Below are 53,264 nucleotides of genomic sequence, written 5' to 3'. Positions count from 1 at the left end.
TTAAAACTATAACTTTAATTTTACTAATTTTTGAATTATCAATTATTAGCTTTTACTAATTTCTAAACTATTAATCTAATATATTAAAAAAACCCCAGAATCTCATTATCATAAAATACAAATGTACCAAATTAATTTTATTTCAACTTCAGTTAGTCAATCCACCAGGTTTTACACACAAAAAAACAAATTATAACTTGATAAAATCAATTAAAGTGAATAAAAAGTATTAAATTTAATGTTATTATAAAATTACCATAAATCACATACATGAAGAGCTACTAATGAAGAGATTGATTATTGCATATTGTTAGATTTTATGAAAACTTTGTATTTGAACTAAAATAACAATGAATATTTTGTAGCTCTCGTAACAAGTGATATTTTTGGAGAATATAATTTATTTTATTTATTGAAATACATAACGGAATTAAATTTTATATTTACGGGTATGGGGAGGGGATTTTTTCCCGCGGGGACGGGACGGGACGGGGATGGGGAGGGGATTTTTCCCCGCGGGGATGGGGCGGGGATAGGGAGGGGATTTTTCCCCGCGGGGACGGGGAGAGGATGGGGAGGAGATTTTCCTTCGTGTGGAGGGGATGGGGATTTTTTTTTATCCCCGTATTAGGGACGGGCGGGGACGGGGACGGGGACGGGGACGGGGATTGACATCCCCTCCCCATTGCCATCCCTACCTCCAAGTCCACCAAGGTTTTTGTTTTAAGTTAGACCAAGAAGTTTAAAATTATACTCCTCACCTCCTCTTAAATTTTAAATTCTCTCAAACCACCCCTCTCCACTGTTTACTAACAGACCAAGTAGGTTCACCGTTTACTGGTAGAATAGGTTAGGTTTACTGTTTTTCACTTAGCGGAAGAGTAACAAACCCCGCTAAGTTTTTAATGTTAGTTCATTCATTCAAGATTTTGTGACTGATTTCAAATATGGAAGTAAATTAAGGATGATACTATTTTACTATTTTACCCTTATTTTTGTATATTATAACCGGGTTTATAAATTTACATTGAAGATATGTTTGATTTTAATAATTTTTTATTATCAAAAATAAAAAATTATCATAAAAATATATTACCAAATAAAATTATTATTATTATTATTATATTTGATAAAAAATTTTAAATATAAATAATTATTGTGTTTGATTGAACATAATAAAAGAATATTAAAATATTACTTTACTTAAATATTTTTACGTATAATTATTCTAAAAAAATTTTTATGTTACGAAAATGAAAGTATTTTGGTCCTACAAAATTATTAAATAAAAATAAAATTATAATAAAATCAAAATTATTTTGATAATATTTTAATATCTAAGATTATTTTGAAAATTTTTGAATATCTAAAATAAAAAAATAATTAAATTATACGGACAAATCAAATAAAATAATATTAATAATTAAAAATAAATTAATATTGTAACCTTTCACTAACACCAATCAAACATCTCATAAGAGTATTAAAGCTATATGAATGTCTAAAGAAGCCCATTTATTTTCAAATTAATATTAATGTTTACTTGACTATTATATATGAATGTCTATACGTTTTATCATATTTTATTAATTAACTCTATTATTGAAAAAAGTAAATAAACGATGAAAAAAACATTTTTCTATCAATTATCAGTATATATACTTATTCTTTAATAAAATTATTTAAATCAATTGTCAGTTTGATTTTATTCTCTAATAAAATTATAGAAAAACATCTTTTTTTTTTTTGTTTTCTTTTCCTTTTTCCTTTTCCATCAACCACCAACACCCACACTCACTCCACTCTTGCCATGAATCCCTTAGTAATTTCAGAAACTTTCAGTGTTTTGCTCAAACAAAACAACCAAACAAAAATTATACAAAAACAAAATCATCACATCTTCCTTTCCATTTTAATTCCATTTATTTGCCAACATACACCATAACTAACCCCAAAAAAAATTGGATGACTCTCATTTCTAGGAGTTCTTCCTTCCTCATCGTTTATAATTGATATTCTTTAATCACTTACCCTATAAAATTATTTGGGTTTTTGTCGGTCATAGTAGTGGTGGTACTTCCAAATGAAGGAAGAAGAAAACAAGAAAAAAAAAAAGAATGGCCATGGTATTAGAAATTAGAGGTGATGGCGTTGTTAGTCAATCAATCATGGTGGTAGTGGTGGTATCGAGTGAAGGAAAAAGAAGTCAGTGAAAGAAAAAAAAAATGGCGATAGTGTGAAAAATTAAAGGTGATGGTGCTCATAGTTGCCACCAATTATAGTAGTGCCAGTGGTGTTGAGTGAAAAAGGAAAAAGTAAGAGATTATCAAATATAATTACGTTGAAAATAGGAAACAAGAGATTTTTAGAATAATAAACATAATAATAATTCATCTTGTAACATAATTTTTATAAGGCCAAAACACTATTTCCCACCTAAGGAATATTTTCTCCGCATATCTCCACCTGTTAACTTTGAAAAGTCCATTTACCTATAGGTTGTTAAAAAAAACGGATTTAAGAATAAAATCATCATTTTATCTGTAATATTAAAAATAAATTAAAATTTAATCCTCTTCCCCCCCCCCCCCCCCCCTCAAACCCCTAAAAACTAACAATTTCTCCTTAGGTCAAGTTTTAAAAAATAGCATTTCCCCCCTAGGGTTTAGTTTTCAATCCCCGACGTCAAATCCGGCGCCATCACTGACAACAAAGTCTTCCCCACGTACCACCATGCTCTAACAGCCTCTCTTCTCTCCTTTGGAACATTAATCAGCCCAGATCTGATGTCGTCTTCGCATGGAAAGTTGAAGGCACATATATAGAAAGAAATATAAGAAGGCGATGATAATTAAAAGGCCAAAAGACTTGTTCCTATCTAAGGTATAGTGAAATCTCAAATTTTTTCTCTCAATTTTCAAAAATCCAAGTACCCATCTATAAAAATTTTTTTATTAAAAATTTTAGTTAAAATTATGGGTAAAACTATCATTTATTAAAAAATTTTAAAAATTATAGTTTTATCACATTTTCCTCCATAGATTTAAAAATCTTAAAATTTTCTCTCAATCTAAAGTTTTAAAAGTGACAAATACCCCCTATGATTTGTTTCTCTCTTCTTTGGAATTGATTTATCCATCTCCGATCGTTGGTCGTCATCCTTCCCACCTTATCTCTCCCTCCAATCTCTCTCCCTTGCCTCTCCAACCGTCTTCGGCCGAGATGAAGATAATCATCTTTGTCTCAGTTAAAGACTGTTGGAGAGACATGGGAGAAAGACTAGAGGAAGAGATAAGATAGGAGAGAGGACGGTCGATGGCTAGAGACGAAGAAATCAGTGTTAAAAAATGATAGTTTTATCCACAACTCTAACCGAGATTTTTAACAAAAATTTATTTGTAAGTGAGTATTTGAATTTTTTAAAATTGAAGGATAAGAGTTTAAGATTTTACTATATCTTGGGTTGGAATAAGTCATTTGGCCTAATTAAAATGAATTAAATTTAAACGGATACCATCATAAGAGCAGTATTATATACACAGTTTTGAGTTTATAATTGAATATATAAAAATGTGTTATCATATAAGTATTATTTTATCTTTAATTTATAATAATCTAATCACATAATAATATATCATCAGTTTACTCAATTATATACTAAAATATATATACACATAGGTTTATTATTATCATAAACAACTTTGTAAAAAAAATGTTTGGTGTGATTCAGCGATCTTTGCAATTATCAGAACTTATTACTTAGATCTATGATTATGATAGCTTTGTAAGGAAAAGAAAACGATTTAATCTTTAAAAATCAGCATAATGTTGAGTTAAAGCCTTAGGGAGTCCCTCCATTGCAACAGCAAAATATTATTCAATGTCCCTGATTCCACTCGGACAAAATTTACCCATTTCAACATTCGAATAATGTTTAACATTAGTTGTCGAGCGCAAGACTTAGAGGATATCAGCATATCAGCAATAAGTCTCGAATGATGCCAAAGTTTCCCTTTGATGTAAATGGACGAACCGATGCTTACACACTCTAGAAAACTTCGCACCAGCTAGCTATACGACCACCTTCACATAATTAACAGTTCTTATAGCCCTCATCGAGATCTCATCTTGTGGGCACATTGAAATCGAACATGGCAGAAACCGATCGCGGCGTTGAATCGTTATCGAAGCCCACTGAAGAAGTAGTGCCTGATGTGCATAATACCGGTGCCAAAATTGAGAGGGCTGGAGATGCTTACAGGCTTTATGCGGGGCTGGGGAATGTGCCTTCTAAAGGAGAAATCTGGGTTTGGTATTTGTACAGTCTGTGCTCATACTTTGTTCTCACAACCCTTCTGCCCGCCATCTTCCCTCTCATCATCGGTTATATTGTTAAGCCGGAAGAGCCTCGTCAGGGATGGAGCAAGACCCGCAGGGGCTTTGTTTGTGGGCTTGATGAAATGGAAGTGTGAGCTTTCCCTTATTAATGAACTACTTTTAACTTCTCTTTTTGTCCAGACATGAGTTTGAATGATTAACTAATTTCAGGTACGAGAGACTAATCCAACGGACAATCTCGGTGAGCAATATGAATTTTTCCCCTTTGGAATGGACTTCAGTCTCTTGGTTTATCGGGTTAATTTTGGCGACTCCCTTTGTGGGTATAATTTCAACTCATCTTGATCACGGCCAGAACCAGCAGCTCGTTGCTGCAGCGGCAACAGCCATTGGCGCTCTCTTTTGTCTTCCTGTTGGTTTTTTTACAACCGCGTGCATTTTCCCACTATATATTGCGCCAATCGTAGCAGCTTACATTATTGCTGCTGCCTCCCACACACGCCACGTTGGTCTTTTGGTTCGTGCCTTCACCGGACCAACTCTTCAACCAAGTCAATTCCCACAAAGAAGACTCGTCTCTGGGTGGTTCTCTCTATACGCCACCGCTGCTGGCTGCTTAGGCTCCGCCATTATATCCACTTTCGCTTACCATATGATTAAAAGCCAAGAGATAGTCACCAGTCTCTGGATAGTCTCCATCTTCAGTGGCCTGATTTGGTTCATTGGATTGTCTCATGTCATCTCAGTAAGACCAGGGACAACTCCCTCCTCCCTTGTTTCTAAAATTTATTTTCTCACTTTGTTTAAGTATCCTCACGCCATTGGAGGCCTGATTGTGGCGTTCATTTCTTCATTTACAACAATGTGCATTTTCATCGGAGGAACACTTTTTCTAGTAGGCCAGTTGTGCCTTAAACCCGTGTTCGTACTCTATTTCTGGCTAATTTACTTCACTTTCCCATCAATTTCTCTGCCTCTACTGCAACCACTGCAACATATCATCAAAGCAAATGCCGTAAAAATGCAACTGTTGGGTTTCATCTTAGCGTTGATTACTTCAGGAGTGGGATACTGTTTCCGTAATCAAAATTGGGAGAATCAACATATTCTGATTTTTGCTGCAATTCAAAGCACTTCAACTGGGCTTCTACATGCATTTGCGAGAGTTTTGTTGCTAGACTGTTCACCCAGAGGTAAAGAAGGCGCATTCTCCATATGGCTATCTTGGGCAAAGGCCATTGGTACTTGTGCAGGATTTACAGTGGCATCAGCCGTTCCTGGAGATATTTATACTTGTTTTAGAGTTACTTTTTGCACCGCTGTAATCGGAATACTTGTCTTAATTTTCGGAAACATCAGTGATTTTGGAGGAGCCAAAGCTGCAGGGCTTTTGCGTGAAGACAGTCAGAGAGGATCGCCTGTGAGTGGCTTGGATAATGGCATTATAATAAGAGAAAATAAGGAAGAAGTAAATTGTTTACAATAAAATTATTTGTATTTATTTTGAATATATAAATTAATATATATTTAATATATATCATTATATAATTAAATAATTTTAAATTAATAATATAATAATACACATAAATATATATATATATATATATTTATATATTCAAAATAAGTATAGATGATATCACCCAAATGATTAATGTTGTTTCAAATTATTGTTTGCAAAAAATTCCAGGCCATTACTCACAGAACTGTTAAGCCAATTATATTAATGTGAGTGTTACTCGTGTGTTTATCGAGATAATATGAACAGGGGAGATTAAAAAAATTACCGTCATTTCGGCCGCATATATATTTTTACTGTATATTTTATTAACTAAACATTTACACCACAAACTTTAACATACTATCTAAAGTATTCTTATTTTCAACTTTAAAAATATACGTTTTAATCAACCTTATCTTACATAAAATTTATCTTAACACAAATTAGTATTAATTTATACCCCTTATATTATATATATTTTTGTTTTAAAATCAAAAACTTGTGATTTATGAAAATAAGAATTTATTTTTTAATATTATTATTTATCAGTTAAATTAGTTATATATTAATAATATAACTGAAAAAATAAAACTTGATTATATGAAATGATTGTTTATGATGTGTTTAGAATTAAAATCGGATAAAAAACGTATCTAAAGAAAATCAAATATTAAAAAATATCACCTATTAGAAGATATCTTAGAATAAGGGATCTCACCTAATAAAAGATATCACCTAATAATTAGAATTAAAATTTTATATTAGAAGTAAAGATAAAATTATAATTTTACTAATAATATTAAAAAATATAAAATTTATTATATTTGTCTCTCCTAAGTTTTAAACACTAATATTTCATATTTTCTAAAGTTTTTTAATTTTAAAAAGTTATATTCTTCCTCCCCCAAAACCGTAGAATTTTTTTTTTCCTTTCAACCACTTTCTCTAGCAATCTAGAAAAGACAACGATGAAGTCTCTTTGGCAACGAAAAGATCTAGAATCTCTTCACAGATCTCTTCATTAGCAAAGAGATTCTACATCTATTCATCTCTGATAAAGAGATTCTAGATCTTTTTATCTTGATCTCGTCAAATCTCTTCGTCAGTGATGAAAAGATTTATTTCAGATTTGTTTGTGTATTGACCAATAATTTAGGGTGAAGAGGAGAGGTCGTTGGCACCAGAGATAGTAGTCGGAAGGTGAAAAAAATTTGAGAGAAAATATGACTTTTTAAATTTAAAAAACTTTAGGTAAGATTGAAATTGTTAGTTTATAAAACTTATGAGAAAAAATAAAAAAAATTTATATTTTTTTAATATTATTAGTAAAATAATAATTTAACTCTTTACTTCTAACAGATAATTTTAACAATAATTATGTTATGAGTGAAATTTTACGATTTTTAAATTTTATGAATATGAGTTTAGGAAGACACATAATCATAGACTGAAAGTAGTCCTTTGACCTTTTCTTTTCTATTATTTGCTTTAGCTCTGAGTTTTGATGTGACCATTGCTGGATACTTTTGGACTTTCTAGAGTAAATATCTTGAGCTTTTGATGTATTTACCGTACCCCTTAGTTCAATTTCCATTATCGGCTAGTAGAAAACGCGAATGTATTTGTACCAGTGTGTGTACATTTCAGGTTCATGCATTCAGTCTGTTTTATACGACTTTATGTATTGTATTGTAGTAACTACAAGACTAAGAAGTTTTAGACACATTCTACCTTTTCTCTGTAGTGTTCAAATGTACGTGTATATACTTTGTCTCGTGAAGAAAAGGCGAATTCGTAGGATGCATAGTTTAAAAACTCGTGTTTTTCTATCAAAGATTATTGATTTAATGTATAGTTTAAATTAACTTTATTTGATTGCATATAAAAGTAACAGTATTGATTTGAACATAAATGCAGAAAATGAGTTTTGATATTACATCAAAAAAATATATAAAGGGTAGAGAGAGGACAATTTCTATTTATAAAATTAATTTCAACTTCTCATCAAAAGTCACATATATTCTCATTATAAAGAGGTATATGTTTTCACTATAAAGAGTCAATTTTTTTTATTTTTTTATAAAGAATCATATCTTTCATTAGCCAATAGAATTTAAGTATTAAAAATCTTATTAAATATAAATTATTTTTAATGTCATGGGAGTCATAACTCTTAGGCAGAGTTTGATTTGAATAATATTTTATTAATAAAATAAGAAAATTATTAAAAAAATTATAGGGTATAAATGATTATTAAGTTTGATAAAATTTGATAAAAATAGATAGTATAAATAATTAATATGTTTAGTTAACGGTAATAAAAGAATGTTAATAAATTATTTTACTTAAATACCTTTGAATATAATTATTTTTAAATATTTTTATATTATTTGTTATATTCATTAAAAATAAATTTATTTTTGTTTTAAAAAATTAATAAATAATAATATAATTATAATAAAATTAAGATTACTTTGGTAATCTTTTAATACCTAAAGTAAATGTGGTAATCAAATTACCACTTATATTATCTGTCACGTCAGCATTGGTAATAGAAGATTGCTACAATATTTTATTACTGACAAACCAAACAAAGTAATATAAATAATAAAAAATAGATTACCAAATTAATCTTTAAAAGCCGCTAAGCAAACGTCCCTTTACATTTTCTCTCCTGAGTCATATGATATTACTTTCATAATTTAATAAGAAGTATATAATGTACATAAAATTTTATACCAAAATCTTTTTTATATTGACTATAACATTATATCATTATTAAGTTAAAATATTAATGTGAGTTATGATAGTTGTATGTCATTTTCTTGACAAAGTCTCTTTTATGTACCATAACACAAACTTCTAATTTAATATGATCTTTAATAAAAATTATCGTAATGGTTCTAACTTTAATATCTTTATTATAAAATCATTTTCATCAACGTTATTCTATAACAATTATGTATACAAATAGAAAATAGGAAATATCAGAAACATATAAGTAAGTTTAAAGTGTCAAATGTATAAACTTAATATAAATATAATACAATATCATTAATGACATTCAATTATTCTCATCCTTTCAACATGTTCATTAAATGTTTTGGGAGGTAATCCTTTTATTAAAAGATATACGATATAAGATTAGTACTAATGTATTCAATTGCTCATTTGACAAATCTCACATTGATAAATCACAGAAAAAATATTAGGTTTGTTTGTAGTTTATTTATACATCTCATATCGGTTAGATATGAGAATATTTGATTAATTAAATAGTCTGTGAACTCTTCAAACTGTTAAGACACGTTTTAGGTTACAAACCTTAAAATCAAAACTATGATAGACACGTTTTAGGTTATAAAACCTAAAAGCAAAACTATAATAAACGGTATGTCCAAAATAATCAATAACTTGATAATGGATTGCGCCATTGATTCAAAGATGTTACAAAAATCAAGAAAGTGTCAGTTCATATCATCTACAAACTCCTATGTCGCTTCTATCGATGACTACTCTTCCTATTGATTCAAGAGTTGTGCAGTTGCTATGTTTACTCTTTTTACCATCTTACGATCGAGAATACCCTGTGGATGAAGAGCTATGGCGAAAGCCTGAACAGATGCATGGAATTGCAATGTTGCCATGGTAAAATTTGAAAATTTGTCTTCTTGTTTTCTACCATTATGGCATAGCATCTAGATATGTAAAGTTGTTGAGTACGTAATCTAATTTATGTGGTTTCAGGTGTCAAATTATGCCTCCACTTTTGAACAAGTAAAGTCCAAGAAGTTAGATATTTTCTTGTGCGGCCCTTTGATATTTCTAGACATAGCAAGGTGGCTGGCCGACAACCTGACCTGATCCAGGTCTCCTTATTTTGGCATGGTCGATAAAATTGCGAATTACATTAAGCCCATAGGTTATGCGAGCCATGTTTGTGGCCTAGAAGGTTGACCTGGGGGTCAACCCTACATAACCCACAACAATTCAAAAATATTAAAAAAATAATTTTAAAAAAATTGGACAGGTAGTCATTAGGCAACATGGTAGTAGTCGTTAGGCTGATAAACCATTAACGACTATTTGTTGGTTTTTTATTTTCTTTTTAAGCTCCAATAAATACCCCTCCTTGTGTTTACAATTTTTATCAATTTTTTATTCCATTCATATCAAATGGATCCGAGATCAATTGTGTTTAATCTTTTTTATTGCTTTGATAATTAAGAAAATCAATATGTCAATGGAGAACATTAATTATATGGCCATGCAGCTACAAATTGATAAAAATTGACAATGTGGGAGCACTTTCAGTAAGTTGAAAAAACTATAAGCGGTAATTTGTTTGTCAGGCAGTGTATAAATATTATGATTCTCGTTTAACATATCCTAGTTCAGGAATACAAGATATCTTTGTCTTCATATAAATGAATATTGTAAAAAAAATACCCCAACATTTGAGAGAGTAACAACAAATTACCTTTCCAAAATCAAGATCAATACGTAGATCTTTTTTAGGTAATCCAACCAATTCTACCATCGGAGAAATGTTGAACTTTTATACATTCAACAAGTTATGTGAGACCACATAGTCAAATACATTGTTAATTTTGATAAACCATTTCAAAAGAATTCTTAGATCAACATTAAAATTTGACATTATTAGAAATTATAAATTAAAGAGATTAAAAATTATGAGATAACTAATTAATTTTAGTGGCATTATTTCTTTGACTTTTGATTATGGACATGTAATAAATAATAGGGAGTTATGGTATATTTACACAACTATTTGTTATATTAATTTTGGAGAATCAAATATGAGTGATTAGACATATCATCACTTACGTTTTACCATCTCCATTACATCTACAAACATATTATCATACGTGTAAACAAATGAGATTAAATTAAATAAAATTAAAAATTAATGTTAAAAACTAAATGAAATTTAACATACTTAATGTTAAAATCATGTGATGCATACACAAATGCGATTATCTAATTTTTAACTATCCAACCTAAAGATCATGAAAATTCTTTTTTTTTAAAACTAATAATGATAGGAAAATTGCTAGTGTGCTAAGAAATATGTTAGAATTTTTGAAAACTATTATTGATAAATGATTAATAATTTACAATCTAACAACTTGTTTAATTTTATATAATATGATGAAAATTAGTTTTATTTTTAAAGATTATAGGTTTTATTAGACATATCAAATGGGCCAAGTTGGCCCACAATCCACCCTGAAGCATCCAAAATTGGTACAGCCCTAAAAGGCATGACCCATTATTATAGCGAACTATGGCAAACCCATAAATCTACCAAGTCGTGTTGTGGGGTCAGGTCATTAGGATTGTTGGTCAACCCGACCTAGTGTATCACTATTAATGGGATAATTAAAAATTTATAATATAACTATTTAATTAATTAATAATTATAATATTAAAAAAACTATAAAAATTTACAAGAAATGAAAATTTTAGACTTAAAAAAATAAGTTGAGTTCTTTGAATCAATCTCACATGTATGAGATAACCAAAATTTTAGTTTAATTGGAACATAATATTAATTCATTATTTATAGTGAGTGAAGGAAGTAGATGATTTCATTCTTTTATATGTAAGACTCTTTACAAAATGTAAAAGTATATCACGTACAATTATTCATTACCTTTGCCCACTATAAATAAAAGCTAAGTAAAGTAAAAGGTCTAACAAAACTCAAATTTGGGATCCCACATTAGTGAGATTCTCCATAAAAACTCAATTTATCTATTATAAATAAGTTTGTCTTATTTTCAATCACAATTTAATTTTTTAACATGTTTTTTTTTTTAGAAAACATATTTTTAAAAAATTATTTAATAAAAAATATTTTTTTATTAAAATTATAGTAATATTGAATATATTGATAAAATTACGAATCAAAATGAAACTTTAGAAAATTTGACATGGTGCAAAGCACATCAAAACACTCATCATATGTTTTCATGTGATGTACTAACGCTTTTGATGTCAACTATAGTATCAAAATTAACTTTTCGTATAAGTAAATGCGTTTTCGATGACAAACAATTAAACTTACACCTAAATATGATCGAAACAATTATGTGCATAAAAAATTGGTGACATCAAAGTTGCAAAAGCACATAGCCAAAAGTATATTTGACAACTTCAAGAACCTAGGTATTAAAGATAAGAAAATAAGTATAAATATATATTGATACAATAATACTTATAAATTTTTTGAGTAAGTTCAATTTTTGTATGTATAGTTTATTTAATTTTTCTATCATATAATTATGATTTTTTTTCTATCATAAATCGAGATAATTTCAATAAAATTTGAGGTGTTGTCTCGATTGCGCATAATTAGAAGAGGTTTATAAATTATAGAGTATTAAGTTAAACAAATTTTAAAAATTAAAAAATGTCACGCCGACTGGCCAAAAAGCACACAAGCAGCCTGCTAAGGCCTATGAAGGCATTGTGCTGTGCCTTGGGCCTTGCCCCACCCTCAAGCCTGCTCAGACTGTAAGTGTAATAAAACTATGTGTGCCTATTTTGGGTACATAGATATGTACACATTTGTGTACTCAAAATAGATACACATAGTATTGCTCGTTGTAAGTGCGCCCGAATTGGTTTGACACAATCCATTGTCGCATCTATATATTTTTGACAAATCCCTCCTAATGTTTTGATACCATATTTGCAGACCATTTGCCAAGTTATGGTGGGACGAGAATGTTCCATCTTTAATGACTTTCCCAAATCTTCACGGCATGGCCTACTCTTGCTCTTGTGGTTTTTTTTTTTTTTTTTAATAACAGGCTCACATGTCTGGCATATAATTGAGCAACTAAATTTTTGTCGCCAATGATACATCCGAACAAGACGGAGTTCCCACTTTTAACGGGAATGTGCTAGGTTGCCAGAGTTTCCTGATTAGTCCTGGCCACGGGCAATACCAGCTTATATAAAATCAAAATTACAATCAATCAGAACTAAAATTGGAATCAAATTCTGATGATTCAATTCAAATTTTTCTTTTTTGTAAACCATCGAATCACCAATTCATGACCGATTCGAAAATTCATGAATTGATGATTTAATAATTTAATTAAAAAATTTATTAATCTTAAATAAAAACATTAAAATATTTTTAAATTAAAAAAAGTTTAAATTTGCAGCCCTGCAAATTCTGCAAAGGCCCAGCCTTTGCAAATACGGCCGTTAGGCCTAATAACCGTTTTTTAAATTTTTTATATAAAATTTTACTTATAAACACTCACCCACTTTTTCAATTCTCTCATTTATTTATTTTTATTTTTTATTATTTCAATTCTCAATACTCTCTTAATCTTTCAATCAAATTCTTTCAAATTCAATTAAATTCTCTTTTTATATTTATCAATTCCAATTTTAATTTCTATAATTTAATTATTACTATTTTTCTATTATATAATTTTATAATTAATTATAAAATTTATTCTTATAATTAATTTTATTTATTATTTATTATTATTATTGTTCTCATTATGTTTTATAATTAATTATATAATTAATTTTATTTATCTTCAAAAAATAACAAATAAAGAAAATTTTTCACATAATAGAGGATTTGGTTAATATTTATATATATAAAATGTGGATAAAGATCAATTTGTGAAAGATTTTTCAACACAAGAAAGTAAAAGTCAATATGTAAAGGTGGAGCTACAACAACAACAACAAGTGGAGATGAAACAACAACCACAAAAAATTCTTACTTTCGATATTTTTAAAATTCATTTTAAAAAAATACAAAAAGAAGATATTAATTTTGAAATTGCTTGCAATTATTATAATCAAATTTATTAATTCAAGAAAGAAGGTGAATATGAGACATTCAAAAGACACTTGGAATTGAAACATCCAGAAAAAAATTAGACAAAATAGAGGTTAAACACAAATAATCGGATATGGTTCTCCACATAAATTTCTATTTATTTATAGTGATAATAAAAGTAAAAAAGAATTTGTAAAAATGGTAGCAATAAATCACTTAGCATTTGGTGAATATTTTGGTTTTAATAATTATTGTAAAATTGTATTAAATCTTGCACATAAAACTATTTCTAGAAACACATTAAAAAGGTCATTATTAGGTTTATATAAAAAAAAAAAAAGAATTAATTCAATTATTATTTAGATGGATGTGTGTTTTTATGTAGTGATATTTAGAGTGACCATTGACAAGTTCACTCTTATATGGATATAATTTGTTATTTGATAGATAATAAATTTTAATTACAAAAAATAATTTTAGCATTTAGGATGTTTGATGATTGATATACAAACGATAATATTTATAGAGTAATTAAAAGAATATTAGAAAAATATATATTAGTTTTTAAAATTTTTTCAATTTCATTTGATAATGTAACTGCAAATACGGTCTCAATTACTTGTTTAACAAAAATTTGTAAGCCCAATTTAGGTGGTAGATTTTTTTATATTAGATGTGTATGTTATATGTTAAATTTATGTGTATAAAATGGTTTAAGATTTCTTAATAATTTTATCAGTCCAATAAAAAAAATAATTTTATTTTTATGGACATAACCCCAAACAATGAAATAGTAGAATAAATTTTGTAAAATACATAATAAAATACCAAAAAGATTTCCTAAAGATATGTCAACTCGTTGAAATTCAATATATGAATTACTTAACGAGTCTTTCGATTATAGAGAATTATTGTACATATTTATTTCAAAAAATATATCATAAGTTACACTATATTCTTAATATTGGGGTATTTGTAAGACAATTTTAGATGTTTTAAAAAATTTTAGTAATGCAACTTATACTTTGAATAAAATTTATTATCTCACTTCTCATGTTTTTAAATGAAATCTTTAATATCATTAGAGTTTTACAAATGGTTGAAAAAGATGTTATTTTAAAAGATTTTTTTTTCAATGAAAACAAATTGGTTAAAAAAATTCTATAAAATTTTCTTATTACTTGTTTTTTTATCCTACATATAAATTAGATAGTGTTATAAATTATTTAATATTATATTATAAATACATATAATTAGATTATGAGAATGAAGTAAATATTTCATTAACTATAATTACCATTATGAATTTAATTAAAAAAATTTATGTAAAATATTCATTAGTTTATGGTAACCAAAGATGTTCTTTTTCCTCTCTACCACCTATTGCCCTAACACAAATTTAAAATATTAATTATAGTGATCGTATTATAATGCAAAGGAACAAATAACTAAGCAAAGCATCAATCTCCACCTTAGAGCTTGAAATTTATCTAACAACTAATTTTGAGTTTGTTGATATCAATATAGGTAAAGACTTTTCAGTTTTAAAATAGTAGAGTTGACATGCATCAACTTTTTCAATATTAACAATTATTGTTAAACAAACCCTAGCAACATCGACATTAACTGTCACAGTAAAACAAACTTTTAGTTAAAGGACCGATATATTGGATAAGAGACGATCAAGTTTGACTTTCGAATCTATTGAAACTTAAGTATGCATACACAATTAAACAAGAGCCGAATTACATCAAAAAGATATAAAAGTAAACTTCAATAAAAAACTTTGATTAAACTACAGATAATTTGATTATAGGAACCAGTAGTAAAAAAAACAGAGATGAATGATAAGGTAAGAAAGTACCGCTGGCTATCAAGTACGCCAAAATAAGAGAACTACGTAGACTTTGATTATTTTAAATTTCAAAAAGATACATAAAAAACTTAATTGAAAAATTAAGTCTAAACCTTTTTTTTTTTAATTTTTTAATTTTTAATAATTATAATTATTAATTAAAATAATAAATTAAGCCCATGGATCAAAACCGACAGTTAAATATTAACTCTAAATCGGGCCCATAAACCAAAACTAACAATTCAATATCAATTCTAAACCAGTTATAAACCGACCTGTAACCGTTTCAATTCAAGGGTTTATTTTTTTGAACTGGAAAATAACGATTCTGAACTAAAATTGCCGGTTTATGAACTTTAGCCAAGCCTATCCCTGATATTATAGATTCTGTGGAATGGTCAAAGAGGTATGATTCGCGTATTTTTATCTGTAAGCATAACGTTTACGCGAGCAAGGGAGCTTGAGTAAACAATACCCAACCTTCACTTGGATAAAGTAAAATTATATTAACTACCTTTTTGTGAAGAACGTTAACACTTATCCCATTTCACGTAAACAAAATGGAGGAAAGTGTAACGTTATTTGAGTATCGAGGCTATTGTATACAAACAATAACATTGCATTCAATAGGTGTTGTAATTGAAGAATGATCAGATGAGTACTAAGAGTTAAAGAATGAGTTTTGGTTTAAAGTTTGAAAAAAAAAAATCAAAAAGAGCAATTTTGTCTGCAAAAAGGGGTTGTGCCATGTTCTGAGAAACTTCGGAAAAAAATGTTGATTTTCGATTCAAACGTGAGATGTAATATAATCTATAAGGAAACGAGAAATTATTAAAACAAGGGGGGGAGGGGGATCAAAATAAATGTATATACCTAAACAATTAAACAAATGACTTTTTTTTTTTTTTTGTGCATAAATCATCTAAGGTAAAAAATTGTTTGTCCTCACGTATCAGGCTGTAGCCTTGGGGTCACTGCAGACGACAGCTCTATATGCGAAACACGCACTGCCCCAATCAGCCGTTCTGGTAATTCATCTGTTGTAGTTGCCTATTGAAAGAAAAAGCAGTGGGAAAATAATTGAACCACCGATGGTTTCAACCAACATTAAACAGGTGATTTTTAGATCTAACTAATGTTGACATGGTTTTGAACATAAAAATGGATGTACCTGTACGAGGAAAGCCATATCAACTACCAATGTCGTGATCACACCAATTACGAGTCCCAAAACTCCATTGGCAACAGTAGACGAACCGATGTCAACATCAACCTATAGAAATGTAAACAATGTTAAACTGCATTAACGGTTTCAAACAAGCATCTGCAAAGAAGTTCTACAAGGATTTACTTCCAGGTACTTGGGACCTCGAATGTAGTTGCAATCAACTGCTTTTCCCAACAAACACGGGGTGCTTCCAACACTCTGGCGCACAATCCATGATCCCTGAATGATTAAGTTCAGAAAATCTAAGTATAAGAGCACAACAAATCAACAGAAAAAGAAGGGGCAGTGTACATCTGTGTGCATGGTCCAAAGATTTGCTCTAGAAGATACCAAAATGGGTAATTAAGCCACACAGACTTCAATATCCTAATATATGACCAAGACAGATACCTTAGGAACTGAAGGAATAAGCTTAAGTCTGCTATTTCGAAATTCATCATCACCATCAACAAACCGTTGCAGCAGGGACCCGGGAACTAATTCCCTTGTCACAAAATAAAATACCATACTGTAGTGCATTGAAGCAGGAACCTGCAAATGTACTTTGTTATAACTATTCAACCAATACAAAAAGGTTAAAATGTATGACATGTGAATGAAGTAAAACTTACTTGAAGATTAAAGACTACTGAGAAAAACCCTTTTTCTGAAGCAACCTACATAAATTTAAAACAAGGTTCAGACAATAACAGATTCAAAAGAAGAACTACATATCAATTACATCAATATATCCAACATTGACAATCAGTTCCATTAAAATTTTGTTTTTGCCTTTTCATCTCAAATCTTAGTCTCAGTCAGATATTCGTGTTAATAGGTTTCAAAGCTTAAGTCCAAATTTGAGTTTGGTGATATGTTTTTTCCTTCCTCTTTTCTTAATAAAAATAATTATAGAGTAGTTTCATTTATATGAATAAGAAAATTTTGACTAAAACTTTCACATATTCACCCCTGAAAATATTACATATTACATAAATTTGTATTCACTAATTACAAACATCTAGATACAATCGCTTGACATAATCAAAACCAAATTGATTAATAATACAATAATATAATTTACTTAAGTTATTTATATTATTTATAACTAAAAAAAATCAAGAATACTTAGTGACACTTGAGGCTAGAAACAAATTGGCATGCTCGGAACAAGCTGGACACTTATCATCAATTTCTTGACCAAGATGCTGGCAACCATGTTCAGGTTGAGACACTTAGGATCCAATTTGAGATTGGATGGTCAACACTAGGTTCAAGCTGGGACACTCTCTGTTAGGCCTGGCTGGGCCAGCTAGGATTGCATCCTATGTTAGGGCGCTGGAGTCAGGGCTACTAGTCTTAAAAACTTGAAGTTGGTCTGAATAGGAAGCTGAAGGTTGAAGCAATTAGAATCAGGTCTCAGGTCAAGAAACTTCAGATTTGATTCAAGAATGGAACACTCTGATTGGACTCCAGATTAATATACTCAAGATTGTGACCTATGACAAGATACTTGTGATCATGTCTCAAGATGGTGTGTCCAAGCTAGGAGGTGACTGAATATAAGTAAATAAAATTATTATTTAAAAGATCAAGACTCTAAAGCAACAAAATGTTAAATATATATTAAGATATTTTTTAAAGATAAAACCAAAAGTTTTTGCATATTTAGATTAAGACATGAATTCCTTTAAATAAGTGTCAAGCTGAAAAACAAACATAAAAACAAACATAAATAATGATGTTTAAGTTTGATTCCATTAAGACTTAAGTGGCATAAACAAATAGCACCTTGGTTAAAGATGCTTTCCACGATCAGTTGTAATTCTAGTATAACAAAATAAAGTTACTGATGCTTTTAACAGGTTCAAAATTTGCAAAAGTTGATTGCACAAGGAGAGAATCATCGTACTAAAAGAGTATACTAGCAATTTTTAAAAGAAATATATTGACCATCTTGCAGAAGTGAAAAGATATACCCCTTGATAGAAAATGTTGGGGTCTAGAAAGGAGAGAAGCAGCAGAAAAGAAGTATTTTGTAATTCAATGAAAAGAGCGAGAGAGGAAAGAGGAAAGAAAAGTGGAAAAAGAGAAAAACAAACAAAGATAAAGAGAGAAGCAGTTAAAAAGATAGGAGAGTGTACTTGTGCAGCACATCCTTGACGCCTAGCAACATGGTCCATCCTCTTTGTGTCTTTGAACCAATCAACAGCAACAAGATCCATTAAATGCTTCCCAGCAGGAATCTTCAGATGCACATACCATAGAATGATAAAAGACAAAGCCAAACAACATTAGAAGATGCATCAAGAAAATCCATAATGTATTTACTAGAACAGATACACAAAATATGGAATATCGGTTAACCTTAGTTTTGTCAATACAAAAGTTCTTGCCACGAACTTTAAAGTTGTTTCCATCAGAAATTCTCCAGCAGTCGCGAGAATTATCAGTGTCATCACGTCGCAGATTTCCCGAAAAACAAGATAAATCAATTTGATGGTCTGGCTCTTCTTCCAAGGCTTCAATTAATTTAGATAATTTTGTTAATAATATATAATCCAACTAGTTCCTTTAGAAAAAAACTCTTGGCCAAAAATATGATTAATTGGTTATCAGTTACCTGTTCTCTTGATATCATTCTCCATTGTTTGGTATGCCTGGCAAATTCCCAAAAGAAAAATGTAACAAGAGTTCATAAAAGAAGTCACATAGAAAGACAAGCAATCTAGTGTCAATCAAACCTCTTGTTCTGACTCAGCTATTTGATATTCTTCATCCTCATCTGAGTATTCGTCCATCATAGAGTTTCTGCCGGCAACAGTCATCTGATCAAGAGATGGGGTAGGATGAATGGATGACTCATGCAGCTTTTGATTCTTTGTTGAAGAAGCAGATGCTGAAGCCATATTGACCATAACAGGGATTCTTGGAGGAGCACCCCTTTCATCTGTTTGAGCAAACCATTCACGCAGACCTGCCATAATAATTAAACATCACAAACTCAACAAAGCACAAAACTGACAGAAAATATATATTATTACATGCCACACATTCAAAATAAATAAATAAAACCATAAAAGATTTTCCTCCTAAATTTCTTTGAAGTTATTAGACATTTTTCTTTTCCAACAGCAGGGATCAATTATTAAAAAAACCATTCACCATGATAAAGGCTCCTGATTTCACCAATCTCAAGGAAATCAATTCAGCTTAAAGTTCAATAGTTTAGACAGCACTCTTTTTTTTTTTTTTTCCAAAACAAAGCATCACCTTGCATACATTAAAGACAGCAGTTAAATAATACGATTTTAATATAGTTCTAGAAAAAGTCCAAAAGCAACAACTAATGTTATATACATACACTAATTTTAATTTTTATGTAATTTATGTTTCGGCGAAATATGGTTTTAGTGTATTAATGATACTTAACAGTCAAATATGACAGCAAAACATAAGGACATGACACCGCATGGACTTACAAGATAGTAATAATCCATGTGAACATAAAGGTAACATGTCAAAGACAAGTTACCTACCAGCGACACTATTTAACATCTGAAGAAGACAATGTTGTTGAAACATTGAAATATAACCCACACCCCATCCTTTCAGATCAATCTGCATAAGGTGTTGCACCTGTGTTCTGGGATTCCCATTTCGAAGTTTTAGTGGAGAGATATTGAACCCCCCACCTAAGAGATCAGATAAATAGGGTCAATGGTACAATTTGGTATAGGCCACTCATACATAATAATTGAAATTAGACAGAGAAGAAGACAGTGAACTAACTCTCGACATGAGCTCGCACATATCCTGGTTGTGGACCACAGTTTTCATGCTCCCTAGAACGGAACAGCACAACTGCACAATAACAAAATACAAAACATGGAAAATTCAAGTGCTAGGAGCCTAGAAACAATGCAAGGAGATCTCAAGAAGTGGATGGAAAAAATCTTACCGTAACTCCCATCATCATTTCTACGCCAATAGCGCACATAGCAAAGGTCCCGAGGCCATACAAACCTGAAACCACATGGATCCATGGATAACATGAAGAATGTTATTTTTAAACAGAAACGAGTAAACTTTGAGGACCTCCCATAACCTGAAGTTTCTAAAACATAGGTAACCCAAGTGGTTTGCAAATTTGTCATAAATCTATCCTAAATTTTAAGATTCATGAGAAACTCCCACTAGAAATAATCAAAAGCCTAAAGGAGGCTTTAAAAAAATTTCTAAGCCACATTAGGCAACCTGTATTTAGGTCTTTAGGCCACATTGTACTAGAGGCAAGAGAATTTCCCTTAAATAAAGTACTTGCTGAAAAAGGGTTCTTTGGGGTGAACACTCAAAATAATTAAATTGCATGAAAATGCATAATGGAAAAAGGTCTTACAAGTTTTTTTTTTTTTCCATGGTTCAATACATGCAACCATGGGATAGAATATCGCAATCACACAAACTACACTAGGTGTTGAGTAACTTAGAGAAAGAGTTCTCTATCACACAAACTACACTAAGTGTTGAGTAACTTAGAGAAAGAGTTCTCTATTCTTAAATATGCATCACATTTTCACTGCTATCCATCTTCCTTCCCCGGGATACATAATAGAAAGAAGCACATTGGTTTCATTGTTGATTGTAGGAGCAGTAAGAGTTTTGAAATTGGTTAAGTATTCTCTACAAAGACCAAATAAACATTTATGTGAATATCAGTGCTCCTAATATTATCAATCAAAATGATGGATTTGCTTCATCCCTTGCCTCTCCCTCACGATGAGCTTCCGCCAAAATGTCTATCTTCCTGGCTCTACTATCAGCAAAATGTGGCAAATAATTCCACTCCTAAGCACTCAAGTGTACAATTAAGAATTCCTGCGTTTTTTCTTTTTTGGTTTGTGGGAAAGATGTTGAAATGTGCTAACTACAATCACTAGATTGTCAATAATCATCATTAATAAACATGCTAAAGGCCCTCAAGACTGATGCCAATAACAAATATCATTATCCCATTTAAAATCCTCTTCTAGAGACCAATGAGAACAACTTCATACAAGGGAGTGAGAAACATAATAGAGGCATTATATATATAAAATTATTTCTTCCTAAGTCTCAAAAATCTAAGTTGGGTCAGAATACAATATTTAAGGTTGTTTGTTAAATATCAATATATAGGAACAGAACAATAGGTTTAGTCAGAACACGTTACTATGGGTTTCCACATGATTACCATGTTTCAGCAATTTTAAACCCAAAACAGAACAATAATGGTTCCACTGATTGGAAACATGTATATTTGATACTGATTAAAAGCATAAACAAGCTAATGCAGAGAATATTACATAGGGAACCAGTCCAACTGAAGTCTATGATAGAGTATGGCTGTATGCCCATCAACCTCTTCAACTAAGCTACCGTACTGGAAACTGCAATCCCATCTGCACAATTCAAGAGAAGCTAAGTTCAGTTCACAGGGTCTTAATTGTCTTCCCTATACAAAAAGCAAGAATTATTCTCTGCATGTAACCTAAGAAGTTATAATTATCTTCCCTATACAAAAAGCACGAATTATAAAATGAGCCTACAGAAAATCTATATGAAGTTACAATAAGGGAAGGGAAAAAAAAAAAGACCCTACTCAAATCGGGTTCCATCCATGCTCATTACAAGCTTAAATATTTCTTCACATGAAGCCTCCACAACACCAACAGCCTTCATTGCTCTGCTACAGCTTCTTGGCTGCATCAAGGAAACTTTAGATGATGGTTCTCACTTAAACCATTTAATGCATGGTGAAATAACACCTCGGGCATAAAGTAGGTAGGAAAGGCATACAAGGTAATCGACTTCAAGAAGCTCTTCAAAAATGCGGAGTCCTGTCATAAAATAAAACAAAAAGAAGGAAAAAAAAAAAAGAAATGAATGGAAGTCAAACAATTCATATTAGCCAAACAGCATCACCAGCAGTTAGATTCCCAAGTAACAATGTTCTAATCACTTTGCCTCAGTTTCGTCTTAGCGAGGAGTAGCTGAATGACAAAAGAAGATATGGAAAATTACTAACCATTTTGGCACTGCAAAAGACGCCAATGCTTGCCAGAAAATGCTTGATTGTTTGCATTCTGGTTTGAGAACTCTGAATCAACCTCCCGTGTCCAGTCATATACTGAATCAGGAAGACCTAACAGGTATATAAAGATGATAAAATTCACTGTCTATTGCACCAAATTAACTTCAAGTAAACAAGAGAGGGAAATCAGGGAGAACCATTGCCAATTGTTGTTCTCCGCATCAAATCTAGATGTGCATCATCTTCATCTTCCTGTGCACTAAACCTGAAAACATTTAAAAAAACAAAAAGTAAACATAACCACATTAACTGCATCGAGCAACAAACATATCCAAGTAACATTTTAATCAGGCATTTAAGAAGTTGATAGTGAAGCCTGTCATTGCATATGAAATTGATATCAACACAGCAAATAACTCAAAAAACTGCTCTCTGTTAAAAGTTACAACCCAAAGGCTTAAGTTTTTAGGTAAAGACAATTTCAATCGAAGGAACTATTTTAAAGTCAAAACACAGCCAATATTGAATGCTTCAACCCTCTCTGACAGGTAAAGCTTTCTAAAAATGATCAGGGATACAGCAAATGGAGTTCAAAATAGAAGCTCAATACAAGAATAGTCAAATGACATACTTGTTATAAATCATAACGCATAAACCTTATCCATTAGGTGGAATCCCAATCAAAGAAAAAGGCAAACATACCAAACCAAAAACAAAATTGGTATAGCATACCTTAAAAGTTTTGGCATTGCAATTAGAAACAACATATAGAAACACCAATAGCAGTTTTTCTTTTTTTCTTAATCTTTTGTCAAGTGGAATACAGACTTCAGGCAACAACAAAAACAGGACAAAATAACATTAGTTTCGCAAAAAGACAGATATTTTCTCAAAAACAAAGTCAGCAAATAATGGACAGTCAATTTCTGCATCTTGAAGAACTGAGAAACCGAATACAATATAAGAACAAGATACCTAGAGGCAAGATCTAAACAGAATTGTACTCTACATAAGGAAAACTTTCTACAAATTGAATATAAAAAATAATATATTACCTCTTTACATAAGTAAAACTTTTAAAATATCCCCTTAAAACCAACTTTTTCTTACACATTTCAATGGGGATAGAACTCACAATCTCAACCTCCAACCCATTCTTACAGGTAAGGAAGGCCACATGGGCCCATAAGCAGTTAGAAAAAAGCACCTAAAAGGTTTTTCTTAATCCATAAAAATGAAATGATTTGCAGACTAACATCAATAAAGTCTACTTGACAATGCAAATCAGTAAACATGCAGAAAGCATAATAGGAGTAAATTAAATATTAAGCAAAAGTTCAAAACCAGACCGGTGCCCATATAATCAGAAAACCAAGGTGCAACCGTCTAAATATTACACAAATGTCAAGTCTGACAAACAGTCATAATTAGAAATTTAAAGCTTATATAGAACATGGTCACTAGTAGCAACTCAATTATAACCAGCACAAACAATTAAAAAAGTGTTTAATAGGTCTTACTGGCTTTCATGGTCTGAAGATGATGCAGTCCTCCCATTATCCATCCCAGATTTATATTCAAAAGAAATATATTTGTTACCATTTGCTGCTGGTGAATCTTGATGCTGCACATATTAATATCCAAATAAGTCCAGAATGCTTCAATGCAATGTGATTGGAACCAAGCTCGATTTTTATTAATATTGAAAGAAATAGTGTTAACAACAAGAGGTGTCAACTCCTCCCAAAGGCATATAGAGGTGTTTTTCCCCTCTCAATCAGCCAAAGACTGCCCAAATTACCAAAATATCAATAATCTCCCCCCTCACCCCAATTCAACCACTAATATCTATATTTCTAATATTTTAAATTTCAAATCCATGTATTATCTTATCCTAATTAAATCAAATATCCTATCATAATTAATTCAAATATACTATCCTAATTAAATATATTTTTATTTATTTATTTATTATTATTATTATTTATTTGATCCTATCACAATGCAGAACTATCATGGATTCTACGTCTTGACATGGCCATGTAAAACCCAAGACGAGGCAACAAGATAATATCAGTTTCCAACTCCCAACACTGCAAGAAATCAGTAGAGGAGCAACAATATTGAAATGAAATCTAGAACACAGATGAAGCCTGCTACATCACCTTAACAACAAATTTTTAAATGTATAACAACGCAGAAGGTGGGGTAGTGATATGGTATGCAGTGCAAGCTAGTGGGAAAATGTACCTGATCAATTACAAGCTCTATTTTTTCCTTCCATATTAATGCCTCTTGAATATTAAATGCTGCCATCTGCGAAGAGCACAGTACAGATCTATTACTTTTTCTCATCAAAAACTTCACCCAACATATGGTTTTGGCCAGAAGGAGCTTATAAAACATTTAGTGCAGAAAAAATAGTGGCTACAGAAACATTTAAAGCTGTCCCTAAACATGAGTCCTGACTTAAGCCTAAGTTTTGAATATTGTCAACCCATAGAAGCACCACATGAAATCATTTGAACAATAATTCCCTTAAAGCTTCAGTCCTCATGCCACAATAAGTTCACTTGACCAATACAACTAACTATATTAGCAAAAATGCCAAAATGAAGAATGAAGCTTTATAGTTACGCCGATAGTAGCAGAATAATGAAAAGAAATAACTAGAAGTCCCCATGTTAAAGCTCAGAAGCAAGACCAATTAAGGCCTATGTGACAATGTTGTTAATTTGCCTGAAATCTAATTTCAACTGACATAAGAGTACACCTGAAAACTTGAATCAAAATGATATAATTGTTTTAATTCTAATGTCTTAATATATGTGTTACACTTGTCTACATCACATCCTAAAATCAAATAAAAATCAGCAACAACATAACCACTCCCTAATCTGGTTTTCTCCCCCAAAAAATATCCTCTTCAAATCCATACAGCTTAACATGATTGCAGAAAGTTCTTTTCATATTTAATATTTTTGGTCCGTTAAACAGCTCATAATTTTTTTAACAAAAATGTACACCAATGATGTTCAAATATATAGCATAAAGTATGAATAAAGAGGTTCAGTGGTCCTCCAGTTCCAGTAGAGCCTTAACAATATATCTAAGCACTAAGATTAACGTTGTTCCATTTAAAAGGAATCAATACATGCTAAAGCTACTTGTCTCTTGACAAATTAGAAAATTGTGGATAAGTTGAAATGAGCTCATTAAATATCAGTCTACTAAACATCATTCAGAAACCAACAAAATAGATATCTAGTGCAATTGTGGTAAAAAAAACAAAAAACTGAATTGACCTTAAAATAAACAAAGCTTTTGATGCCATAAGACACTCAGTAACTGAAATGGCAAAGTGCCTTCATAAATTTTTATTTTCTGATTCACTGTTTCATGTTAGAATTTATATATGAATAATTCTATTAGCCCCTCAACTATTATCTTATTAAGCCCCAGTTACAATATTTCTTCAATTGCAATTTTTTCCTTTACTAAAATGAAAAAACAGAACAATAATATTCTTAGCTATTTAATTTGAAAACATTTGGTCTTTTTGCATTCTAGCATGCAGTAATTTTTCTTTTACATTCTGTTAAGCAATCAATTTTCTGACATGTACGCATGTTTAGTTTAGAAAATATACTCTTTGGTTTTATAGCTGAAGCAACATATATAGTTCTTTTTCATCACTGCTGCTATTCTTGGAACAGTTTATTTGAATATTGAATAGCTGATAAAAAAATTCTATTGTTGAACTGTTATTTACAAATCAAAGAAGCTTCCTATTAAAATACAATTTTCAAATTATCCGTGTCTTACTTTGTGAAAACGTATTGATCTCAAGCAAAATTTACAGGAGAATTCACTGAAACATTTTCTTTGAAAATAAACTTAAACATCACTTTTCAACTCTTTTTGATCCAACAAAAATATATTCAAGTTGCATATAAAAGTGCAAGTGCACTGAAGTAAAAACATTCAAAATCGTAGCTCCAATCTCAATTTTAGTAGATAGAAAAGACAACAAACCGTGATTCTATGGTACTTCTCTTTCTTGTTGTAAACAGACAAAACATAAACCATCTGCAGAACAGATAAATGAATAATAAGTCAGAAAAATGATATACATACTTCATCATCAAAACTCTAGAAAAAATGGTTATAGACGACTACGAACTTCCACAATTCAATTTTATCGAATTTCAATATCCAAAAATGAGATCCTTTCCAACCTTTTTCGATAAGATATGAAATACAACTACATAATTATGCATTCGATATAATAATAAACTACAACAGGCTCATGTACATTATGGCATAAACAATTCAGAAATGAGCTGGAGAAAGGAAAGGTACATACAATCTAGAAAAGCATACAAAATATTCAAGGTTAACTGAAATAAACATATTCAAATCATATTAAGATATTAAATTAAGATAACTAACCTAAAGCACCTTATGATTTTAAATTAGTAATTAAGGATATGGATTAGCAATGATTACACAACAAATAAATGAAGCAATTAGTAAGAGAACCTGAACTAGTGATAGCCATGAACCAATAGAATTACAATTTGAAGTGATTTTAAAATAGACAAGCATTAACACACCATAAAACAAAATGACCAGAACATATCAATATTTTAACACCCAATTCAGGGAAAACTAAAATGTTAAACATATTTTAAGCACTTTAATCTGTTAATCAAGCCGACAAGCAAAATGTTTAATTCATTGCAAATTATAAATGCCAATGTAATTTTCATTTTATTTACAATGTGCAACATCAGTTTGAAAATCAACTTCATTTCTTATATAGCTATCTAATATGTCAATGGTAACAGAGTTGGAAAATTGGTAGCTTCTACTGCACATATTTCCAGATAATCAAATTCAGAATGTATTCATACAGTTCTCATGTAGAATTCCATCTTGAACCTTTTTGAAAGACAAAGCTTATGTTGATAAAGAGGATAAAACAACTCACATGTCCATGATGAGTCTTCAAGCCTCGATCCTCCACCCGACAATTTCCATCAATTAACAAGGTCTTGATGGGAACCTAATGCAGCGTAAATATAGACTTTAGACTCAAAATTTTCACTTCTTATAAAATAAGGGGAAAAAAAAAAGTTCAGATCCATCCATGATCTGCACAAATTACATAAGTAAACTGCAAAAATCACAAAATCAAAACACAATATTTCTTTCTTAAAAACAGTAAAAAGCCTTATATTACAGTAACCTTGAGCAGACAAGATGCATCCACTTTTGCTAAAAGCTTATTCTCATAGCTATTATTAACACAAACCAAAAGGGAGAATCTTTCCTCCACCGAATCTTACTTTGAGAAAAACTTTCTAAATTTTAAGAAAAACAATTTCAAAATTCATAGCGGAGCAGCGAAAAAAATAAAAACAACGCAAACATTCTTGTTGGAAGTTGGAACCTGATTATATTGAGGTTTCCTCTTGTAGTAAGCCAGAAGGCGAGACTCCAGCACGAAATATCTCATATGAATAAATGACCTCCCGATCTTCCTCCTTCCATACCTCACCATCCATCCTTCGTACACCACTTTTGATGACATTTTTGGCCCTCACACCCCGCCAAATTTACTCTCTAAAAATTGAAAACTTTCCTCTATAACAAGATTACGCAAAAGAAAAAATCTCGCAAAATCAGATTAAAAGACAATCTTGATTCCGCGAGATCAGTCTAAACTATGCCACTTGATAGCTCATAAGTATAAGAATCGAAAATTCGGCGATTCCGTTAATTCAATTTGAATCGTTGTTTCGGATAAAACATTGAGAAAATCAACCTACGATTCAAATTTCCACATTGCGACAATTTTCAGAAGGAAAATGAACCAAAGAGAAGTATTATAAAAGTGAAAATGAATCAAACTGAGAGATGGACGCAAGCACGATCTACGTAAATTCTCAGCGAGGAAGAAAAGACACCTGGGATTTTTTAAAATTATTTCGAAAGAGCATTATTTTAAAAAGAATAATATATAGATATGTAATACGACGCCGTTAAAGAAAACGATCACGGGACGCCAGTCTTGGGGAGAGATTCTGACTGACGCAAGTGACAGATCCCACGTAAGTTTTCTGGAAATTTAAAAAGTCCAACAACCCAAGGTTTTATGTAAAACCCACTTTTCAATAATAATTATAAAAAATTTAAATATTTACTTAATCATTAAATTTTAATATTATTATTTAAATAAAATTATTATTTAATAAAAATATTTAAAATTATTATAAATTTATCGTATTTTTCTTTCTCTCCAAGTTAAAAAATGAACCATTTCCTTCGTCTAAAATTTAAAAAATTATTATTTATCCAAAATATAAAAACTCACATTTTTCTCCTTTAAAGTTTAAAAAATAATTATTTTCTCTCAAAGTAAAGTTTAAAAAATGATTATTTTCCCTCAAAGATTTACATTTTCTCTCTTGTCACTTTTTTAGCGATCGAAGTCGACTAACCTCCTCTTTTTCATCTCTCAAAACAGGGAAAATTATTGTAATTTGATCCATTTGTGCATTATACATCACATAGATCTGTAATGACGCACTGATGAATCATCGCATCATTTTTCAAAAGTGTAATTGTCATTTTGTAAATTATTAAAGATACATTGAAATTTCAAAATATTTCAAAAACACCATTAAATTTTTTTAAATTTTCAAAAAAACCTCCGAAATTTTTAATACCCCTAATATTTAAAAAAAGAAAACAATTTGCCCTGTCTAGGTGTTAGATAAGTGTTTAGGCAAAACTTGGGTGGGAATATGTGATTTACTCTTATGAATACAATCCTGATCCTTTCTCTGTGTGTAATATGACGAATACGACATCAAAGGTGTATACTTCAGAAAATGTTGAAGGTGAGAAGCAATCGTCACATCATCACACATTAATTAAATAAAAAATTGTTACATATTTATTAATTTCAAAATTGAAATATTTTAGTAGAGAGATGTCATAAAAGCAAATGAGGTGAATTTTATCTCTTATGCGAAAGCAAATTTCTATCCAATTCAATCCCATTAGCAGAATTCAACTCAAGCTTAACATCTTCTTCACTATCAACATCATCTTCTCTCTTGCAGCTTCCTTGAATGTCAATTATGTTCCCTTTTCGCTCGGATTCATTGAAGTTTTCCATTAGATTTGAGAAAGCCAAATTGAAGCTCATCAACTGACCCCTTGTAGCCTCTACGTTCATGTTGACATGGTGAACAGAGAGGGTCTTCTGAGCTTTATCTAATATTGTTTGCAGGTACTTCCCTTGTGCCTCTATTCTCATCTGTAATCTCTTTTGCACCTCCAGGTTCTCTTGTAATCTCTGTTGCACTTCAGCCTGACATTTCAAAGCTTCTGTCACTGAGATTTCTCTGTTCAAATTATGCATTTCTTGGTGTCAATTTCAGAAACATTAAGTAACAAAAGAGGGATCAACGAACCAGGACAATGGTTGAAAGTACCTTTGTTGATTATCAACTCTTAGTGAATTCGTATTGCTGAACTGTACAAATGAAGTCCCTGGAGTTCAAAAGATGCAATGCATAAGTGTGTCGAATTACACAGCAAATATATTATTAAGTAAAAATTGTCTCACCACAATTTTCTTTGGCATGTTCGGAAGGGATTTGTCTTTGTGACTGTTGTCCGAGTCTATATTTCTGCCCGCAATGTTACACACAACTTTAAGAAGAATAAAATTATGTATATAAATAAATTTTACTAAATTATCTATACAAATTAAGTTATTATTTTATATTCTCATTTTAAAATGACTCAATCAAATACCATCGTATCAGATTGTATGAATAAATTTATATATATAATATTATTTTTTTTATAATGATTTGGGTGATGTAGTTATTTTTCAGAAAATGAGAATAGGAAAATAAGTTTCATTATTTGAAGGTTTGAAAATGCCAAATGCTTCTCTTTTTTATGAAAAGAAATAACAATATTTCAATATTTTCTACTATTAGAATTTGAAATTTTTGAATTACGTGCAAAGACTACAAAAGATATTGAACAAATCAAACTTACTTTCCTTCATCAAACACGTTTTTCATATTTATAAATTTACAAAATTTAAAATCATTTTAAGCAAAAAAGGAGGCAAAAAAAAAAATATAAGGACAGAATGGGAATTATGTGGTCATAATGTACCTGTAAGTGGCTCTTTAAATGGTACAATGTCAAGCCCTTTAAGCCCATAAGTCTCAACACCGTCTTGGGAGTTGCCTCTGAAACCATAAACCCAATCAAAATTACACAAATTAAATAAACAATAATATTTTTCTTTTTCTCATAAAATAATTATAAATTGATTATTTTTTCAGCTTTTAATATTTTTGTTCTTTTGATTGACATTTTCTCTTAGTATTGGCTAATTTTCCTCCCTGAAGTTTATTCTAGCTTCACATATACCTCCTAAGTTTGACAATTATCCTTTACATCATGGTAATTGGCAACGATCCCTGATCTTCCATAGAGACTAAAGAAGATGAAAACATTGGCCCATAAATTTTAGCCTGAATAACTATTTCTCATCCAAGGTTTGTTAAAACAACATTTTTCTGCCCTTTAAGTTTGAAAATTCAGTTTTCCTACCTTTCATCTGGTTTTATTAGTTAATTTTATTTGTAAAAGGGTATGAAAGTAATTTAATAAACACCTAAAAATTAAAAAAATAAATTAAACAAAGAAGTTCAACGCCTTCCCTCACGACAACCATGGTCGAACGACAGCCCTTTCCAATTTCCACAACAAGCCATCGCAATACCACGTTTCTTACCAATCAATCTACCTTTTCTCTCATTTCAATTTCTACTCCTCTACAACACAAACCAATTTTCTTTGTTATCGACAATAACAGTCACACCTTTTCAACAACCTTTCCCATTTCAACTTTTGTCTCCTGTGTTTCACCACTCAACGTTTCCTTAACTGACCTACCACCGCCACCACTAGAAGCAACAACTTCGACTGAAGTCTCCATGATTTCCTCCATCTCAACTAGCATGACAATAGCTTACCCCACGACTGCAACCCACTTTCCTCAATAATTTTCTCCAAAAACCCATCATAGAACGCCTCGACATCCTCCACCTTCATACAACATAATCTTCCCTACCAGATCACACCCTATCTTTCCCCTTTTTCCGAATCTTTTCTCCACAAACAGTGGCCACGATGAAGCAAACAAATCCTTTAACTTGTGTTTGAGATATGAACGAAACAAACAATCCATTGATTTTGAGATTGGAGCTTGGAGACGAAGAAGAGAGGGTTGAGAAATGTTGAGAGGTCTTGAGATAGAGATTAAAGAAGAAGAAAATGTGGCGGGGTATGGAGGATGGTGGGGTGGAGAAAGGGGAAAGAATAAAAAAGATGTGGAGAAAAGAGAATAAGAAAAATGAGTAGGGAGACTAAAAGTCAACTATTAAAGAGTATTTTTGTTTTTTTATTAACTTTACAGTTAATTTAATGATATAACTAGATGATGAGAGTGAAAAGTAACTCCTCAATCTTATAGGGGGAAGGAGGGTGACTTCAACAAACCTTGGGTGGAAAATGGTGATTCGGTCTAAACTTTATGCTGAAACTAGACAAAATGCCATGCATCCATTTTGCCAGTTGTAAACCCAATTAAAATTTAGAAATGCTTCTCTTTTATCTAATTTCAATAAACTTTATTTTATTGTATTTTAAAGTCAATTTAGGGTTGATTTATTGATTTTATATATAATTATGAAAATATATGAACTGGGTATACTTAAAAAAATGTGATAAATCTTAGTGGATTTGTTAAATATGGTAGAGAATCTAAACCAGCTCATTTTAAGTACATTTGGATTCTCTTGCACCCTATTCTTCGCTGTAAATTGATACAATCAACCAAACTGGTATACAATCCTGTAAAATTACTATTTTACCTTATCGGGCATGGGTTGGAGTTTGGGCAAAGTCAATACCTCTTCTTTATTTTCTTTCCACCTGGCAATAACCAGTTCCTGAAGGAATATCTATAATTGAAAGAAAATTCGAATTTCTACCACGTTGCATTGCAAACTACTGATTCCAAATTTCTGAATTCTTCTAAAACATTGTAGCTATGAAGAATAAGACTGTAATTTTTTTTTACTTTTCTGCTTTTTAATTTTCAGAAATAAACAGAACTACTTAGAAGTAGAAGTGAATGAAGTTTGATGACAATGCAATAAACAGCATTAAAAAAAAAAAAATTAACAAGAAGAAAGAGAGACTCACTGTCAGGGCCTCCAAGTTTCGTGACGGCATCGACGAAACGATCATGAAGATCGGCGGTCCACCGTAGTCTCGGCTTCGGGTCTCTCGTCATAATCACTCCGTTCTCGTAACCGTAACCCCCTCCTCCTCCACCAAATCTGTTTCTTTCCATTATTCCAAAACCAAAATTCAGTTAATCAAGAAAACGGGAGCAGAAAAGTAGCTTTCCAAACACACAGTGAAATGAATCTAGAAAAGAAACAAGAACAAGCTACTCGTTTTCTCAGGCTTTATAAATCGTCACTTGAGACAGATTTTAAAAATCAATGAAAGAGGGAACATGCAGAGGAAAGCTAGGCGACGAATCTCGGCCAAAAAAAGGAAAGGGACATGTAAAGAACCATCTCCTATGTACGTTTACTTGGTTTATGGCCGTTGGATGTTCTGCAAGGTCAAATGGTATGGTGATTGAACGGCGAGAGATTGGCACCTAGATGCCAACGTGGAATATTCCTGCAAATGAGATAGTTGTGAAGTCACGTGGAGGGCCCATGATGAATCTAAAGACGTTCGTGGAAATGTTAGTGGGCCAGCGAGACAGACACGTTTCGTAACGTCCGCGACAGGCGGCAGTCAAGAATATTTTATCCGAGCCGAACAGCGGAATGAGTCCGTGAGCCCTTGACCCCACTGCGCCCGGGCCACCGAATCCATCCCGTTGTTTAAGCATAATTACAATTTTGTCCCCGAAGTTTGGTCTAAATCTTTGGTTTCGTAAAATTTTTCTTTGTCGTTTTAGAATAGATTTTGTTTATAATCACTAACAAAAACATCAGAAAATACAGTAACATTGTTGAAGTTCTACAATACGTTTTGAATTTTCTTTTTCCTATAATTGAAGTTATACTAAACAGCCTTTGAACCCCTTTCTAAGGGCAATTTCATCCAAATTTCTTCCAATGAAGACAATCTTGTTTATTTTCCTCTCATCGGCTCCCCATGTTTTGCCCGGACAGCCATCCAACATCGAATGAACCCCCTGATGAAACAAACAGCACAATGAGGACACTTGATTTTGAATAAAGTAAAATTAGAAACTAATTATGGACTATGATCGAATTGAAACCTGGAACACGTAACGCTGGTCGGAACCATTCACACACAAGATACCCTTCATTCTGTACAAGTCCTCCCCTTTCTCTTCTATCAATCTTTCAAGCCAATCATCCACCTAGGAATGGTTGCATTATATGCAATGAATAGCTTAAATTCAGAAGTGAAAGGTCACTCAAACACAGGCAATCTTCAAGTATATTTCGGCTCCATGATTTTTTATGTGTTAGTCATGAGAAACTTTAAGTAGGCCTCCTGGCTTGCTATGTGACCAGTTTTTTATAGAGAGTCTATTCAGACGTGTAACAAGAAGATAATGAAGCATCATATGATATGTTGATTACCTCATCAAGATCAAGAGTTCCCTCGGAAATAATGCTGACACTTGATACAGCAGAATCGTGTACATGATCATGATGATGCCCTTTATGGTGACCTGTATTGTTCATACAAAATGATTACAAATGAGCTAGACAAAATACAAGATGGATTTGGAATGACAAAAACAAAATAAAGACATAATTACTATATAACCATGTGTTCATACAGAGATTTTCTATTACAAGATAAAGTAGTAGATAGATGTAAACAAAATACCGGGAAATTGCTCAAATTTTTACTCCCATTTTAATTTTTATAGGATGCGAAAACTATCTTTGTAAAGTGAGATACTCCAAAGTTAATCAGTTACCTGCTAAGGTGTCAAATCATCCCCCTAAGGAAGGAGAACAATTTTTACAAAACCTCCAGAACCCACAAACTCTGTGCAGGGTGTGCATAGCAACAAATATAACTAAAGAAATTGTAAAGCCAAAGCAACCCCAAAACAAAAATAAAATCAGTGTGGAAACCATATCAGTAAAGATTTAACAGAAGTAAGAGGGGTCACAAAACTCTTGAAATTGAAGGCTGAAGCCCAAAGATGCAAAAAGAGGCACTTTCCCCCCGATAAATTTATGTCTTCACCTTTAACATCCTCCTATAACCAGAAAAGTCAGCACCAAAAGCTTTCACAGGGTCTTAATTCTCTTCCCTATATAAAAAGCACAACAGCTTTTTGCTTAAAGGAAAGAAAATGATCTTGAGATGGTCCATTGTAAGTTAGCTTCTTTGCAAGCTTTATAACACAAAAATGGAACCACCGTACAGTGAAGGAAAAGATGATTTGTTGTCTTGTCATAAGTTCTGATCATGCAACCTTCACATTTTAATTTTATGAGTACAAATAGATGGCGATGCATGTAACTTATGCACTCCAATTCATAAAAAAGATAGATACAGTTTTTCCCAGTCCAACGGTGTAATCTCCATCTTGCTAGCACCCTCTCCATCCCCAATGATATTTCCAGCACCTCTGTTGAAGTTCTGGCCGTAAACGAGCAAGATCCGTAACAAAAGTGTAACATTTTTCCTATGATATTTTCGCTCATTTTTTCCAGCAAGTGGGGCAGGTCGAAAACAGTTTATTTATACAAGAAATGATTTCTAAAACTTGTAACTGGTCCTACGAATACAGGTTGACCCACAAGTTACCCGTTAATATTAATTTCTCACTATTTTTTTTTTGTTTTTATTATTTTAATGTATTTATTTCGTAATTTTCAAAATATTTTTTTAAGTACATAGTATTTTGTGGAGGAACAAAAATTTACCTTAAATTATAAAAATGTTTTCTATAAATTTAAAGAATTTTAACATTGAACACAAAATAAATATCTACAACAAAGTGTTTAGTGCTCATATCCTTTAGTTTTGTTTTCAATACAATAAATTTTTAATTTTAAGGTGGATTTGAGTTCAATTCATATTAAGAGAAAAGAAAATATGTGAAATTTGTGTTGGGTGTGTTATAAATTTAATGGTGAAGAGGAAAAAAAGATGAATAGGAAAGAAATCACGAGTAACCCGTAGGCATACCCGGCCCACCCGCAAAAATTCATCACCCATATGTGCAAGTCCAAAACAGATACGAGTCCAAAAATCTAAAACTCATACCCGTTTTTAGACAGGCTACCTGTGGATCATGCAAGTAATCCGCCCTTTTGCTAGGTCTAAATTGAAATGAAGTAAATGCAGTAGACTAGTATATGTTACAAAACAAAACCAAAATTTATAGAAGGTAAGCATTCAAAATTGAGATAAAGCCAACAACAGTAAAGCTAATATGAGATAACAGAGACACCTAGTGAAACATAAATAACTAAAAGGCGATTCAAATTCACAATTGTTATCAATATACTCATTCATCTCTTCTATTTAAATCACAAGCTTCTATAGTCAAATATAAAGATAAAGATAGTAAAGACAAAGAAAGACAAAGAAAAGTAGACATACCACACCCAGTTTCATGATGGTGGGTGGCACCATGAGAACTATCTCCATGAATTTCAGAATCAATTCTGTAAAGTCAAAGCATTGATATATTAACAATCATGATTTTCCTAAAATATGAATGTGTACTAAAAAATTCCTTGGTTGAGAGAAAAAAACATTCAATTTCAATATTAGAACATGGAAATACAAAGTAAGAATTCAAAAAGGTTGATAAACAAATAAAAGAAAACTGCTGAAGCATAAGAGATAATAACCTTTCAAGATCATATCCTCCAACACCCAAAACAAAATCCATGTCAACGGATCCATATTTAGCTAGCTTAATTGGTGCCATTGCATTGATATGCTGCCGATAGTAAACCAAAAGCATAAAAGATAACAATGTAAGTTTCATTCTAACACCATAATCTATAGCTAGAGAGCCAAAATTAGCAATTGAAACAATGTATAACCAATTTGATTGAAAGCTAGGTAATTGCAAGTCTAGTCAAGCCGACCAACAAGAACATTTTTTTATCAATTTTTATTCTTTTGCAAGGAAAGAGGTAGCAGTCCACCAAAAAAGGTCAAGTTGTCCCAGCAAGAGTAGCTTGACAGAGATTATATCATGGGATTACAAGTGTTTATTTGGTTTCCACCAGAAAAGGAGTTCCAAATACTAAGATACAACATAATAATCTGCACAGTGATCATCATAATTTTAAAATGTCAGAAAATGCATTTGATATTACCTATTAAAAAAGGAAATTGAAATAAGAGCATGTGAAACATTTTATGCATTAGAATCTAAAAATAGTTTTAGTTGTGAGCGTTCTCATACATCAGCAATAGAAATTATGTCAATTTCCATGATTGTATAACGAAACACACTTCTTAAAGGTCCCAATTAAACACATCTTTAGGAGTTCTTTGTATCTATGTTGTTTAAAAAAATAATGAAACCATTCAGATTGGGTGGCAAATGCTACCAGAAACTTCATAATTTGGACAACAAAACCTCAGCCACATCAAAAGGATACTTTTTTCTTTAGCATTGAAAAATATATAATCAATCTAGAAATAAAGCCAGACATGATCCAACATTAAAGTGAACATAATCTAAATACAGATCAATCAAGTGTTGTACACAACTTGCAATAGTTCAGGTTCTTCCAATCAACAAATAAAAGTCAGTTATTGTTCGGGCACTTGAGTGGTCAATTTTTTCTTGAGCTCAGAAAAAGTCAGAATACTAGTTAGGCAAACAATTCTTTACATACAATAATAAAGATAAGATCCAGGTAGCTTAACACAAAATGAAAATAAGGATCTAGCAAAAGAAAAATTAACTTCCATGAAAGTTTTGAGAAAAGGCATGGTGAAAATAAAAGCATCCATCCAGCATCGCATTCTACCGAAAAAGAAATTAAAAAACAATGGGGACTCATACCTTGATTTTCTCTGTTAATCTCTGCAATTCAGTCTCAGTCACCAAATCTATCTGCCAAAGCCGAAGGAAAAAAAATTCTTAAACACAAGGTAAAGTGTATCTCTATACTTTTGCAAGTCAGTGTCACCGGACATACATGAAAGTAAAGCAACACACAAATGAAGAAAAATCTTAGGAGCTACAGTAATTCAAGGTAAGGAATTAGAATTTACCTTGTTCAAAATAATACGATCAGCATAAGCAACTTGTTCTACTGCCTCATTCACCACAAATCGTGGTTTCACTTCATTCAAATGTTGCATAGCATGCTTAGAGTCAACCAATGTGACAACTCCATCCAGTTTAACATACTTTGAAACCAGTTCATCAGCACAAAATGTTTCTATAACTGGTGCTGGTTTAGCAAGGCCTGCACAATGAAGCAACAATTAAATAAAGGAATCAAGCCATCAGAACGTGATGCTGCTAAGTAGTAAACTCCTATACTTATAAACTAATAGTAGTTGTTATAATTGTGAAGTGAATTCATTAAGAGGAATGGAAAGAGCTGCTACAATGGTAATCCAGAACCAAGAAAGAGACAAATGTACGACATGACAATGTGATCAAACTATAGACGAGGTTTAAGCATAAGACACACCTGTTGTTTCAATAACAATATGATCAAACTTGTCTCGTTTTTTCTTAGCCAACTCCAGGAGCATTTTAACTAGATCTCCACGTACTGTACAGCAGAGACACCCATTATTAACCATGACAATGTCTTCAGATACAGAGGAATGACTAGCAACCAATGATCCGTCAATATCTACCTCGCCATACTGCAGTGACACCAATCAAACTTATTATCTAACAAATTAAAGGAAAAAAAAAAAACAATTCAATCAATGTGAAAGTACTCAGCTTATTGAATAATTAACAGTTTTTTGGAAGGCAGTAGATATAAAAAAAACCACCCTGATATATACATATTCATTTTTCCTTAAGTAATTTTTCTAAACAGCTATAATAATTATCCCCATGAATGCATCTTCCAGAGCAAATTTGTAAATGAACCTTAAAGTCAATACATATCAGTGATACGTAGTTTCTCTTGGAGTCAATGAAAAATGATGATATCAAAATAGCGTTTTGTAAAAACATATTCTGAAAGGGATATAAAAAGTTTATAGGGATAGGATTTGCAAAAGCAAACTTACTGACAGGCAGAAAGTAAGAATAACCCACACTACATTGCAATTACGAATTCATGACAAAAAAGAGTCAATACCTCATTTTCAATGACAGCAATCCGCTTGCCATGCTCAGCCGTTAGAATGTGATTCAGTAGAGTCGTCTGCATAAAAAAACAGTTGGTAACACAAATTCATTATCATTGATACTTTGTAATACATTAGCTTCAGGACCAAGCAAAAAGGGAAAAAGTTATTGCCGGAGCGATCGATATTCATGAATAGGTTTTTTTTTGGTTGGCAAGCAGAAGACAAGAAAAGGAATAACTTTTTGAAAACAAGTTACTGATAGAAAAAGTAAAGTAAATGAGCAATGAAACCTTTCCAGAACCGAGGAAACCCGTAACAACGGTAGCCGGAACACGATTATCGACGCCCAAAGCAGAGGCTCCGGCCTCGTTGATACTGTAATTTGGCTCAGAGGCAAAGCCCCTGGAATTTCCAAGCCAAGATTTATCATTAAAATTGGACAAAGAGTGAAGGGGTCTCAAATAATTACGGAGATAAGAGAGATATTTGGTTGATGCTCTTTGAAGACATAACCCAGTAGCCATTAAGAAGATTTACTCACTGTTACCATAAACCCTACCAGTCCTGTATACGGGTTTATGCTGCGAATCAATATCACAGCGACATTGAGTTTGGTTATGCCGAACGGGCCGGTTCGGCACGACAATAAAGGAAATTGGAATATAGGCCGAACGGCTAGAGTTACTTGGACATCCCTGATTGAACAGGGGGAGCAATAATTAATTAAATTAACCAAAATGGTATATATGTTAGCTAACACTCCAACTGTTTTATGTAGGGCTGACCCGAACTGAGTTGGCTCAGGGTTAAAAGCCAATTGACTAAATTTAGTTCAGTGTAAATTTATTTATTTCAAATATGAACTAAGTTTAAGTTAAGATGTTTAGCTCGTTTTAAAACTAAACTAAACTTAAACTAGAGAGAATTTAATTTAATTCGGCTCACATACTGGATAGATAGCTCAATATTATTCGAACTTAACTCATAACTCAATTCAAATTATGTTAAATAATTGTTAAATAACATCATTTTATCAATAATTCGTAAATTCAAATCACAAACTTGAAACACATATCTGAGTTATAAATTCAAATCATAAATTTGAGTCAAACTCGAACCAAATTTGAGTCATCTTTAATGTTAGTTTGATGAATTTAAATCAAACTCGAATTGAGCTATTTTTTATTCAAACCGAACTCAAATTAAGAGATGTTCAGATTCAGTTCGGTTCGTATTTATCCTTAGTTATATGGGCATGAGTGGCACTAAGTGCACAAAAAAATGTGAACAACTTTGTATACAAACAATAATATGTCATCATATGATTAGGTAATTTTAAATTAGAGATAAAATAATACATAATTATATAATGATATATCATAATTTATGCATAAAATTATGTACATAATTTTGTTATATAGATATAGTAAAAAAGAGAATTTTGTCAAATTTAACCCACTATATAAAGGAGATTTCACTATCGTTAATAACATTTTTTTTTTCTTTGCAACACCAATGACATGATCGTTTACTCGCCAATTTTAGTGATTTTCATGATTTTCGGTGAAAATTCATTCAACTTCTTCAAATTTTACTTAAAATGGATTCTAAGGTTAATGTGAAGTTATTCAAGCATTTATTTTAAAGTTTATTCTGATTTTTTGCATTTTGATTTGTGTTTACATGATTTTGCTTATGAAAGTCACTTTTATCAAGTTGAAATTGGTTGTTAGTTAATAAAATATTGTTTTTCGGCAGTTTAAGGTGTTGTTTGTGGTTTGAAACGGTACATTTTATTGAAAAATTGAAGTCTTAAAATGGGTAAACGTGAAATGTTTAATAGATACAATCGTGGTTACTCGATAGATAACAACTATTTGTATTATTTATCAAAGTTGGGTTAAGAAGATTTTGTAATATTTTTTACGTATGAGTTAAATTAATATTTTATTATTAGAGGTAGAAGAATATTTAATATTTTATAGTTTTTAATTTTATTTTTTTAAATAAATGTTTTTAAGAGTTTAGGGTTTAATAAGTGTTTTTAACATTTTATTTGTTTGATTTCTTCCAAAAGATCAACGTTAACATCAAGGGGGGAAAAAATAAGTCGATTACTTATGCATGAATTACGAAAATTGGGTTAAGAAATACCACCTAATGCACCGTTTTAAGATGTGTCTGATACTTAGAGACAATATTCATGATTGTTTCATGTATCTCCTCCTCATGCACAGCATATCTAACCATGGTTGTATGTGCATGTTCTATACATAGATGTATATGTCTATGTCATGAAAAAATTGTTTTTCTCTTCATGGTCGTACTTAGATCCTACAGGTATAATTATCTATTCTTTCTCATAAATGATTATACAACATTTCTATATGGTTGTCTACCATGACATATCCTATATGTCACGACGATTGTATGTGTTCTCTATATGATGGTTTAACAGTCATAAAAATCCTAAATTATGGGATGATGAGTGAAATTTGTCTTGTATAATTGCATGCATAGGTGTGTAATTCACTATGCACAATGTGTGTCACTTTAAAATTCTACATGTAGCACATTATTCACTTAAATCTGATGTTGAATCAAATGAAATGATGTGACGTACCTATAGGTATTATAAGTTAGGAATAGGTGAAAGCAAATATATTGAGTCAAGAACAATGACTTGCAAATTAACAGGAGTACCAACTTGACAAACTAGATGTTAACTTCCTCTACTACACCAACTTTCCCATCCCATTCCATATCATTTTTATGTGCACTTGTTTTTACGTTAATTGTATTGTCAAACTTAGGATCTTCAATTTGGATATTGTTCAACTCTAGTCCTTGGTTTAAAATATCCTAAGTCAGAATATTGTCCTTCTTTCCAATAACCCATTCTTTAGTAGTCAATAATAACCCTATAGTAGAAACTTCTTTGAGATCTTTTGAATCAATACAAATTCACTTTACACCCTAGCTTTTCACATCAAACATTACAATGACCACCTTCTTTTTGAACAACTTCTTTTGGTTCATACTATGATTGTGAAACTTTTGCATTAACTAGCAATGGTGAACAATATTGATCATCTAAAGATGTAATGGAAGATCCAACAGTCTATTATTTTTCGCAACATTCTTCTTGAAAATTTGTTTGTTTTTCCTTATGAGTATTTGTTACATAAAGAGGTGTCACTTGTGTTATTTTCTTAGTTTATAATATAATACATCAAACATCAAGATCATCTTTAATCTCATATGGTAATCTAGTGACGAAGTTCTCAACCTTCATTGTTATGTATATGCATATCAACCTTATTATTCCCTAGCAAGAGCTCAATCTCTTCACTAATATTTATTATCTCATATTTTTTTCAATAATTAACGATCTTTATTTTCTATCAACATAGGTCCTCGTATTATCATATTTGAATTCCATTATCCTTCATAACTAACCATACAAACTACATAAAGACAAAAAAAATTGGTTATCATATTTATAAGAATATTATAAAATATTCTACATGTTTATATAATTCTAAAAATCGAATATCATATAATTCTTTCGAATGTAAGATATCAAATAACCGCTATTGTAAAACATGGAGAATATATATTTATTGTATAATTACGTCTTACTATATTAAATCATGGCTAACTTGAATTCAATATAAAATCTAACTCAAATTTACATTGATCCTTAAAATTAAACTTAGCTCTACTAGATACAAATCACTTTTACTTCCCTAGATCATGGATACCCATATTTTCGAACCAATTTTAGCTCAATTACACAACCTTAGATTATAAAAACAGAGAATTGACCTTAAAGTAAACTTAAATACCATACATATAACTCAAATTCACAACAATTCTTAATTAAAATACATAATTTAGCTAATAACATGTTTCGAACTCCACTAATTGCATTGACGTTTACCTAGAGTTTCTTCACAGAGTTACTTAGATTTAAATGAAATTATTAACTAACGTTTAAGCGAAAATTATATTTTGATGAAAATGAGATGGTGTTTTTTTAAAAGATTTTAAAATATTATTAATCAAAGGGAAAATGACTATTTCCCACCCAAATTTTAGCCCAAATTCAAACTCACACCACGGAAGATGAAAAATTCAAACTCTTACCCATGACCAAACTACGGTCTAAATTTTCAGTTAAAGATAATAGTAAAATCATCATTTTACCTATAAACTTTAAAACTTAAAATTTTTTATCATTTCTCCCTCTAGGTTTTAAAAACTAACCTTCAACTCATCCTCAAAGTTTGAAAAGTTTAGATTTCATTCATAGAGTTTGCTTCCTTTTTTGGCCACCACCAATTGCTGACGTTTTCTACCGATCTCTCATCTTTGGCTGCAAAGGATGACGAAGGACGACCCTTCGTCACTCAAAGTTGGACAATAAAACGTCGTCCAAATCTATAAGAATAGACAAAAGACAACGCTTCATCGTCCTTCGTCATCGCATCTGGACAATAGGATGAGTGACGAAGGATGATAAAGCGTCGTCCTTCATCGTCACGTTTGAACAACGCAACGAGTGACGAAGGACGACGAAACATCATCCTTCATCGTCTGGGTGGTGAGACAAAGAGAGATTTCTTCGTCACATGGTGGTACGATGAAGAGATCTATGTCTCTTCATCACACCGTACAATAAAGAAATAGAGATATCTTCATCGCACCACCGTCGTTGCACCAAGAGAAGGAGGAAGCTGAATATGACACCAGAAGAACCCTAGGCTTGGGGGTGAAAATATTACTTTTCAAAGTTTTAAAACTTTAGGTAAAGGTGAAATATTAGTTTTTAAAACCTAGAGAGGAGAAATAATAAACTTTATAACTTTTAATATAAAGAATAAAATGACTATTTTACCCTTCTTTATAACAGAAAAAATTAACAAAAGTTTGATTATAGGTGAAAATTTAAATTTTTCATCTCCCGTGAATATGAGTTTAAGATTGAGCTAAAATTTGGATGGGCAGTAGTCCTTTTTCCCTTAATTAAATTAGTTAAACGAGGGAAGTTTATATGATTTTAGTTAACATTTCATTAGTTAATAATTTTATATATTCATGATAATCCAAATAATCTATTTTTTAATTATAATTTCTTAGATTTTTAATAAGAAGAGTTAATTTTTTTTCTTAATTTAATGTGTTTATTAATTATTATATGAGTAATTAACTTATTATTTATTAGCAATAATGAAATAAATATCTTATTAACTATAAAAAATCTAAATACTCATCAATCTGTTAAATTTATACTATCAAAGATAAAATTATTATTTATTAAAATATTTAAAAAAACTAAAAATATATCATATTTTCTTTTCTAAGTTTAAAAACTAATAAATTTTTTTTTCAAGATTTGAAAAATCAATATTTTCCTCTTAAGATTTTTTCAACTGTCACTATCGATAACAACAACGATGTTCTCCCTCCCTCTCGACTTCTCTTAGTTACGTTTTATTTCCAATCATTATTGATCGAATAAATTGGCCAACAAAGATGAATCGTTCACCCTTAGACAAAAACATGATTGGTCGTCTTGGTCAATCTATTTCTTTGATCAATAATGACCGAAAATAAAATACAACTGAGAGAGAAGTCAAGAAGGAGAAAGAATATTACCATCGTCAGCATCTTTGACCACTAGCAACATACTGAAAAAACCCCTAAAGGGATTTATAAATTTTTTAAACTTTGAATTAAAAAATGCTAGTTTTTAAATTTGAAATGTGAAAATATAATAATCTTTTAATTTTTTTAAATATTTTTATTAAATAACAATTTTATTCTAATAATAACAATACAATTTAATTAATAAATAATAATTTAAATTTTTAATAGTTAACTAATTATTAAATATAATAATAATTCAATCATCTAGACGAGATACCAGACGAACACATAATAGTAATCTCACTTAGAAAAGAACTCTTAATAAGAGAAACCAAAGACAACTAATATCAACACCACTCTGATCATATTATTATGCAATTAAATTGAAATAAACATGATAAACGACGGGACACATAGTGTTTATTCTGCTATCATATATATATATATATATATATATGCACACTCCACATCCACAACCACAACCACAAAACACACACACTCAGCTTATTATTCGTACTAGTAGTACTAACACACATTCCTTTCTCCATCAGCTCGCAACTTTCCTTGCATAAGTCCTCCCAGATTGCAGCGGTTGACTTGGTCTCAGAAACATATCTCCTCCTGACCCATCATTCTATCGTACACCAGTCTTCATAAGAGGAGCCTTCTGCTGCTGCTGCCCCACGGACTGCCTTCTACTACCTATTGTCATGTTTGAGAAATTTCCAACTGTATCCGAAACTGAAACTCCACGTGCAGCAGCTCTACCTTTGTTAATGGAGGCTGCAAATTAAACACACAAGCTTCCCAATCATTCTTTCTTAATGTATAACATGAGAGAGATATATATAATAATACAAACAACTAAATTTCATGGCACAATCAATTCAGAAACAAGATGCTTACTTGGACTCTTCCTCCCTGCTGGGCGATATTTTGTTTGCTTGGAAATGCTAGTCGTGTATTTATCATTCCTAGTAGCAGCCTGCACCAAAACATATCATCATTCCTAAACCATTTAATACGAGAATTTTCTTGCTTTAGAGCATACACACATTGTTTATGATGGCCTTTTAAGTAATGAAACCAATGGATGAGCACTCATAACCAAAGAACTCGCCCTTAATCACTTATTGTACTCCTCAATCATATTTCTAAAGATGTAACAACCAATTTCAGATGCTGTATTTATTTTTGTCTACGTTATCCTTTTTGCACATTCATTGAAATCAACCATCACCGACTCACAACAATCTTTCCACAAATCAATACCATATTCACCCAATTGAAATAAACAACTAAAGATTAAATTCCAGTTTTAACAATTTTCCTCAAAAACAAATTCAAATGATTGGACGTCACAATTTTGAAAAAATTTTAAGGAATCTTTTGCACCACTTCTATCTGGAGAACCATACTAATAAAAAGGGCACCCTAAAAAATTTTTCACGAATTAAGGCTTGAAGGGTTTCTAAGTTAACCTGCAAGTAGAGTACAGAGGCTTAGAAAGAAAAGCTGAAGTACTGATGAATACTGGTTAGAGAAAACCAACGATGACCACCAGACAGGAAGTTAAGTTCAAGCACAAATAGCAGGGTAATGATAATTTAGACCATACATGAAATAAAGCAATAGTGTATAAAAGGAATACAATTCACAGATATTTTTCACTTTGCCACTTTTCAAACAAAACCTAGCGACGCATGTTTACCAAAGTTAATCAGGATTTTAGCATATCTTTCTTAAATATTTTCAAGAGAATTCTTGGTATAACATAAGCCAAATAGGATTAGTCCTAGCCTCTTACTTGATTTTGATTAATCATTTCCAGCTTGCGTTGCACACCTGAAAGAAAATTTGGCAAAGCATGAGAATCTAACATTATAATAAAGAATATAAAGAACTTCAGCGTCCATTGGAGGAATCTAAAAGTCTGTGCTGCAAACATTTATTTGCAAGCTATTATTCCTTTATCTGATTTCAAGCAATTTTTAAACATGTTTTAGTTATCTAGACACTAATCTCAATGTCAATGTCAATATCAAAAGACACAAAACTTTAGGCTTTAGGCTTGGATTGATTTCTTGCATACTACCAGAATGTCAAAGAATCTCCCTTCAAGGAGCCCTAACATAGATTTCAAGCAAGCATTTTCCAAGCTGTTTTTTAACGGCTTTTAGTATCAGAACACCAATCACCCAATACTCAGTCTCTTAGTACAAGACAATGGACTGAATTTGCACGGTAATAATATCCAAATATCTATGGGTGTACAAAGAAAGAAAAAGATAAGTTAAAAAATTACATAAAATTACCTGTGATCATAGAAGCATTTAACTTTGGAGAAGGAAAACTGCTAACCAGCTTCAAATTAGATACCGGCCCAGAATACCTCCCAGCACCTTGCTGTTCCAATGCTCCCCTTGTTCCAGCTGCGATAATGCACATAAATAAGATTCTGAAAGGTAAATTTTCCAACAAATAAATTGTTATTTTATCCATTGGTTAGCCGTGAATGAACAAATGGACAGGAACAAACCAGATGGGGGAGTTCTCATGACAGCTGCTCTGGGGCGAAGTGATGGTGGAACATAAAAGCAATTCTGCAACATTGCATAATATGTTAGCACATTTTAGAATAGATTTTTAGGTAACAAAATAAGTATAGTACATGAGAGAAAAACAAAAGAAAAGTTCATATATATAACAAAAATAAAAAAGAGTGGAGAATGTTGGAACAAAAAAATACAAGGCCAAATCTAAACCACATACCCACACACAAAACCCCCACCCCCACCCCCCCCAAAAGAAAACCAAACCCCTTCAACATAGTCCACATAAAACCCATATGGATAATGTCAGGTTTCTAGCAATTTTGAAAAATTCAAATAGATCATTAACAAATATGAAAATCACTCAAACCTAATTGTAGACCATGCTGGGCAAGTCAATTAAAATTCTCCAGATGCAAATACTACAGCATACCTGGAAGAATGGGTGTTGCAAGGCCTCTGCAGCAGTAGGCCTCTTGCATGGATCCCAGGAACAAAGCGACTGAATATATGAACAAGATAGGAACAAAAAAGAATCACGTCAGGCAATTGACCAGTGAACAAACACAATAAACCAAGTAAATCCAGAAATAGCTTTAAGGCATACATTTTCCTCATTCTCTACGGTTAAACACTTACCCTAATCAGACTAAGTGCATCCTCACTTGCCGATGGCATTAATGTAGAGAGATGGACACCAACTAACTGAAAAAAACAAAGTACAAGAAACAACAGTTTACACTAGCTCATAATTTTATTTTCCTTTAGTAGGAAGTGCTAGTTCTAAATTTTCTTTAAAATTTCAAAAGTTTATATATTTGAACAATAAGAAACTAGTTTAACTTAACATGAACTTCCATATCTTACATAAATGTACATCACCCATTATGTTCCCAATGACAACACACAATCAGGATTTGGTTAAAAGATGAGGTTAAAACAGACCTGTGGGAATTGATAGTTTATAGCCCTTGCAAGTAGAAGTCCATCAGCCCAAGAATCCTTGGTTGGAGTTCCTATTATGTTGCACATTTTGCAGATTTCATCCACTTCACTGCATGCACAATAATAATAATTCAACATTACTACCAGATGCAGTTAGTGACCAATTTGTTATAAAGTAACTCCAAAGTTAACACCATCCAAACAAGGTTACATCACAAAAACATTGTTATTTCACAAGAAATCATGATGCAATGATAACAAATTCCCTCCAACCAGATCACTAACATAACTGATATCTAACTCTTTTCCTTGCAACCATTTAAATCTTCAAAAATGATACCTAATCAATCTAGACTTGGTTCCTTCATAAAGTGATAACAGAAGGAAAGAAATGTTCCCTATATTACAACTAAACAACTTCAGAAAAGTCAATCTCAGTGTGTAATTGGCACCGCTTGTCTTACAACTAAGAACTTTCACCATCATTACATCTCTTGTTCATTAAGGTAAAAAGGGGGATCAGAAATACAGGAATTTAAATAAGAGAAATAATACTACCTAGCACCCGGAAAGAGAGGACGGAGCATGATCAACTCAGCCATGATTGCACCCATAGCCCACATGTCTGGGAAAAAAAAAACAATGAAACACACTAGCCAACTTATTATGATTACATTATTACAGCAACAATTTCCAATGACACTAACCAACTTTAGAACTATACAGGTATGACTGAAGCAGCACTTCAGGGGCCCGATACCTGACACATCCATGCTTAAAATCAGTAAAATACAGAAAAGGCAGGAGTTGTCCAGGAGAAAACAAGAAACTGACCACCTGAAAAGGCATGAGATAGGACAAATAGAAAGAGAGGACACAAGAGACATACCAGCGTGTCGAAACATACTCCGTATATGGTGGACGTGAATTGATCTCCCGTGCAAGACCAAAATCAGCAATTTTGATTATGTCTTTTGAAACAAGCAAGTTCTCTAGGCAAAAGTAAGAACTTCAATTAAAAGATATTAAGGTTTGAAGTTCCAGGAATACATGAAAGAAATTAAGAACCTGTTGAAGAAAATCATCTTATGGAGACTGAAAGATTAAATTGCAACATGAAGTTAACCGAAAGGGCTTAGGGATGCTAGATCCAAGGAAGGAGTAATATATTAACAACAAAATTCTAATTTAAAATAGAAATATTTGATCAGTAAGAAGAACCATCTTAGAAACCACATTAAGTCCTAAAGTGTTAAACAATAAGACAAGTTTATGTCAAAACTAATCATTCCTACCAAACTAGTCAATCTGACTAAGATAGTTACCAACATGTTAGTCATATCATATATCGAAAACCTAATTTTTTTTATTGTGTATTGTAAAATACATTTTTTTAATATGTATTAAAACAAAATAATTTAAAAAATATAGAATTGTCATGACATCTGACTTGGAAAAAAATCACAAATGCCCCCTAAAATATTAAAATTTCTTAGATATACCCCTACCACTTTATCACTTCTACAAGAAGTTGTATTAATCCGTATTGATAATATATATCGTTTTGTACAATACACCAATATATCATACCAAATTTAGATATATCTTAGGATACATATCATTTTCTACCTGATTTATATCATACAATATATATCGTGTATCGCAGGAAACTTAGAACCATGGTTACCGATGCCTAAAAATACAATTACCAGGTTTAAGGTCACGATGAAAATATCCCCGCTGGTGCATATAAGCAAGGCCTTGGAAAACTTGGAAACACCAATTTCTGATTTCAGTTTCAGAGAAAAGCTTTTCTCTATCTTTCATAAGTTGGTAAAGGTTGCATTCCTAGGGGAAGTTATTTATAAACAAGTTAGAAGTGACCCTTAAATACAATGATATAACAACAAATATAACAATCAAAAGAGCAATTATCCATTACCATATATTCAAACACGAAGTACAAAATATCATTTTCTCTTATAACCTCCTTAAGCTTCACAATATTTGGATGACTCATCTTCCGCAATGACTGTCATAGAAAGAACATTATGCATGTGCCACAACAGAGTTATAACAAATTATAACAAGAACATAAGTCATCTTACCTTAACCTCTCTAAGATTTATGCACTCATCCCATGAATAATATTTCTTCTTCATTTTTTTAATTGCAACCTATCAGCGAGTAAAATAGGATTAACTATAACACCTTATCAGAAATGTATTTCTCCAATTACCTGCTGATGTAAGTTTTCAGTGAACTTACAACTTCACCAGATTGCCTATTAATAGCTCGCCAGACACTCCCAAATGTTCCATCACCTACTTCCTTGATTAACTTGTACCTAAATTAGCCAAAATAAAAAATCATGAAGATAATCAACATAGTAGCCAACAAACAAGAAATAATCAAGCGCCAAAGAAAGCCCACATACCTCTCCATTCTTCTTGTTGAACACAAAGCAGCTCTATCTTTATTCAAGATAAGTATAAGAACCCACAAAGATATATGACATTTATTGTCACAAACTGATTACTAGTAGAAACTATAAATTTATAAATCGGCTTTCTGGTCCAGCTGTAATCACCATTAATTTTCTGTAGCAAAATAAAAGAGAACAAAGCCAGAATTTTTTGGATGGAGAAGCTTTGCAGCCTTATTTTCTTCTGAAGTCACAGCTTCACAACAGTACCAAGCAATAGATTGAAGGATAAGAAAAATTCCACAAAACATATTGATACCACCAACAAACCAAAGTAGAATGGTTGTTCCAGCCAATAGAAATATCCAAAGTGCAAAGCAAGGACAACCAGGGTTTAGAAACTAAAGAACAGGTAACTCAACTATAATTTACTGGAAGTTGAAGAATCTTCTGCAAACTTATATCTCTTGTCCTTCTAATCAATACCCATCAGGAGTAATAAGAGAATAATATCTAAGAACTATAGCAGTCTGCAGACTTTCAATCAGAAATGCTTGTCTAACGCTACAAAAGCAACCTTATCATGTACTTGCAGACCTCAACCCTACAGTAAAAGGAGAAAAAGAAAACAGTAAGTGAGATAAGTCTCAACCAAAGATAAAAGAAATAAGGGAAAATTAGTGTGTGCATATGGCTGTACCCCGGAAGACGTTTTCTTGAGATTATAGGCTGGATGTTGTATCAGCGATGCACTACCATCAAAGAAAATTAGTTAGAAGACATCAACAGTAAAATTTGTCAAAAAGATGATGATAAAAATCTTACTTGTAAAAGTGCACTAAATATCCAACACCTATCTTAGCAAACATTTGCATTACGCCCCCTAATCTGATCATTAAAGAGAATCGGACCACTAGGTACAATTGACAAAGGACACCAAAAGAAAACCTCCAAGGATGAGAAACCGCCAATCCAGCACTTCCTGGAATGAAAAAATTCGAAACTGGTAGCAATTTGACCAGATGAGAGCTTGCTCCATGTCTTAAAAGAGAATATTAATCAGTATAGCTCCAAGTCCGGTACAACCTGACATTAAATGATCAAACTAAATAAAAAAAAAAATGAGAAACAATACGACAGAAAACCAATGCAAAAATGACAGAATATTTAATGACACAGCAAAACATGACTCAACAGAAGACCTGTAAAATTCAATATGACAAAATTATCACAGCGAGGTTTTAATATGTTAAAGAAAATATACTATTGCAGAACAAAAAAGTCAAAGTTGATTTTCTGCCCCTATCTAATAGTGATCCATCATAACAACAGAACATTCGACACACCTCAAATCGGTAATTACCAGAAACGGCAATCAATTGGAATATAGAACAATTTGAATACAGAACAATTTAAAATATCAATATAAATTGTTAATTTATGGCATAAATAATGGAAGAATAATCCCTAAATCTTTGCCATCAATTTATAAAAATCTTGTATAACACATCCATTCTTGAAACCCTAGCATCGAATTATAGTTAAAATCGTACCAAACCTTCACCTGAATACAATCAATCAAAAAAATTTCGTATTAAACAGCCGACAACCAAACAATAATCGAATCGATTAAATAAAAAAATCGACAAAAATAAATAAAAACCAAATCAGAACCACTCAGATCCTAGATTGAATTCCAGGAACTAAAAATAATAAAGAAAAAGAAATTATCGATACGTAGCAACGCAGATTAAAGAGATCAGATCTGATCCAATCGAATCAGATAAAGAATATAAAGAATCGAATACAATAAGAAAAAATAAATAAAGCGAGAAATAAAATACAACCTGAAAGCCAACCGGCAAAGTAACCGTCGCGGTGGACGGAAAAGTTCGAATCCAGAGCTTCTCTCTCTACTTGTGTCTAAACCAAACCAAAAGAAACCACCCACAATTCTCTCTCTAACTCATAAATATCTCTTTATTTATGCACCTCTGCACAACCAACGTTTTTTATTGCCTAGATATGACAAATTAATGTGAAGAGAAAATGACATATACACCCCTATAGTTTATTCGATTATTCGGAACAAATTTATTAACCCCGATTGAAGGACGTGTTTGGGTCACTGAATAATCATTTTTACTCAATGTATTGAAATAACACATTTTAGTTTACTGGTGTTAAATTCAACGAACGATTAAGAACATTAAAAAGTCTAAAAGTGTGTACTTTGAGATTTGATATACCTACAAGTTCTTCTACTAAATCAAAGGGGTGTCTGACGACTCAAAAAGTAATTTATATTTTGTTCGCAATTTTTGACTAAATTTAGGCATCTGACCTTTCTAACCCTGAGAGTGAAAAAATTCTTCAATAAAAATGAGAAGAGGGACAAAAACAAAAAAAAAATTCATAATTAGATATATGTGTTTTGTCTCTATCTTTATCTCT

At 31.5% G+C, this 53,264-nt stretch overlaps 4 protein-coding genes across 5 annotated transcripts; all 4 read right to left on the bottom strand.

Moving 5' to 3' along the window:
- Nucleotides 1–16,289: 16,289 nt before the first annotated feature.
- LOC123224122 (protein ENHANCED DISEASE RESISTANCE 2-like) lies at nucleotides 16,290–28,807 on the bottom strand. Of its 2 annotated transcripts, XM_044647659.1 has the most exons (22): nucleotides 28,264–28,807; nucleotides 27,802–27,876; nucleotides 26,844–26,897; nucleotides 25,059–25,124; nucleotides 24,329–24,432; nucleotides 23,006–23,073; nucleotides 22,803–22,919; nucleotides 22,574–22,614; nucleotides 22,377–22,477; nucleotides 22,081–22,176; nucleotides 20,697–20,761; nucleotides 20,528–20,599; nucleotides 20,275–20,430; nucleotides 19,480–19,712; nucleotides 19,359–19,395; nucleotides 19,103–19,257; nucleotides 18,880–18,981; nucleotides 17,368–17,412; nucleotides 17,147–17,287; nucleotides 16,880–16,975; nucleotides 16,700–16,801; nucleotides 16,290–16,578 (listed from the first exon to the last, which is right to left on the bottom strand). In XM_044647659.1, the coding sequence occupies exons 1-22, from the start codon at nucleotides 28,402–28,404 to the stop codon at nucleotides 16,474–16,476; spliced, it is 2,172 nt and encodes a 723-aa protein (XP_044503594.1). In that variant the 5' UTR covers nucleotides 28,405–28,807; the 3' UTR covers nucleotides 16,290–16,473. The 2 variants fall into 2 exon arrangements, with proteins under 2 accessions (XP_044503594.1, XP_044503595.1); XM_044647660.1 differs by lacking the exon at nucleotides 20,275–20,430.
- An 885-nt stretch (nucleotides 28,808–29,692) lies between these two features.
- LOC123222490 (myb family transcription factor PHL11-like) lies at nucleotides 29,693–33,774 on the bottom strand. Its single transcript, XM_044645293.1, has 5 exons — nucleotides 33,120–33,774; nucleotides 31,017–31,093; nucleotides 30,451–30,514; nucleotides 30,317–30,374; nucleotides 29,693–30,226 (listed from the first exon to the last, which is right to left on the bottom strand). The coding sequence occupies exons 1-5, from the start codon at nucleotides 33,268–33,270 to the stop codon at nucleotides 29,836–29,838; spliced, it is 741 nt and encodes a 246-aa protein (XP_044501228.1). The 5' UTR covers nucleotides 33,271–33,774; the 3' UTR covers nucleotides 29,693–29,835.
- An 89-nt stretch (nucleotides 33,775–33,863) lies between these two features.
- Nucleotides 33,864–39,924, bottom strand: LOC123222489 (P-loop guanosine triphosphatase YjiA-like). Its single transcript, XM_044645292.1, has 10 exons — nucleotides 39,527–39,924; nucleotides 39,245–39,310; nucleotides 38,615–38,795; nucleotides 38,187–38,383; nucleotides 37,975–38,025; nucleotides 36,800–36,891; nucleotides 36,546–36,610; nucleotides 34,556–34,647; nucleotides 34,225–34,329; nucleotides 33,864–34,137 (listed from the first exon to the last, which is right to left on the bottom strand). Exons 1-10 carry the CDS (start codon nucleotides 39,758–39,760, stop codon nucleotides 34,000–34,002), a joined length of 1,221 nt encoding a protein of 406 aa, XP_044501227.1. The 5' UTR covers nucleotides 39,761–39,924; the 3' UTR covers nucleotides 33,864–33,999.
- Nucleotides 39,925–45,230: 5,306 nt separating this feature from the next.
- On the bottom strand, nucleotides 45,231–52,809 carry LOC123222488 (cyclin-dependent kinase F-4-like). Its single transcript, XM_044645291.1, has 19 exons — nucleotides 52,658–52,809; nucleotides 51,636–51,915; nucleotides 51,511–51,562; nucleotides 50,823–51,414; nucleotides 50,654–50,732; nucleotides 50,494–50,562; nucleotides 50,328–50,417; nucleotides 50,095–50,233; nucleotides 49,275–49,377; nucleotides 49,093–49,145; nucleotides 48,944–49,010; nucleotides 48,386–48,494; nucleotides 48,080–48,145; nucleotides 47,874–47,942; nucleotides 47,428–47,491; nucleotides 47,204–47,320; nucleotides 46,696–46,733; nucleotides 45,795–45,873; nucleotides 45,231–45,671 (listed from the first exon to the last, which is right to left on the bottom strand). Exons 4-19 carry the CDS (start codon nucleotides 50,828–50,830, stop codon nucleotides 45,523–45,525), a joined length of 1,299 nt encoding a protein of 432 aa, XP_044501226.1. The 5' UTR covers nucleotides 50,831–51,414; nucleotides 51,511–51,562; nucleotides 51,636–51,915; nucleotides 52,658–52,809; the 3' UTR covers nucleotides 45,231–45,522.
- Nucleotides 52,810–53,264: the final 455 nt, after the last annotated feature.

This window comes from Mangifera indica, chromosome 8, assembly GCF_011075055.1.
Source record: "Mangifera indica cultivar Alphonso chromosome 8, CATAS_Mindica_2.1, whole genome shotgun sequence".
NCBI classification, from domain to species: Eukaryota; Viridiplantae; Streptophyta; class Magnoliopsida; order Sapindales; family Anacardiaceae; genus Mangifera; species Mangifera indica.
This window is presented reverse-complemented; position numbering and strand designations above follow the sequence as displayed.

Bases quoted from the DNA above. Each gene is read 5' to 3' on its own strand.
- LOC123224122 (XM_044647659.1), bottom strand. From the start codon at position 28,404: ATGTCATCAAAAGTGGTGTACGAAGGATGGATGGTGAGGTATGGAAGG. The intron at 23,074-24,328 runs GTAAGACCTATT...AAATGTTTTCAG, and splicing joins TCTTCAGACCATGAAAGCCA to GTTTAGTGCACAGGAAGATG. The intron at 22,615-22,802 runs GTTAGTAATTTT...ATTTTATGACAG, and splicing joins TCTTTTGCAGTGCCAAAATG to GACTCCGCATTTTTGAAGAG.
- LOC123222490 (XM_044645293.1), bottom strand. From the start codon at position 33,270: ATGGAAAGAAACAGATTTGGTGGAGGAGGAGGGGGTTACGGTTACGAG. The intron at 31,094-33,119 runs GTGAGTCTCTCT...TTATGGTTTCAG, and splicing joins GAAACTTGGAGGCCCTGACA to AGGCAACTCCCAAGACGGTG. The intron at 30,375-30,450 runs GTGAGACAATTT...TTTGAACTCCAG, and splicing joins ACATGCCAAAGAAAATTGTG to GGACTTCATTTGTACAGTTC.
- LOC123222489 (XM_044645292.1), bottom strand. From the start codon at position 39,760: ATGGCTACTGGGTTATGTCTTCAAAGAGCATCAACCAAATATCTCTCT. The intron at 38,026-38,186 runs GTAAATTCTAAT...CGGCTTTGGCAG, and splicing joins ATCGTATTATTTTGAACAAG to ATAGATTTGGTGACTGAGAC. The intron at 34,648-36,545 runs GTATGTCTACTT...TGAACAATACAG, and splicing joins CCATCATGAAACTGGGTGTG to GTCACCATAAAGGGCATCAT.
- LOC123222488 (XM_044645291.1), bottom strand. The intron at 49,378-50,094 runs GTAATTGTATTT...ACTTTTGCCTAG, and splicing joins TCATCGTGACCTTAAACCTG to AGAACTTGCTTGTTTCAAAA. The intron at 46,734-47,203 runs GTAATTTTATGT...ATTTTCTTTCAG, and splicing joins AAATGCTTCTATGATCACAG to GTGTGCAACGCAAGCTGGAA.